The sequence below is a fragment of the Mytilus edulis genome, chromosome 8 (assembly GCF_963676685.1).
Source record: "Mytilus edulis chromosome 8, xbMytEdul2.2, whole genome shotgun sequence".
NCBI lineage: Eukaryota > Metazoa > Mollusca > Bivalvia > Mytilida > Mytilidae > Mytilus > Mytilus edulis.
Window position 1 is genome coordinate 28,495,227 of NC_092351.1, and position 72,089 is coordinate 28,567,315.

Sequence of the window (72,089 nt, forward strand, 5' to 3'; positions counted from 1 at the left end):
TTCAGAAATGAAGATGTTAAATTATATTTAAAGGATAACATCTTTATAATATCACCACTACGCCTTTAATTCAAATGATTGGTGTTTATAACAGCTCGTTTACTAACATCAAACAGTATCTATATGTATACGTGTAAATAAATTGCAATTCGAATCATGTGTCAGATCTTTATTTGCAATCATATTAGGTCAATTAGAGCCATACCTATTGAAACCACAGAATGATAAAAATTATTCAATTTAATCGGAAACATTACATAAAAGTTTTTAGTGATAAGTTTCCTTTGAAGAAAATATTATATGGTCTCAAATTCTTATATTATAGTCTTGAGACTGATTTGAATCTGAATTATAATCAAACTGTCGATGTTGCTGTTTGTCGAGACATAAGACGACAGTGTAACGTTTCTGAACTTAAGCGAATTACCAAAAAGGACTTACACATTTTATGCCATAAATTTATTTATATTCAAACTAAGTCACACAAATATAAATTCTAAATGGGAGGTTTTGCGAGGTCAATAACCGTGTTGAACTTAAAACTCTTTCATTTGATAAAAAGTCAGAAAATCAACATTTTTCTAATGACAATTATTTTAATTCCCGAAATTGAACAGACCAATTTCGAATGAAATTTGAATGTTTCTTGAAGTTCAGTACATTTTTATTCCTTTTCTAATATCAATTTTCAATAATTTATATACTAGTAAGTATCTTTGTTTGAAACGGTGATACAGACTTAGTCATGGCATATTTTTGGGGTTTCGTATACCAAGAGGCTACATTACATTTGGAATTTTAGTCAGTACCTTAACGGAGACTATATACAAGTATATGTCAGCAACGGCTCTGATTTTTACTTCGATCCCATTTGCACGTTGCTGTGTTGCTGTCTCAGCTATACTTCGACCATTTTCGAATAATTCTCCCGATGTAGAAAATTAATAATACCATATTATATTACGTGTTTTAATATATTACATATGAAAGCAGAAACCGAACGTTCTGGAATTTCTAACGCGGTCTTTCAACTAAATGTTGTTGATAATTATGTCTCCTCCTACGTATCTCATCATAATTTCCCGATAATTTCTCAAATTGAAGATGTTAAGTTAGGACTAAAGCACTCAAAAGAAATTACACGTATCGAATTCAAGACATTTAACTGAATGATTTCTGTATAGTAATTGTAGTGTACAAATGGTTTTAGTGTTATAGCATTTTTCTTTAAAACAATTTCACTCAAAAGAATGAGGATAATGTAATTTAAGGGAGCTACCATTTGATTTTTATGGGGGGGGGGGGGGGGGGGGGGGCTAGGATGAAATTTGAAAAAAATAGGCAGGACAGGAGTTTTGAGTAAAAAAAAAAAGGCAGGATGAGACACTTGCAAAAAACATAACAATCAAATGGTAGCTCCCTAACATAGATTATTTATAAATTTTTTGAAAGAGACACAATCTAAAAAGGTTTCCTGAAACACTGTTTCTGTTTTATTTAGATTGATTACATAAGTTGGAGCAATATAATTTCTTTGATTCGGAAACTATATATATAGCGTTCAATGGTCTTTTTTTCTGATTTGTCACCTTCAGGAACGCTCAAAGCAAAACAAATGAAAGCATGGGATGGATAAGTACCGAAATACGCGAATTCAAAGCTAAATAACCAAAAGGGACCATAAATAATCATAGCAACAAAGTGTTTATTGTCAACTGAATGTTTTTAAAAAATATTTCAAAGGATATAATATTCATTTTCATCTCTATGGGTTGTAAACTACTGCTTGAGAATATGTTATTAACATTAATCCAATGTTACTTTTGCAATTGCTTCCCTGAATTATTAATAAATCTATTTACATGAGCATCTATATATGATTAGACATGGAAATAATATTAATTCCCTTGCTTTGTGTGTGGTTTTTTTCTGTTTCAGAACACAAATAATCAATGTAATTCATATCAAATAAATATTGCATCGAAATGGTAAGATTTCCAGAATAAAGTATTATTCGTTGTATGTATTTGTAATACATTCCAATATCTATAAAAATAAATATTGTTAAATATACAGTGAGTGAAAGTAACAGTCAAATCAAAAAGGGGGGATGAGGAAAAACACCAGGAACAATTAATAAAGAAAATTTACCAAAAGGAAAGACAGACTTATGTACTTGACGTTTTAAGAGCTAGTCATTTCCTTCCCTAGAAATAAAGAACTGTACATAAACAACTTTTCCTAATACATCAAAATAGAATTGTCTTCCATCTAATTCTTTCCTCTTTTCTGAGTATCTCAAACTTAAAATACACGTGACCTACTTTGTTAAAGAATATGCCTCGCCTTTTTCTATTTTTCTATTTTTCTATTATATTTATAGTTTCTAGGTGTATCCGCACTAAATCTCAACTATAGGTAATTAATCGATTAAATCAATTTTGCTTGTTCAAATATCGAATATAATTTGTAATTATAAATATATTTCAACATGGTGAACGATTTCAACATTTGTATGCTTAACTATAATCATTTAACAAATGTTGATTAAATATATCTAGTTTTATATAGTTAAATGATGTATTAAATACTAAAATATAGAACAGTAATTTGACAGTGATCATTTCAACATTACTTCAAAATTAATATAGGATGTAGTATAAAAGGTAAAATCACATAGATCATAGATTATAAAAATGAAGATATACATGTACTTGATATAATAAATGAAAACAAGAGGCTGTCACAACGACAGCAAACCGGATTTATTAACATTTATTTGTGTCCTGGCAATATCACAAGAACCATAACTGATGAATGCTGAAAGTGAAAATCGTCAATATCAAATTTGACCTCCATTTTGTAGTCAGTATCAACATATTAAAATTTGAAAAGCTTAGATTGAATGGTTCCTTAGTAAATGCAACAACGTGAATGGAAACGTCATTTTACGATCTTTCAAGAACCATAACTCCTGAACGGTAAAAGTCAAAATCGTCATTATTGAACTTGACCTCCATTTTGTCATCAGTAACAATAAATTAAAATGTGGGAAGCTTTGGTAGAACAGTTCATGCGTAATTGCACGGACACGACTGGAAACTCCATTTTTCAATCTTTCAAGAACCATAACTCCTGAACGGTGAAAGTCAAAATCGCCATTATTTAACTTGACCTTCATTTATTTGTCAGTAACAACATATTAAAATTTTAAAAGCTTTAGTTGAACGGTTCACGAGTTAATGCACGGACAACATTTGATTGCCGCCGCCCGGCCGCCCGCCGTACATCCCCAAATCAATTACCGACATTTTTGTCACAAAAATCCGGTTAAAAATGAAGAAGTAGTAAATTAACTCTCCGAGCATCATTTATGACTTATTTTTCTTTTCATTATTTAATATGGTTAATAGGTTTTTGTCTTAGCTAATGTACACATGTATATATTGTGAAGAAATAAAATACTCCTACTCCTTTGGCCCCTTCTAACGGTGATCAACGGTGTGTATATTTTCGAACTTGTTTGCAATGCTCGTGTTTTAGATTTCAATTTGAGAACGGCGTGATCTGTGTCAATTAAAAAGTAAGAGATTGCGCATATCGACATGCTAGATTTTTGTAACAGTATGTATCTTACCTCTAATGTATTTATGGGGATATGATTGGTTAATGAACTACACGTGGTGACTTGGTGACTATGTATATTTGTAGCCTGGGATCCGGCCCAATCTAGCTGCGCGTCGTAAGGGCCAGGTGGGGAACAAATACCATGTGATCGATTCAGTGCCAGTTGACTCTGAATCTAAAGTGAGGCTGAATAAATATTTGCATAAATTTTGATGTTTGATGTAACCCAGCACAATTGGAATCCAATTGACACCTTGGACATGTGAAATCTTAAACTTTTAACTTTCTCACCAGGCGATTGCTGATAAGAATTAACCCTTTTCTGCTTACTAATTATCATCATACTACTAATTAGATATGATAACACTATACATCAATTCATAAAAAAAATAATTACAGGCTAATTTTTACTAATTGATGTTACACAAGAATTGATTGGATACAGATGTAAAACAAACATTGAGGACAAAATTAGTATTAACCAATCATTGACAGGCAGTACATTGATACACGCCTGGCTATACTGACAAGATTAGCCAGGACCCCAGGCTAGTATATTTGATATAGGGTGTCACATGGTTAGTTACCATATAGGGTTAGCAACCATATGGGGTTAGTAAGGAGTTACTTCCCTTTCAAAACAAAAAAGATGCCGCAACCCTTTATAAAAACAACACGGTTTTGAGGGAAAATCTGAAAGGATTCAACAGAGAACGAAATGACGATGAAAGGTTGAAATAAGTTCATAAAACTTAATTAAAGCTAAAAAGTTGTTACTGTTGGCATAACGGAGTTACTTCCCTTTCAAAAAGAAAGAAGAAATATGAAAGTATTCAACAGAAGAAGAAATAAATACATGTAATACACGATTGAAATAAATTCATATAATAAATTTATTTAAAGCTTAGAAGTTGTTATAGTTGGCATCTTTTTCGTATAGACAAATGGAAGTAAAGGATCTTAATACTAAATATTGAAGACTTGATCACTATGATAGGCCGCTAGTAAAAATAAAGGTTAACAATTTTCAAAGACAAAACAAAATAGCACAATATCACGTAAATCAGATGATAAACAACAAGTACATAAAGTTAAAACACTACATTTCAAGACCCCCAAAAGTTACTCGGGAGTTAAGAAATGGTCTTCATTGGTCTACCTCCCCTAAAACCATAACTAAAGTGGGGCGTCCGTATTGCTGTGTGGGATGCACAAGTTCACATCCACGTCCGGTCAGAATGTGGACGTTTAATCAGATGCCTCGTGTTGAGAGAATTCCGTGCTCTTTGTGTGGTAATAATCCTTGAAACAACTCTTTAAGTCCATAGATTGCATGTGGCAAACTAATTTCCGTCCCTATCCAATCTGCCACGGGAGTCCAAATTTCTTCGACCTTCATCCAGGACAGCATCTGATGCAAGACTTACCTACTGTATCTATTTTTTTTCTAACTTTTTCTCGTCCTGAACATATATATAATAAAAAGAAGATGTGGTAAGAGTGTCAATGAGACAACTCTCCACAAGAGACCAAATGACACAGAAATTAGCATTTATAGGTCATCGTACGGCCTTTAACAGTGATCAATGCCCATACCGCATAGTCTGTTATTAATGGCCCCGAAAAGACAAATGTAACTCTATTCAAACAAGTCAACTAATGGCCTTATTTAGGTACAAAAAAAATAACGAAAAACAAATATGTTACACAGCAACAAACGACAACCACTGAATTGCAGGCTCCTGATTTGTGTCAGGCCTAGGCAAATTCAGAATGTGGCGATGTTAAAACATGTTTGCTGTCGTCCAACCCTCTCCTAACCTGGGACAGTGGTGTAACAGAACAACATAAGAGCAGACTAAAATATCACTTGAAAAGGCTAAACTCATCAGGTGGATACAAATAAATTTTACACAAACAAAGTGAACGTGGAAGGGTACTTGTACATGTGTACATCCCAAAAAATGAACGGACACTAAATAAAGATCTGAGAGTAATCGCAAGTACTGAAAGCTAGTTCAAAGCCAATAAAAAACTAATAAAAAAACATGCATCTAAGACTTAATTATCAGTTATTATACACATCCAAAATACAAAGGATTCTGTGTGAAGACATCATACAAAGTGGATTTTTTCTAATGTTGTTATAACATTGTGGGCATATTTTTTTAAAATCCTGATGAATTCATGTATCATGTGTATTTTGACGAATTTATGACCGAAAAAAATGATGGTCCGAACTATTAAATCGAGGATAATGAATGAAGCAGAAACAACGCAACTCAACAGTTAAGGATATCCTCCTCTAACGTTTATTACAGTTACAGATATCAGTCTATACAGTTACCCATATCCTCGCGATTTTTTGAAATGGTGGTTTCTCCATTTAGCGGTTGAACTATGAAAAGAAGCTTTGTATTGCAGTTTCAAACTTAGTAATTTATACTTTAAATAAGCCTAGACACGAAATACCGAAGAATAATACAGAGTTCTTACAGAATTGACAAAAGAAATCGTCCGCCATCTTTGGATATACGTAGTCCAGCCCTGGCCTCAGTGACTCATTTTTTTAAACTTTTTTTTAGGGCAGGACTATGGATATACGTAACTGCAGTTACGGAGATCACATTTACCCCCAGTGAAATAGTGGATAGAATGTGCAATTTTCATGTTCAAGATGATTTCTTTATGCTGTCCATTGTTGACTTATGTAAACAGTGCTATTGTATTATTTTATAATTCTTTTATTTTCGACAGTTATGCTTTATACCTTTGTCCCCAATATGCATTATCCTCTTTTCTTTATATTTTTTTGCCCACTTGTCTCTATAAGTTAAGTTTTTTGGGGCCATTATTCTCTATTCTTTAAACCACAAAACGTTCCTATCCAGACTCTCAACAATAGCAAATTTGAAGAGAGAATCAAGAAATATGGCAGAAAAATATTTCCTCGTGGAAAATATATTTACTTCAGTTGCGTATTCCTTGATAGAATGATATTCTGAGATAAGTGTTATAAGTATTTCCCCATTGAAACTTCCTTGTTTTTATGAAGGTCACATACAGGGTATTTAAAATCTTACCCATATGATTATGACCATTCATTATGTCAAGGTATGATTTTCCTTCGACACCGTCTATATATAGTAAATGTGGAAAACCCCAGTGAACTTTGTGCAAATCGAACTTTGGGTGTTGCGATATGGATAAAGTAGATTAATGTAAATTTTCTAATGTACAGTTTCATTGTATATAAGTGATAATTAAAACCAGTAAACAGTCATTAGCAGTACGTACGGTAACTGTAGTCACGGTCAAATAAATAGTGTTGTTAAAAAATAACATTTGGAACTCTACTTTCGTTTTTACTAACTAGGATGGCACAATTATATTTACTTCGTTCGTGTGTTTCAGAAAAAATCCAAAATGAAGTTATAAGCATGTTCAACGAGAAAGGACTCGTAGAAACTGTACTTCATATCTGGGAAAATGTATGGACAAAGGATGAAAAGCTTCAGGCTGAAAAAGACGTCAAAGAAAAGAATGAAGAGAGCAAGTATTACGCCCTTTTATTTATAGAATTCAATATGAAAGAACATTACAGCCAAGTAAATTCGCATAGACATTTTGTCTTGAAAGCATACAACAGACTAAAAGACTTTGTACCAAATATGCTTAAAGAAGATGCAGAAAATCACGACCTCTCAAAGTACGACTTTTCCCAGGCAATCGGTTATACTGCTCGCTGGGTTCATATGCTGGACAATGATGCTTGGAAGAAGTCTTTAGATGACCATTATAAACGCGAACCCCATCATCCACAATATTTTGGATCAAAAAGGATGGCGACCCGATATCTTGAGGAGAGTTTAATAGATATGGTCGGCAGCCGATGGGAGAGAAATTTAAAAGGTGATGAAAATGCAAAAAACTCTGACATTGTTGATTTTGATCCTGTGTACCTCAAGAGATATCTCAAGGAAGATTTTGATGAAGTTTTAGCACTTATCAATAAAATAAAAAAATCGGACAAATTATATTTACTTCGTTCGTGTGTTTCAGAAGAAAAACAAAATGAAGTTACAAGCATTTTCAACGAGAAAGGACTCGTAGAAACTGTACTTCATATCTGGGAAAATGTATGGACAAAGGATGAAAAGCTTCAGGCTGAAAAAGACGTCAAAGAAAAGAATGAAGAGAGCAAGTATTACGCCCTTTTATTTATAGAATTCAATATGAAAGAACATTACAGCCAAGTAAATTCGCATAGACATTTTGTCTTGAAAGCATACAACAGACTAAAAGACTTTGTACCAAATATGCTTAAAGAAGATGCAGAAAATCACGACCTCTCAAAGTACGACTTTTCCCAGGCAATCGGTTATACTGCTCGCTGGGTTCATATGCTGGACAATGATGCTTGGAAGAAGTCTTTAGATGACCATTATAAACGCGAACCCCATCATCCACAATATTTTGGATCAAAAAGGATGGAGACCCGATATCTTGAGGAGAGTTTAATAGATATGGTCGGAAGCCGATGGGAGAGAAATTTAAAAGGTGATGAAAATGCAAAAAACACTGACATTGTTGATTTTGATCCTGTGTACCTCAAGAGATATCACAAGGAAGATTTTGATGAAGTTTTAGCACTCATCAATAAAATTAAAGAATCGGACAAAAAATGAACACTTTATGGTTTTTTTATGCAATATAAAATGCTTTGTATACTAGTAAATAACATTTTAATATTTATTTGTGTAATATATATTCAATAATCTGACTGCGTCTTATTGCCGAGCATGCGATTTCTTTCACAGAAAGCGAGACTTATTGATAATGATCCGGAGGCGGCGGAATAAACATACTTATGAAAAACTTCATACTTTGTTTATAATAGATGCCTTATGTTATTTTAAAGTTTCCGTCTGTCATCTTGACCTCATTTTCATTTTTCAGTTACTACTTGAAAAAAAAGTTAAGAATTTTTGTAATCTTAGTTTTTTCTCTTATTGTGAATTTTGATAAGATAACTATATTTGGTATGTGCGTACCTTGAAAGGTCCTCATGTCTGTCACATTTTCACATGTCCTCGAACTTATTTCATGGATCTGTGAACAAGAACACGTTTTCGCGGTCAAGTCAGTTTCTCAAATACTATAAGCAATAGCTCTACTATATTTGGTGTTCGGTAAGATTGCAAGGTGTTAAGTACATGTTCAACTGACAGGTGTCATCTGACTTTAGCATTGCCCAATGTTAAGTTTTTCTTAAACTATAAGCAATAGGTCAACTTTTATAATATTTGGTATATGGAATTATTGTAAGATGAAAAAGTCTGTCTGGAAGGTTCATCTGACCTTGATCTCATTTTCATGGTTCATTGGTCAATATAAAGTTTTCATGGTTTGGTCTGTTTCTTGTATACTATAAGTAAGTGGCAACTATATTTGGTGTATAGAATGAATATACGTTGAACATGTATTTTTGGCTTGGTTTGTTTTACCTTGACCTCATTTTCTTTGATCATGTTAGGTTTATGTGATACTTGTAGTAAAACCTATTTAGGACTATCAACATAAAATCAATGGTAGGTAAAGCAGACGAGACTTTCAGTGTGTGCATTTTTTTTTCATCTCGAAGTTTCTTTTTTAAACAAAGACAAAACCTGCGTCATCCAAACGTTGCCTACGTGAAAAAAAATGTAAACGAAAAAAAACAAACTTATAACTATAGCAAAAAGAGTTCTATGAAAATTCAATGTTTATTTCCTCGATCCCTAAGTTTTACGTTATCATGTCGTAAAGAGTGCTAGACCGCGTTCAAGTTTTGAATCAATGAGATATTTTAAAATTAAGCCACGGTCAGCTAGCCATATGAGCCTTACCATCACTTGCAGCTGTAGTATACCTTTTCTAAAATCTTCTCCTCTGAAACCATAGAATTTTTTAAATAAACTTGGCATCAATGATTCAAGGTGTTTTTGGAAAACGGTTATGTTACACAGCTACTTTTGAATTGGAAATCTACTTTCAATATTCAGCACTATTTTGTTACTTTAAAATTATTGTAATATTTAGGCACCTGTATTTTACAGTACTTGATTTGTACTAGAATTGTAAGTACTACAGATGTTTGTTTACAACGTTACTTTTTCAGCGGTCTTCAGCACGGAGCCTGGACTCACACCGAACATCAAGCTATAAAGGATCCCAAAGATAACAAGTTTGAAGCCATTCAAACAGGAAAAGGAAAGGTCTTATCTTTATAAAAAAAAAAAAAAAAAAAAAAACCACTTATGAACCCTATCAACAAACAGCAACCACTGAACATCAGGTTCCTGACTTATAAGGTCAGGTGCAAACAAATATGGTTCCAGTACACAGTTATCGTTCCTTGATTTTCGTTGTATATAGTCCCTAGTGAGGACAGTGTGTTACTTGTCAATTTGTTTTATACCCCTTCCAAATTTATTTATTTATGTTTATGCCTCAAACGCCAAGAAGGGGATAAAATTACTCGGTGAAAAAATCATGAATTTTAATGTAAAGTAGTGATTTAGTCCAGGTGAAAAGGGTTAAAAGTTGGCATTTCGGTAGCTGTGAAAAGATTACAAGACCTCCTTTACATAAAATTGTCCAAATTTGAGTTAGAGCCGATGAAGTTTTCTATAAATTTGATATAATCTGTCCCAAAGTAGTACAACACACTGTAAAAACATTATTGAGAAAGCGCGGGTGGGATTTTTTTATTTCCATTTATTGTCTAAAAGAAATGCACTACGAAATAACTGTGTACTCGGACCATATAGCGGGTTTAAACATTTTTAAAACCCATACCATAGTAAGATGTTAAAAGATTAATTAAAGACTCAAAATGGCAAAATGCTATACCAAAAAAAAACCCGCCTGATGTATGACAAAACAATAAAAATAAACAACTATGAGTGACAGCAACCAACAATATAACCACTGAATTACAGGATAATGGCACATGTAGAAGGCTTCTAAACGTATGGCTGTATTTAACCAATATCAGAATATTTTCCTTTTTACTTTAAAATGTTTCAAAACAAAATGTGTACACAGCAAATATAATTAACATTCTAGATTTACAAAAATTGTATCACAGAAAAAAGTATAAACAAATAAATTGATATCTACAAAACATAACATTAGTCTGAATTACTATATATGACGACTGCCTACGTTAAAAAAACTGATTAGCAGACGGGAAGAAAATATTTGCAAATATAATTTTAATCCTTATTTTCAATGAAACAAATTAACGATCTTGGTACACAAGAGAGAACAAACTGTCAGTCCTGATTTTACTTGGTCACAGTCAAAAGACTATTTTTTCTAATAAATATTTGAGGGACAAATAACTTTTTATCGGGAAGAAGATAAAGGAAACATCAAAATGGCATATTTTCGTCAGATCGGCGATTTATGCTTTATGAGCCTCTAGTTTAAACTAATGCGAGTGACTTTTACGGTGAGTTGTCTCATTGGTACTCATACCATATCTCTTTGTATTTCATTTACTGCAGGGTTTGTTGTTCCTGCTGTGTGGATGTAGTAGAATGTGTGCCCATGCCTGTGGTATAGCCCTTATATCTTACAATATACATGGGTAGTTTGCCGATGAGAAAGCTTTCACATGTTTTTTGAAACTGTGTCTTAATTGTAAATTCAATTTAATGGTGTTTAGAGACATATACTCATCCATGGTCACGGTAGATATAGTGTCTGGCTATGGTCGTGGTTTTTCGAGTTATTTGATCGGGATTTTTCGAGTGTGACCACTTTTTTTTTCGAGTATTGATGATAAAAAATGAAAACAAACAGACTTCCTTTTTGACAAACGTGATATAGACACTTGAGTTTTGCATACAAGGTTATACAAGGAGTGTTAGTCTTTAAGATAAAATTATATTATCAATTCGGTATCATTTTTTGTTAAAAAAAACTGAATTTAGCCTTACAATGTTGTTTTGTCCAAAAAACAAAATAAAGCCAATCTTATACACATACCAATGCAAATGTCGATGGAAATGCATACATAGAATCCTTATATTCTAAGATATACAGACACTTTACAAAATATCTTGTTAATGCATTGAAACGACATTTCGAGACTTAATTCATTTCTATGTGTTCGGGTTTTTTCGAGAGAAGTCCGCGCTTTTTCGAGTGCGTCCGTGTTTTATATATTTTATAAATTTCTATAGCTTAAAATGTTAAATGTCATTGTATTTACGTTTAAAAACAATAAAAAAAAACTGTTCAAAATTATGTACTTTTAAAGACGGGAAACCAATGCATTCATCAGTTTGATAATGGTGTACTACGATTAAACTTTATAAACAAGTATCGTACATTTACATAAAAATTAAACTGTTGTTTTTCACTTCTTATAAATTACATGTTCATTATATATGCATGATTCGTTCTTATGTTGTACTGTTACACCACTGTTCCAGGTAAGGGGGAGAGTTGGAATCTCACTAATATGTTTAACCGCGCCACATTCTGTATGTATGTGCCTGTCCCAAGTCAGGAGCCTGTAATTCAGTGGTTGTCTATTGATTATGATTGCGTTATTTGTTTTTCGTTCATTTTTTGTACATAAATTAGGCTGTTTGTTTTCTCGTTTGAATTGTTTTACATTGTCATTCCGGAGCCATTTATAGATGACTATGCGGTATGGGGTTTGTTATTGTTGAAGGCCGTACGGTGACCTATAGACCTATTGTTGTTAATTTCTGCGTCATTTTGTTCTCTTGTGGAGAGTTGTTTTATTGGCAATCATACCACATCTTCCTTTTTATATAATGTCAACAATCTAATGTAATCATAAACAATTTGGATTGAGACGTATGTACATATAGTGTGTTAAGCTAATGAACTGTCCATTTTATTGTTAACTGTCTATATAATTATGAAATTTAATTCAAATTTTATTGTAAATGGGAATAAAAAAGGGTCGGATTTAGTGTGTATGTTTTTGTTCTTGTTTTTCATGATTTTATTTTGTGGAGGCACGGAGCAGACTTCTTTCATTGGAATATTTTTTATTACATAGCATTTTTTTTATTCTTCTCTGCTGTCCAGTAGGTTTCTTAATGCGTGGTTTTTTTTAACAGCTGCGCCATGAGCGCATGCTACATGTACGCCTGTAACGTTTTCAACGAATAAAGTTCATTATCTTATGGTTGTGGCTTGTTATCTATATCTTGCATGAATAGATATTTCTCGTATCACACTGAGTAAACGTAAAATCTTAAATTTATAAATGGGAGGATATCTCAATTGATATAAACAATTCTCCGATTTTTATGTTAATCGGTTACAGCGTTTGTGAGTTATTTTCCGACTTGCTGACGACCGACGGACGACGGTATACTATAATACGTATGGTATAAAAACTCTGAGCTTCAAAGCGAAAAATATTATTAGCTTAGACAACAAAAGAACCATGAAATGAAGTTGAAAAGATTATGAGTCCCCTGCACCATGTTCATAAGACCTTTTCATAAAGGACCCAATAATTTCTAATTTAATACTGGAAAATTGTGGTAGAACGTTTTCCGAACAGAATTAAATTGAAAAAAGTTAGTTTTTATCACCGTAGTAATATGGCTTTGTGATTTGTTCGAAAGATATGATATTGTAGTTATAAACTAGAAAGAAGTCATTTTTTCAAGTCAAGAATATCTTATTTTATCAAAATTTTCTATAAATAACCAGGACCATTTGTTAAAAAAAACCCGGACGATTGCTCTCGAAAAACCGCGGACAATAATAAACACTCATTTTATTTGGTAGATACAAGGAAATTGTGATTTTTTGTTGACCAAAACATGTGAAGTAATCAAAATAAGTTGGTTAGTCATGAAAATAATTATATTTAGCAGTTAATTTACCTAATTGCATGTTTTTTGCACTCGAAAAAGCCCGAACTACACTCGAAAAAAACCGGAAGTAAATCACTCGAAAAACCACGATCCTATCCGGGCACTATACGTACCGTGATCGTCGTTATTTTTAATTATTGTGACTAGGGTGGAGATTTGTATCATTGGCAATCATACCACATCTTCTCCTATATATGTAACGATGGATGGAAAGTCTTCATCGTGTGAACAATTAAACCATACACTCTACCTGAAATGTAAACAATGAAAAACTGGTTTCAATACAATAGTTTTAAATGTTCTGTCATTTGTTAAGTATTGCGGCGATAAAAATGTCATTTTTGTTTGCTGTGAAAAATAATCAAGCATATGAAATATTAGTCTATTTCCTTCATATATTGAATTCAATAACAAGAATAATAAAATTAAACCCAACTAATTCACTTCAAAAAGTATGTCAATTGTTAAAAACATGATACGCGTTGTCACATTATATTCATTATCCTAAATTTCTATTCAATTCTGTAATGCAACAACTCAGTAAATTTTTAATTGCAATTTGTGATGATGAGTTTAAATTGTAAAAACTAACATTTAATAATCCTCACTTCCGTACCAAATAACAAAACCTTTTAGTTAGAATATAATAGTTACGATTGACCTATGGAGATTTGACCGTTGTTTAAAAAGCGCAAGTCACCAGAATAAATTGTCCATCATTTTGTTAAATATACCTTTCATTCGGTCATTTAGTACTTTGTTCACAATTGAAACGTACACAATAAATGGATATGGTGTGGATGTACTCGACACAAAACTAGATACAATGCCAGGATGCATTCGATGTAATAGTCCAATAAATTCCTAATCAACGATAGATGTTCTGTTTTTCACTTGAATCTACCAAACCGAATGCAATCAAAGTACTCAAGTACAGAACATCGGATGACCGCGAGTTCTTGCAGATGGTCAAAAGCACTTGTCACAGAAAACAAATTACACCTCTATACTTGAAACTGAGGTAAATGTACAGAGATTTTTTTTCTGAGACAAGTTCGTGCGTGAATAAGGAATAAATGACAAAAAATTCAACCTCACCGTAATAACTATTATGTTGTAGTGGTACAAATCACAGGTTTGTTGTTATATATGATATTCATATACCAGTTACATGTAAATATAACTTTCATCCATTTGTTTATCATTCTATTCAACTTTTGTAATAATACTTGCAGTGCAAGTGCATGGTGGATACTCTTCTGTAAAACATCGATTTTTCTAAAAGATTGGATATGAGTAGGCATTCATATTTTCCCGCAAAAAAAATCTTCCATGGAGAGTTACTGGTCCTAGCCGTGAGTGTCGCAAAACGTTCTTTGAGATATTTTTCCGCATGCTTTGACACGGTATGTGTGCTTATATATATATAGCATTACGTAATGGAAATCTAGGCGATAGTAAAACCCCGGAATGCCCTCATGGTCATCCACTGTAAAAATAAGATTTGGTATGGATGCCTTTAATGCAAATATTCAACTGATATCAGAGGAAGATGCAAACAATTATTTGTCATTGTATTGCCTTCAACAACGAACAAAAAAACGACTAAAACTGTTCTACGATAAGAACTGATTTTGTCAGTTCTACGGCTTGAAAAAGAATATAATATATACTTTTTTTTAAATCTCATCACAGTATCGATAATAATAACACTGAATGCTGACCAGTGATCCCATGAGATGCCCTAACTGCAATGATATCATTTAGAACTGTTCTACAATCCTGACAGGTTTGGTCAGTTCTACGGCTAGAACAGTTTTAGACAGTTCTACGGTTAGAACTGATTTAGTCAGTTCATCTGACTCTTCTACGACTAGAACTGATTTGGACAGTTCTACCTAGAACTGTTTTAGACAGTTCTACCCAAGAACTGATACTGACAGTTCTATCGAGAACTGCTAGAACTGGTCTAAGTAGAACTGTCAGAATCAGTTCTACCTAGAACTGATTCTTCTGACAGTTCTACTAAGACCAGTTCTAGTACCCTAGAACTGTTACAGGTAGAACTGTTTTACGACAGTTTAGAACAGTTAGACTGTGACATATTATACTGACAGTTCTAATGAGAGGTTAGAAGTGATCTCCACTGTATCAATGATTCGACCATTTTCTTAACGTTCAGATACATTTACTGTTCATAAAATATTAACACAATTTCTCCTCTCATAAATAGATGACATGAATGGCATGTCAGATTTGGCTTCTTATGTAGATTAACCGCACGTTTGGTGAACTACTTCATTAGCCAGGTATCCAAGTATCTTTGGTGAAACTGGTACTATAAAATTCAGTGTTTTGTTGTTAAATTAATGTGATTTTGTTTCTGATTCGATAAGAAAGGAAAAAAACTTATTTGGATTCGGCATATTGACATACGTTTTAACCATAAGCTCTCAGTTTGATGTCAACTTATAAATTCGAATGTCTCTTTGGCTTTTTTCGCCTCTCCTTTTCTCCTCTGCCATCGAATGAATTTAATTTGCATCTTTATTGGCGCCGATAAATAATTATAAGGGTTCAGTACTTTAGAGACTTAATTGATGCTGCTTCAAGTTTATTATGTTGGTTTTTGCTGTTAATATGCATTACTTGTACATATATGCCAAATACCAGATGGAGACCCGATTACATATTTGTTTACCAGTTCCAAACCTGTAATTTTGTCAGTTGTTTTGCATTTTTTCTTCAAATTTTCATTTATTGACAATTTGATCTTGAGTGTCTACTTTTGAATGCATGTATTCGCAACTTCTCTTAGCTCTGAATTTTTATACGTTTGTAGGTGCTTTGAAGAACCAATAGTCCACTCATCTGATCAGTCAACTTTGTTGTTAAAAACTCATGGCAAGCACAAACGGAACCAAAAAGTACATTACTATTGTTAGACCTTTATAATACATTATTTGAATAGCCTTTTACATAAAATAGAGGTGAATTGTATGATTCTGGCTATCATTGATCTCTAATAAAATACAGGTATGAAATATAACTATCAAAAAATGTAAAATTTTAAATGGACATTTACATAATTCATGATATGTAAGTTTAAAATCTAATTGTGCGTTATATTTTGATATTTTTAATATCTTTTATTAAGAGATATAGTGATGATTGTTAATTAAGCAGCAAGGGTTTATGATAATACCACAAAACTATATAAATAAATTTTCCAAATCATTGATTTAAGCAGTAATATTTCAAATGACAAAGAGCGTCATTTTTCTTAATACTTAAAATATCAGTGCCCATGCAAAGAAGTGACAACACGGGTCTCAATAAGCTGTCATATACAGTAAATAGAAGGACAACACAAATTTAAACCTTGAGCACTTGTTCAACTATTTCATTCAATAAATAGCGTATTAAGAAACTTTTCTCAGTTATTAAAAGGATCAATACAAGAGAAGGTTGACATAAATGATCAAGATTTTTACCTTTTATAACATTAACCATTCTATTATGATGGTATGAAAGCGAAATTTCACTGCTGGAAGTCTTGTGTTAATATACCCAACATTCTTGTATATACTTATTGCAGTTCATAATAGTAACGTCTTTTTGTTGTACAACCTTCTCAATGTAAACAGTTTTACTGGGGAAATAGAGTTTATATACAGGTAAGAACTTTATATTTTTTCTTTTTCTTCTTTATTTAGTTTTACATGCACAAAGCAGTTACCTAAGTAGACAAAGATAGTGATTATATTTTGTTTAACATGTTCTACTTTGTCTTTGAAAGTCGTATGACAGTCTTTGTAGAATGTCTTGACACCAGATAATGCATTTTTGAACATAGACAACATAAATAAACATCAGGTGTGGATGTAGATAACTTGGCAAGACAGCCATCAGAATAAGATCTCGAGTAAAGAGATATAACGTGTAAAAGTAACCAAACTCTGTCTAACCGATTCTTATGTTTACTCCACCATTTTCTACTTAATAGAACGGACTGTGCCAAGTCAGGAATATGACAGTTGTTTTACATACGTATGATGTGTTTAAGCTCTTGCCATTTGATAAAGTATTATCCGGTTTTTTAATTTTCCTAAGACTTCGGTATTTGTGTTTTTTGGAAAATGACGCAGTCATTGTTCCATAACTGCCGACCTGATTTCTCTGCCTACCGCGCTTGGTTTCGTATTTACTAATTTCAATACAAACTGGAATGTGCTTGTGTTCCTTATCATTATGCATGAGCATTGTGTAGTAATCAGCCAGGAACCAGTTTACAAACTAACTGGTTTCTGTTTGTATACCACTACAGTCGAACAAAGTGTTGTAGTTTGACAGGAACCAGTCCAGAATTTTGTAAACTACAAAACGTAATCGGTTATTATCATTCCGTTTTGGTGTTTCATACCGACTTATATGGTTTGAATAAGCTTAAGACCCTTCAAACATTAATGTGATAGGTATATTAAAGACTGTTTTACAAAAGGATGAAACTGTTTTGCTTTAAAAGTCGTACTATAGTGATATATGTTATGTACGGATTTCCACGCTCACCGGTTAATTTCTTCTTTTACACGTGCTTTTGAAACTTCCTGTTTAAACAGAATACAGAATTAAACATCGCAAGTTTTAAAATTGTTTTTTGAGTGAATTAAACTTATTTTAACAATCACGAAGCGTTCGGGAATCATTTCAAGCAGTTTCTTCTTCTCTTTGATGATGGAAAATAGGTTTTCTCAAGAAAATACCGCAAACGATCGCAGAGGAATTGAAACGTACAAGTCAAGTCGGCACCTGGTTAAATTGGCTTCAAGTCAAATCGGCACCTATTTGACGTCAATTCGGCTTCCAATAATATTTATTATAATATTTTCTATTCAATTAATTAATAACTGTTACCACATAGTGAATATTAGGTAAACAACGAAACCAAAGTGAATATGTTGTTGTGTATAAAAGTAAACAACGAAGCTATTGTTTTAACCATTAGACAATTATTAAAATTAAATGGAAAACTATGAGTCCCTTTCAATAAATCAAACTTTCATGCCAAATAATTAGCAAATTTAAGGTGTTTTTTTTTCAGTAATGTTTAAACAGCAGTAAACAAACAATTCTGTAAAAGACTCAACTGGTTAAATAATGCATAAAAATATCCAATATCTCATGTATTAGTCCAAATAATAATGACGTCTGACAAGGCTATTTTATTTTTTTCTGGGACGCCTTCCTAAGACGTTCGTAGGAAGGCTTCCTAAGAAGGCGTCCCAGAAAAAAATTAACATAGCCTTGTGGTCATAGGAAGGTGTCCCAGAATAAAATTTAAAAAGCCTTGCCAGACGTAATAATTATTTTGACTACTCATATATATCATTAAAAATACACCAAAAAATTCATGTAGTTGAGAAAAATAAATACATACAAAATGTACATGAACATCCAAAAAAGTGAAAGTTAGTATTAACTCTTTTTGCTTTAAAAATTTACAACTGCATTTAAGTATTGAATGTTTTTTTTTTGTAAATTCATTGAGGTGTAAAAGCGTTGACCGAAGTACTTTTTGTATGAAGCGCGTAAGCGTAAGCGCTACATTCTAAAAATGTGCAAACGGTCAATGCTTTTGCAACCCTATGAGGTTACAAAAAGAAACATTCAATACTTATAACTACTTTTTTTAGCTAGGATCATGAAAACACGAATTTTATAACTTTTTTATTCAATTCATCTGTGCACTTTATTGTGGGACCACGTGTTATCATGAATGAAAAGTTTTATTGAGTGATGCAATTGCTTGAGGAATAACATGTGATGTGCAGTTAGTATTATAATGAAACATATATCAAATGTAATTATAACAAAATACATTACGTTGTAAGAGTTATCTCCCCAAACACTGTTTTTCTTGTGGCCACCTCTCCTTCGTAACCGTAAAAGATTTTATTTTACCAAATTGCTCGTTACATATTAAGGATAAGAATATTCGTTTGAACCATAGCTCTATGGGGACTCCATATGAGAGTTATTCCCCCTTTTTCATTTGATTCAAGCAATATGAATTTTCAACTGGTAAACCATAACTGATAGAGACCTAGGGTCTTCATGAGGTCATTGGTACTTAAAATGAAAATGAGGTCAATGTCAAAGGTCAAGGTCATATTATAAATTTTGATTTTGGCTTATTTTCACTTCTTTTCAAATACCGTATGACATTTTGACAAATAATTTTACATGTCCTTACTTGTATATTTTGGTTGAAAGGCTGCGCATACAATAAAAGGGAGTTTTTGTCCATCTTACATTTAAAATTACGCGTCAAGTGGTAAAACTCATTAACCAAACATATTAAAGACCTAGGATATTTTGATTCAAGGTCCATGGTTTGTGACCTTGAAATTGAGGTCAAGGTCATAGGTTAATAGGACGTCATAAAGCCATAAGAAACTAACATTTTAAACTGATTTTTCATATTTCAATATAAAAATAGATCTTTTCTAGTGGAAAGACTTCAATTGTTCTCTGAACAATTTGTTTTTAATTTACTTCATATTTTGTGGGAGAAGGGGGTTCAGACTATGTGGTATCAGGTCTGTTTGCGCCCAATACACTTTCGCACCTCGCACGTTCACACCCAAGGTCCGTTCGCACTCTACTCATTCGCGCCCAATTTTAATTCAAATTCAAGTTGAATAATTGGAAAATCATGATTGTTGTTTTAAATTGCTTTGGTGTAAATACTGAATGTATTTATAGCTTGGTATGAGTAAAACATTGAAGATTTTAAAGGAAAACACAAAAGATAATTGTTTTTAAGCCCTTTGATCTGAAACAATAAAATATAGGAACCAAAATATAGCAATCCACTATTATAACCAAAACATGATAAAATTAAACACACAGAAAAAAAATTAGTCAGAATCTCACTTCATTATGAAAGAGGTCAATGAAACAAAGTATAGCAATACACTGACCAAAACATGATTAAGAGTTATTCAACGCTAAATAAAACGTTGACAAAATACCACTTTATTTAGAAAGGATTATTATTATCTTTAACAATACGCTATCCAAAACATGATTAAGATTTATTCAACACAAAAAAAAAAAATGCTGTCTCACTTTATTTTGAGACAATGACAATTATACTTATAAGAAAACACTTGCTTACAGAGTTATTAAACACAAAACCAATTAAGATTAGTTACGAACATGTAGGGTGTGAAAGTGAAAGGGGGCGAACATGAGTTGGCGCAAACGTGAATGGGCGCGAACGGACCCGGATTCAGCCTATGTACCAGTGAGAAATATAGAAGCCTTTCTACGGTATTTATTTGTACAATTCAGGTAGTCTTGACCTATTCATTTGTCTTAAAAAAAACCCAGCCAGTTGGCACCTTCACTTCACACACACACATATACGAATATCAATTATATGCTTACGAGACATGTTGCATTGTTAAACTAATTACGGTATGTGAAAATCAAGACTTGCATAAAAACTATCCCAATATTAGAGACAGTGGCGTCATTTTTCTTCAGAGCTTTCAGCTCTTTGATTTACTTTTTTTTCCACAATTTGTTATCCAGGCACCTTTTATAGCTTACTACACGGAACGTTTTTTGCTCGTTTCCAAATGTTTATTCTTTACATGAAGTGTACAAGACTTGTATTGTATAACATTTTGTATATTATCTAGATAGATTGAAAGCCAAATTAAATTTTACTACATGCAAAACGACAGAGTTAACAATTGGTATTAAAAACCTAGAAGAGCATGTATTCAAATTTCTCTAATTCTTCGTCAATTTATCCCTTTCTGCACCCATTGTATAAAAAAATTTAATCAACGTGTGGTTCGTTTGATCTCAGTTCTTCATTGGTTAAAATCCGATTGTGACGTCGAATTTTCTTGCTGTCTTCTGAATTTCCTATTGTGACGACATGAAAAAAGGCGACCATGCCTGACGACGTCACATAGAAAGAACACATCTTTTTGCAGATCATTCGAAAAGAAGGAATAAGTTTGCCTGCATAATGTTAGAAAATCATTAGAGAAACAGATTCCACCACCAAATCTCGTGTAATACGATATTTATCCACTCTCGACAGTTAAATTATTAATTTTAAAGTCCTCGCCGAGGCGGCTCGGACTTTAAAATTGAAAATTTAACTGTCTCGAGTGGATAAATATCGTATTACACTCGATGCAGTGGTGGAATCTATATATATCGGAACACCGTAAAATGCAACAAAAACGAAATAACGCGTACGGTAGGATTACTATCCGTCAAATTAAAAAATGAATAATACCATTTCCTTTTTTTGTACATAAGTTTTTACCCCAAGTGTTGTGGATTAAACAACACTGTGAGGTCCCTGTTAACAATGTTGATAGCATTCAATGCTGAGAGGTGTAAATCCGTACTCCATTGCAAATGAAAAAAAATCGTGATTTATCAGTGTCTTTCACCTGTTTAATTATCGCCCTTCAAACTGTATCTAAGATATCTTTACTGGCAAGACTTATATATAGTGTTAAGAAAAATAATTACAATAGTCGATAATTTTTAGTCATGTCAATGCTATGATAGGACGGAGAGTACAGTATCTCCCGCTGAACTTGATATGTCTTGTACTTACAATTTGGTATATTTATCACTTCATGTAAACTTTTCCTTATTAATCTATTTTAGTCTCTTTGAAGCGTGCTTAGATCAAAATACCAGTCTTGTAACAAACTTTTCTAAAGCTATGTCAACATATTTTCAATAATCCATTTATAAAAAAAAACCCACAAACGTTATGTTATTTGTAATTCCTTTTTTGCTGAAAGAAAGAAGGTCAAGAAATACTACAAAGAAACATTCAGATTGTGAAACACAAATTAATCCCACCGAAGACAAGGTCCTCCGGAGGTGAGAAGTTCCAGCACTAGCAATGTTCTAGTCAATGTTTCTTTTTTTTTTAATGAAAATTATCATGAATATTTATATAATGTTCGCGTATTAATTGATGATAACAAGGCAGTAAAATAAACTATTATATTATTAATTCGTATATTTTAACTAATTTGATTCGTCCAGGGATAGTCACATGTTAAACTATATTTTCGAAGGTAGATAGAAAACGGTGGACAGCAAAAGCATATTGCACGGTTATTTTTAGAATATCTAAAAACCGATATATACTTTGTGACGTCATGTAATGAATTTTATGATATTGAGTAAAGTTCTATAAAAACAATATCTATGATCGATTATTTGAAGACAAAAAATCTTAGAATACATAAGATGTAAAAAAAAAAAAAAAAAAAAAGTAAATGAAATAACAATGAATAAGTTTTCATTGTCTAGGAGACAATATGATGTCTATAAAATTCCAACAAAATCAAATTACTATTTTGATACAAATATGATTGAAAATTAATAATATAACAATTATAGCCTATGTATGAGGTCAATACAGGATATATCGACCTCGGACTTCGTCTTCGGTAAATATACTTCTTTCAGGTCAATATATCCTTGTATCGACCTCATACAAAGGCTATAATTGTATAATATACTCGTTCCCCATATTGTATATTTACCTATCAGCTTTGCGATAAGTTTCTACACGTCTAACTGTATAACTATGCAACGACCGACTTAAAAACTAAAAAAAAAAAAGCAAAAAAATTATGAACAAATTAATTAAATACAAGTAGTGTGCATATGTTGTCATGTTAGCTACTCTTCCTATGTTATATGTACAGTAAAGGACCCGGATAAATCACGAGGAAAATTCTCAAGTCAAATTAATAGACCAAAGAATAAGAAATAGAAAGTTAGGGGGAATAGATATATTTGCTATAATTGCTGACGATACAATTTGTTTATCTTTTGTCGTTAGGTCTTGCTCAATAGATTTTGGTTTCCGTCAATGTGTTTTTACAAGACGTTTAAGTTATATTGGTAACTATATAATTACATGTATCAAATGTTTTCCTTTGAAACTTGATGCGGGAAATCTTGATATGTAAAAGTCAATTTTCAAGTATACGACAATGTGTTGGAATGCTTAAATAGAGACCGATGAGATTTTAATCGACCCTTGCATTATAACATCAATTAACATGTTTTTTTTTGTTTCTTTAAATGTTCTCACATATAAGATAGAAATTCCGCTGTTGTAAATAGTTCAGTCATGCAGTAGGTCAAAATTTCAGTTTTAAAACGAATTGCTATTCATTTGAATAGATACTAGAGAGAATGAGAGAGAAAATGACTTGTATCCAAGACTATAAAAACATTAAATAAAACAAACACAAAGTAAATATATATCTATTAACAGCAAAACATTAATCAAGGTTGATAAACAAGTTTAAGATATGTTGTGTAGTCCCTAAAATCGCAAATAGTATATAGTAACTAGCTGAAGGATGCTTCATTCCTTTTAGAATAATGTGTCTTGTGTCGATAAATGATTGATTGATTGATTGATTGTTGGTTGCTTAACGTCCAGTGGCAAATAGTTCATGCATGTTCAGGACAAGAACAAATTGATATTAAACAATAGTTTGATCTTGTAATAGAGGCCGTCCGGGATGAAGGTCGGCATATTGGATAGGTACTGAAATTAAGACTTGCAACAGGCCTACTACGGATTCCGAAGAGTTGTTACAGGAGGTATAAACGTGCAAAGATCCGGTCACTCTCATAACACGTGACATCGAATTTAACATCTCCATTCTGACTGGACGTAGCCGCACATCCCAACGGACCCACTTGTTACTGTCGGTCGGAGGAAGAATCAATGGGGTTACCTTATATTTTCCCCCATTTACACTTGGGGTTCGGTAAACGAAAAGAGGGTTATAATCTGAAAATTATAATTCTGAGATGTCAGTTTCGTTATTACAAATATGGTCGATTCCAGCAATAACCAAATCCAATTTGATTAACACATAGTTTTTTTTTATCAAATTTAATGTGAGAAAAGGCTCAACACAAAAATATGTTTTTTCAACATTACAATAATATTCAAGACAAATTAAATAAAACATTGAAATTGATATTGTATGGAATATAGTCTTGTTAATATCCGATTATACTGGAATAAACTCCACCTGGTTAGCAAAGATTTTATTTTTCAGTTTTAATCAAAGTACTGAAGTACTGAACATCAGAGGACCTCAAGTTGTGTTGAATTATTGATAAATGACAGGTGTTTATATTATACCTACCAGACAGATATGTTCACCATACAATATAGTACAAATATTAAATATAATATGCTATCATATCTGAGATACTGACTTGAACTAGGAAACTTAACTTTGTGAATTATCAATGATTACTTGGTCAAATGAGAACTGTTAGATTGGCATTATGACCATATAGTTGCACACATACAAAAATCGTTAGCGTATAACTTATAATAGAGAATCAACATAGCAAACAATTCTTCAAGTAGCTATATAGTCACTCACTGAACTATGAAAAAGAGGTTTAAGACAATCATATCAAAACAGATAAATTGTAATATTGTGGCTAATTAAAAAATAAAGTGGGGAAAAATATATTTTTTTGGCGAAAGAGGTGGCGAAAAAAATAATTGACCCAGGGGAAACTTTGGGGCTAAAGATACCAGATGAACAGCAAACTCATAAATGGAAAATAAACTTACAATTCCATGACTAAAACTGAAAAAGACATGCATACAAATAAAAGTACACTAGAAACAACATAGAAAACTAAAGACTGAGCAACACGAACCCCACCAAAACAGGTGATCTCAGTGCTCTGGATGGGTAAGCAGATCCTGCTCTACAAGTGGCATTAATTAACAATGTTTGTACATGTAGTATCCAGGTCTTTTTTCTGAAACATTTAGCTTTTGGATCAATTGCTAATTAAATGGATGTTAACACAGCAAGATTACTATCCCTTATTCTAGATTTTTGTTGCAGTCAACACAAACTCTTTAAATGTTCATAAATAGCTTCACTGAGTTACATTTGTATCTTGGTTTTATTGTAACACAGTCAATCATTTATCCATTATATTTTTTTTTAAATAAGCAGCTATACATGTACATTGTAGGTTCTGTTTTCTAATTAGGTCTTTCCACCTTTCCGTGGAAAGACCTATTGATTTTGTTCTGATTATTATTTTTTTTTTCTTCCGCCTAATTTTTTTTCTTGCGTAATTTTGTTGTTTCAGAAGATGTCGCTTAGATATTTGGAATATGATATCGTATAGTTTATACGCTTTAAAATTGACAACCGCGCAGTAAGAGTTATCTCCCCAAACACTGTTTTCTTGTGGCCACTACTCCTTCGCAACCGTAAAAGATTACGACAAATTTATTTTACCAAATTGCTCGTTACATCTTCAGGATTCGGAGTTTAGTTTTAACCGAAGCTATCCTGATACTCCATATGAGAGTTATTCCCCCTTATGTATTTGATATACTTAAGTGATTTGCATTTCTAACTGGTAAACCATAAGTGATAGAGACCTAGGGTCTTTTAATTTGAGATCCTTGGTCCAAAAAAAATGAAAATTAAGTTAAGGTCAAGGGTCAAGGTCACATCTATATTTTTTATTTTGGCTTATTTTTACTTATTTTCAAAACCTTATAACATATCTACATCTTATTTTCACTAAATTGTTAGTTGCAACATGCCGTTACTTATAAATTTTTGTTGAAAGGGTGCATAAACAATAAATAGGAGTTTTTGCCCATCTTATATTTAGAATTATGCGTAAAGTCATATAACTCATTAACCATACATAATAAAGACCTAGGGTCTTTTGATTTGAGATCCTTGGTTTATGACCTTGAAATTGAGGTCAAGGTCATAGGTAATTTGCACGTTCTAGATTTTGACCTTTGCTTTAAATTCATATTTATATATTATAAAGCCATAGGAACTGACATTTTAGATTGATTTTTAATATTTTGATAATAAAATAGATCTTCACTTGTGGAAAGACCTTCAATTGTTCTTTGAACAATTGGTTTTTAATTATTAAATGGTTCATTGTAAATATTACAATGTATTATATGTAGATAGCCATTTGCTAATGATGGTATTTTTGTTAATTGAATATCACAACATTTGGATAGTTTTTCAACTGTTAGGTTTTTTTTACTTTGTTCTGGATTTAATACTTTGGATACCACTGGTTTAGCAATGAGAACATTTTGCACTATACATATAGAACACAACTACCATATGAATGTGTCGGTCCTTTGTAAGAAACCTGTAAAACAGGCCTTGTAATTTTTTGGTGTATATCTTGATTTCCCGATTATACATTGATGTGGCCATTAGTTTTCTTGTATATATTGTTTAACATTTGACATTTCATGGCTATTTCTAACTGATTTATGTATAGTTTTTTTCTGATTGTAAAAATGTTGTATGGTTATAAGCTTTATTTCTTTTTCATCATTTTGTCTAGAGCTGGTGTCTGATTTATACCAATCATACCTCCCTTTTCTTTTTTTATGAATAATGACAACAATTTGGTTTTAATTTTCATTTATGTATGTACATGTAACAATATAAAACAGTATATATACATGTATAATCTCATTCCATCATTAATATTGGTCATTGTCGGTATATATTTATCTTTAAGTTTAACAATGTACTGTGAAAGAGCTATCTTTTAACAGATACTTAGTATATTATGGTTATTGTGAAACCACTGATTCAAAGGACAAGTTTCACTTATTGCCCAAAATAGCCTAAACTATATAAAACTCCAAAAAGTTCTCAATTTGGTTCGTAATTTGGGTCTATTTCAAAAGTCTTAACTCTCAATAAATCAGTTCTTTTCATAAAAGTACATTTTATGTTCCAAATTTGTCAAAATGTGATGATTTTGGGCAATTTTCAGACCTGAAAGCTTTAAGCCTTTAGGAATAAAGATTTGGCCGCTACCTACATGTACCATCCAAAATGTTTTGTAACCAAAAGAATCCAAATCTGATATATATATTCATCAATATAAAAACGTTTTAGATCTTGGATGGCAGCCAAGTTTAATTATGCCAAAAACAATTAAAGTTTTACCATAGTTATCTGTGGTATAATTTTCACAATTATTCAATGGTTTTGTTGTGTCTGATTTTCGAATAGAAAAATAAAGATGGCAAGACCTGAACGATGCCGCCTAATTTTATTAAGTAACATATGAACAACAGAGTCAGTGTGGGGCCACTAAGCTAAACTGCCCGCTTTGCACCAGCCAATATAAATGAATGCCTAGGGTGGGAATTGAACCCACATACACCAACTCTGTTGTCCCTATATTTTTTTTTAAAATAAACAAAAAATTGTCAAGAACAAATTTAAAAATATAGCGCTCATAGGTTTGTCTCAATAAAGATTTGCTTAGTTTGCTCATGCAGTATCCCAATATTGCTCTCAATAGTATAAATAGGCTCATGTGTGCTCAAATAACCATTTAGATTAGTCTCAATATTGATATATATCTAACTCAATTGAGTAGATCTAGCTCAAATTTTACTCAACATATAACTGATCATATTTGCTCAATTTAAGATCTCATGGGTGCTCATAGATAAAGTTAACTGATTGTATTTCTCATAGATATAACTAATCATATTTGCTCAATTCAAGTTTTCATATGCACATATGCATGTATGTGTGAACAAATGTCTAATATAAGTTACTAAAATTTGACATGGATATGGTTACACATTTAAATTAAATAATGCTGTAGAGAATGATAAGCACAAGTATGTCATCAAATTATCATATAATTTTGGCGATACATGTCATATATGGTCAAAATAATACAATACTATACAAGCTAAGGAAGACTTAAAAAACAGGACAGTTAATCTATATTTATATCTCCAAAACTGTAAGGTTTCTCCCAATATATCTATAGTAATTCAGTAAATGTGATTAACCCAAATTCTGACATTTCAGTGTAAAGTAAGACTCTTGATTTTACGAGCAAGAGTCTTTATACACTCAAAAAGAGTCCAACTTTATAGGAAGAAGAAAAGTCTTCTCTGAATATTATCAAACAATAAATTCAACCAATAATTATATATTAGAATTACTTACATAGACATAGTCAGAGCCATTACAAATTCCGCGTATTTTCCAGTCAAGGGGACATATTGAATGCAACAAACTAAGTCGGGGAGCGAAAATCCGAAACAGTATCTTAAAAAACAGAAAATAGTTCCGTGTGTGTGTCCAAGTGATCAATCTACTTGTTATTTACGAAGAAAAGAAATTTAACTCAAAAAATTGTTGAGATCTTTATAAAAACAAATTGTTGTTACAAAAAATACACAAATAGTAACCTTACCTTTAAAGGCCTTGAAGGTTCTTGTTACTCCTACCCAATCTGCTGGTATTTTCAAAATGGCTGCGGGGGACGTGACCTGATAATTTATTTTAATATTTAATATGACAGATTAAATTTTCCTGGTTTTGCTACGTTAATATTATAGACAAATATATGCTACAAACGGTTTAAAAAGGTTACTCCAAATCAAATAATTGAAATATAATTACCTTTCTGTGTATAAATGTGTGAATTGATTTCCTCTCGATTTTCTACACACTCGCTCTTGTCCTCTTGCGCACTCGTGGTATTCATCCGCAACAACAATTTTTTGATATTGAAGATCGTTTGATTAAAATACAAATATTTCTAACGACAAAACATTTTCATATTATAAATTTTGCATTAAGAAAAATTAAAAAAACTGAGTATCCATTGAAAACATGAATTTAAAAGAAGTGATACGGAATTTTATTCTGCACTATATAGGTCCGCGGGTCTATAATGTCGGTTATTATTCCAAAACTAATTATATATGCATCTCTTTGATCTTTGCGCGAATTGAAAAGTAGGCGATGGCAATACACCCGAGGCCCCTCAGGGGCCTCTGATGTAAAAATGTACCACAACGTTTTAACAAAATGTACTGATTAAAAATTATCTTCAACTTAAACAGCATAGTGTCGTTCAACATTTTTACGAATTAGATTTATCAAGGGTTCAAATTAGTGTTGGTCCAAGGTCCGGAACATAGTTTTTCTTGGAGAGTACTTTTTCATTCTAGAATTATAAATAATCAAGGACTACCATTATTTACACTGATGATTGACAAACGATCATTGTTTTCTTATAGAGGACCCTACCCTTCAAATTTCAAACGGACCTGGACCTTTCATCATTTAAAGCAAAGTTGTTTATTTCCTTTACTTACATAGTTTATTATTGGGCTTTAAAATTGTTGGGTATTGTTGGGTTTTGTTTGGGTTAAAATTTGTTGGGTTTGTTGGGTTTTGGCTACTCTTCTGTATAAAAATTCATTACATTTTGTTTAAAGTCATTTAAAAATTGATACAACCGAACTTCGTTGATGGCCGTATTGTGACCTATAGTAGTTGTTGATTTTTGTGTCATTTAGTCTTTTGTGGAGAGTTGTCCCACCGAGGAAGAAATTATCAAAGTCATATTAAGAATTTAAAAAATAACAAAGCCGCTGAATATGATGGAATAAGAAACGAGTTTATTAAAAATTCTATGTCTGTATGTTTACCGCTTTACGTGAAATTGTTCAATTTTGTATTCGACACAGGGAGTATACCCGAAATCTGGTCAATGGGAATAATTAATTCCAGTTATAAGAATAAGGGAGTCCGTAAAGATCTAGACTCGTATCAAGGTATTACACTTGTATCATGTTTAGGTAACGTATTTACAGCTATACTAAGGGGCCAGCTGAAGGACGCCTCCGGGTGCGGGAATTTCTCGCTACATTGAAGACCTGTTGGTGACCCTCTGCTGTTGTTTTTTATTTGGTCGGGTTGTTGTCTCTTTGACACATTCCCTATTTCCATTCTCAATTTTAATTAACAGACTAGACAAGTTTGCACAAAAAATTGAATAACTTTCAAAATGTGGGATTTTGGAAAAGTCACTCCACACTTGATAATATATTAAGTTTATACTGTTTTATTCAACTTTACTTACTCTCTGGAAAGCGTTTATTATGTACATTTGTAGATTTTAAGAAAGCCTTTGATACTGTGTGGAGGGTAGGACTGTGGCAAAAGCTTATTTCTAGTAACATAACAGGCACAATGTTTCACTTTATTTATAACCTCTATTCTAATGTCAAATCATGTGTAAGACATAACTCGAGTTGTTCAAATTTCTTTCCGTGCGAAGTTGGAGTTAGGTAGGGTGAAAACTTATCACCCTTTCTTTTTTCTCTGTTCCTTAATGATCTTGAAAGCTATTTTATTCAGCTTGGTGTAACAGGTTTAGAAAAGGTAAATGAATACTGTCTAAATGAACTAGGCATGTATATTCGAATTTTCTTGTTATTTTATGATGATGATACAATATTATTGGCAGAATTAGCTAACGATTTACAAATAATGTTAAACAAGTTTTAAATTAATTAATACTGTGCTGACTGGAAACTAAATGTAAATATTGATAAGACAAAAGTAATGGTGTTTGAAAAGGCGAAGCGTAAAAGAAATATGAGATTCATGTTAAGGGGCGAGAAGTTACAGCTCATCGACATTTATAATTACCTGGGATTATTAATAAGATACAATTGTAATTCTAATTTATCAAAGACAAAACTGGGGTGAGCAATCACAAAAAGCACTGTATGCATTATACTATAAGTCAAAAAATGTAATTTAACATTCCTTAAGATCTCCAGTTTCGACTATTTGATTGTCTTGTCGCTCCAATTTTGATTTATGGGTCGGACATTTTGGGTCATGAAAATGCTGACATGTTTGAAAAGGTGCACTTAAGTTTTCTAAAAAGAGTCTTGAATGTAAGATCAACAACACCAAATTATATGGTATATGGGGAAACTGGCAGATTCCCATTAAAAATTAATATCAAAACTAAATTACTATGCTTTTGTTCAAGGCTAGTGCAAAGCGGTAGTAACAAATTATCTGGGATTTTGTACCAGTTAATGTATAACTTACATAACTCAGGCCAATACTCATTTAAATGGCTATCTTCCCTGAAACAAATTTTTAATGATACAGGGTTTTCTTTTGCCTGGAATGCACAGGGTGCTATCAAAAGTTCGGATATTAAAAAAGAAAAAAAACAGAGATTGGTTGACCAATTCGGACAGAGTCTATCTGCTGATATGACAAACTCATCATACAAAACAATGTTTTGTTTAGAGCCATATTTACTCAATATTAAAGTGGCAGATCGATACATCTACAGTAAATTTAGATTTTTAAATATCAAAATCATTATATAAGTTGGTCGGTGGAAAAATACACCAAGAGAAATCGGATATGCTGTCACTGTGATTCCATTACAATTGGTGACGAATAACATTATTTTTTTTGTATGTTCCAATGAACAAATTATGTCTTTAAAAGAAAGGTATATACCTGCATATTACACAAAAAATCCTTCCCAAGTGTTTACTGGTCTATTATGACACTGTGACGTGCCAGTGCTAACAAAACTGTGCATGTTTCTAAGACATTGAAAAAATATTTTCTTAATTCAAAACATCATACAATAACTTCCTATCCACGTTGCAATTAAGAATTTTGCAAACAAATCAACCAAATATGGTATATTTCAATTTTATTGTATGATATTACTTATTTATTTATTTCGTGTCTTGCTTGTAAATGTATAAGTATTTATTTAATTGTTAATGTATAACCGTTATCCTCTTTTAGCACCATACGTGTACCTAAGTTAGAATAAATTGTCTTGTCTTGTCTCGTCTTGGCAACCATGTCACATTTTCGTTCTTTTTTCTTGTTGTTTCTGTTATATGTCAATCATTTTAGAAATCAAGCCTTATCTTTCACGTTGGGTAATAATTGAATAATGATATATATATTGCATTACCATTGGTGACCTTCGTCTGTTATCTGCTCTTTTGTCGGGTTGTTACATATCTTTGGCATATTCCCCATTTCCATTCTCAATTCTGTATTACATTTATGACGAAACAATTTATAATTGAATTATCAGCAAAACATTTATGATAGCTTGTCAATGAATTCATGCATACAAATAGACTTCAATTTGTCATTTGAATCAAATAATTACTTTTTAATTGTCGACATCAGATGTATATTTAGAAAGAAATTATGATGCACTAAATCTTGTTCGATTAATTATAAATGATGTCAAACGTAAAAGTACAAAGATTTTGAAGACTTTATAATTAACTTAAATGATTCGAAAAGGGAAATTGAAACTGAATCGATGCTCATAAAAAATACATAAAGCATCAAGAGAGGCCCAGATTTAAATGAACTGCGAACAAAATAATTTAACATCACATAAGTTACACCAATATCACCTAATTTATCCACTACTACCACGCCTAACAACACGAGATCGACACAGAAATGTTGTTTATTCAAATATCGTAATGCCTTGCTCGTGCTGGTTTTTTTTTTCATTTTTTTTTATCAGTTCCTGTGTATAAAATGAAAATATTTAGGTCCGGGAAGAAATACATAATATATGCTAGTACGAATGTTATTTTAGTTTTAAGAAATTTAACTCCTTTTATTCTCTTTTCGCTTCACAAAGATCCAAGAACAATTTTGCAATGTTTCTATAAGTAATGAAAATGAGTTTAGAGGCGGATATTTTTTATTGTGATTTGAAAGCAAAGGGGTGTACAAGTAATTCTGCAATGATAGGTTAGCTTCGAATCTATTTGATGACGAGATCTGCAACGTACTTTTTAAAAAGATAAACATTCTACAGAAAACAAATCTTGATCTTAGTACTATGGACATATTCACCAGCTTGAGGGGAGGTAATGGTAGCACTTTTATTTTGGTTATATTTACCCGAAAAACTAGAACTTATCCGTCTAAAACAAGTGCACCTAATTTAATGGCATCAGGCTATACTTTACGCTTATAAATGGGAGTTATAGGATTCACAAATTAATGAAATGAAGCACGATATGTGCATGTCAAAATAATATTTACGAAGTTGATCAGGACCACTAACGTCGGTGCTGTTTTTCATCTTGATAATTTAATTTTGATCATTTTTAGTGTAATCTGTTTACTACATTCTTACCATAAAAAGGTCCCCACATACAAAACGCATTAAACAAACAATGAAGTAAAAGCTAAAGAAGGTACCATGACAAAAAAAATCAAAGTACTGAAGTACTGAACATCGGATGACCGCAGGTTCTTGTGGATGGTCAAAAGCACATGTCACAGAAACAGATCACATCTCTATACCTGAAACTTGGGTTAATTTACAGAGATATTTTTTTTCTGATACAAGTTCGTGCTTGGATGATGAATAAATGACAGGAAATCCAACCTCACAGCAATAACTATTATATTGTAGTGCAACTTGAAGAAATCAGTATAACTTGGACTATTATACTTATATAATAATTGTCGTAGAGAATACACTGGTTTGTTGTTATATATATTATTAATATTACGATTGCATGTATATCTAATTTTCATCTATTTGTATATGATAATTCTATTCTACTATTATTATAGTGCAGTGCAAGTGTATGGTGGACACTCTTCTGTAAAAAAAAATCAAAGCCTTAAAGGCTGTAAAAGCAATTGCTGCCATGTTAATGTTTTGGGGACTTTTATTTTTCATCTACATATATAAGAATTAAACCTGACAGGACATGGTTGTCTAGTGAAAAGCAAGAAGGTTTTGACTTTATATCAATAAAAGACTTAAGCAGGAAATCATTTTTAATATGTTTTATATTTCACAAGGAGACAACAAGTTTACCATGCTAAAGTTAGGGGTAATTATGGATTATCCCCTGGTAGTGTTTGTAACTGGGCAATAATTACTTTTATTTATTTAATTTTAACAATTTTCATAATTAATTTAAATTAACCATTCAGTTAAAACATTTCACCTTTCGAGACGCTAATGTTGAAAAATGGGACAGAAATAAAATAACTTATTTTTATAAAAATATTTTCATAGTGTTACCTTGACATCATTTCTTAAAACTAAGTCCCACACATAATTGTTCATTTGATATGTGTCATCCTCATGCGATACGAGAAGTTTTCATGTCGCTAAATAGTCTTCTTGTCGCTTAATTTATTCTTCTTGTCCGTTCTTGACGCTTCTTGTCGCTAAAATTCTTCTTGTCGTTATTAGTGAGACCGCTATTTTTAGATTACAGGTGGTCATTTACACTACACGTATAACCTGTGTAGTGATTTTTATTTTACGATAAATTTATGAATGAACGATATTTTATGAATGAACAAGAGCACCTGACCTCTTTCTGAAACACGAATTAAACATATAAAATCGTATTTATTAAGATATAATTCAGTAAAATTTTCACCACTAAATCAACAACTGAAATGATTCCATATTTTGTTGAAACATCGTACAACCGGAGAACAGAAATCGCAAGTATGAAAATGCACTTTTTTCACTGGTGTTGAAAACCCAAAACTAATTTGACTATTATTTATGAATGACGGAAATTTAAGCGATAACAATACATCGGAGTGACCTCAAGGTCATCCTCTGTAAAAATGAAATATCGACAAACATAATTACATCGTAAACTTAAGACTGATCAACAGGAATCGCACTAAAACTTGGGCATGCTCTCATGGAGGTTTTTTCTAGTTATATAACGAAATTTAAATATGTTAGGAATTTGTCTTATTGATGACGACAGGGAAATTCATTTCTTTTAATGTTGTCATTAAAAAAAGTATGCCTTGCGAGTTAAAATCGTGCATACCAGATGTCGTTTGATTAGAAATATAAGGCTGGGAATTGCTTATAATTATGGATAATTATTCAATGTTTTAATTTGAAAAAGTTTATGATGTACTAGTCTATGGTCTACAAATTACGAAAAATATGTTAATATCAAAATAATTGATTTTTACGAAAGTGTCTTTTTGATCTGTGTACAGTAATTATGCGTTTATGAATATTCAATATCTTTGTTTTCGTGGTAATTACAAATTGTTTATCCATAAACTTAAATCGTAGTGCTTTCTAATTGGTATGAGTTTTATGAATATACTTCTTTTCTGAACTCATTTAAACAATTTCACTTACAACACTATATGCTATGATATCCGCTAGAGCCTGTGAGTTACGCTACAAAATTACAATAAAGGCATTGTTATTCATTAAGTTTGTTTTGGTTTATATATGTCACAATATAATTTCGTTCTTTTCTCATTCATGAATTCAATCGAGAGCCGTTTTCTATATTAAGTTTATAATATTTGATTCTTTTAGGTTGGCTCCATTTTGCTTAATTTTAAAATGTTAGAACATTTATTACTAAATATAGGATTCTTTACGCCGTATTCTTGCATTTAAAAGAAGTAAAACATTCTTTATAAACAAATTGATTCGATATACGATTCAAATTCTAAAAACAAACTGTCATGACAGCTATATTTATTCTTCAATATTTTACCATCTTGCAAAGTACATATTAACAGAATAACCAGCAATTTTAAACTTAACCAATAAAGGTACGATTGAACAAAACTAACCAGAAAAACGTATAATCACCTTTTGATAATAGGTTATAACCGTATTGGTTATTTGTAGAAAGGTTCAATATTTGTTCTAAATTATCTGGGTGGGAGAACTTCATTATGCTTTTGTTATTGCAGTCCATTGAAATATAAGTCAACCTTGTATTTATTGTTTACTTGTCCATTTTCTAAAATTGTTAGGTAAATATCTTGTTACATTTAAACTAGTTTATATGTGTTAATGTTCTGTATCCGTTATGAATACATATTTACTTTTCATTGTATTCCAAACAATTCCATTTTCAAAGTAAACAAAAAAATAGGTTGATTTAACAAATTTAGTAAGTAAATACTAGATTATTATCAATATTCATGAACTCATCATTTGTCACTACAAAAATATCCTTTTATGCATACAAGTAGGTTTGTATACTTGTATTTCGTATTCATGGTTTGTTATCATAAATGATAAAGAAACGAAACAAATGTTTTAAGATGTGGAAAGTTGAAAACCTATTATTAATTCTTTGGGGGGATGTATACATATTGGATCCCTGCAATGTTTATCGGTTTTTATTCTGTAGTTAGTCACCACTTCGGTGTTAACATGTATATCTATTATATAGTCATTTTTATAAATTTACTGTTTGCAAAAGTATGAATTCTTCTAAATACTTAGAATTTTCTTATCCCGGACAGATAACCGTAGCCGTATTTGGCACTATTTGCTGGAATTTTTGGTCAATGCTTTCATCTTTGTTTTGCTTTCTTTGTTATTTTGGCCTGGACGTCACTGATGAGTCTCATGTAAACGAAACACGCGTCTGGTGTATTTAATTATAAGCCTGGTATTTTTAATAACTAGTGACGCAACGTCAGATATTGCTACCATTTAGTGTAACAGAAAAATGACGTTAAATTGAAAACGCACACTATCTAATTGGCCGTTTCAGAATCTAAAGCATCATGGGTAATTTCATTGTTCGTACCCCTAAGTGAAAATAACGTCACGACATTGGTTGAATTTCCATTGTTTTGGACGTTTTCAACCAATCACGACGTTTCGGTGTACATTTTTGAAAATATTACCCAGAATGCAATAGATTCTGAAACGGTGAATTATTCCTGCTTTCCTTTTTTGGTAAATGCAATGTATAACACACAAGTGTAAATGCCGTACGTGAGAATCCAATCCAATATGATTTTATAATTAACATAGGAAATGCAATTTTACTGCTAGTAATTATGTGTTTTTGGAGGAATATTGCTGCATTATATATTCAACCCGAGTATGATTTTATTCAAGCAGCAACATACAATAGCTTATAGTTATGATACTGAAGTTTTCTTACTTTTTGATCGTCTTATAGATGTGTATTTTTGTAATATGTGCATCATTTCGTTTTGTTGAAAGCAGGACATATATATTTAGTGGAGGAAGGAACAAGCGAATGCAGTTTATGCCGTCCCTATAGCTAGCATAACGCTTCTGGCGACGTCAAATTATGATAACGGACAAACTTGCAAGACATTTTCATTAATCCGTATTTTTTATAGATAACCCTGTAATCCTTATGCTATTTGGTGTACCAACTCCAACTTTAAAAGTACTTTTTATTGGTATGATTATCAAAGCCGAAAAATAATCTTCACGAAATAAACGTTTTGTGAAGGCATGAAAGTTTAACTCGGACATTTCCGCAAGACATTGCAAATCTATCGTTTTGAATTGAATATGTAGCTCAATTTATTTTTCAATTCGAATTTTGGAAGCTTACACTTAGTACAAAACGATCGTGCTTACAATTTAATGAATTTTCTGTCAAAATTTTATTTTTGAACTGAAATGTTTGAAGTTTCCAAATTAAATTTCCGATGGGACATTTCCGTACATCATATTCTTTTGAAAATATGTATGCAAATTTTAAATGGAGACAGCCATGTTAACCAATACTGAAATATATCACGTCATAGAATGTTCATGCAAAATTTCGAAGAGTTGAGTGAACATTTCGCGAATTGTGCGAGTTTTATGTCCCGAGTTTGCATGTTAATTGTTACATGGGACAACGTTAAGTAAACGTTTTTCGGATAATCTGTGTCTTCCTAAGCCTATGAATATTATATTTTTATTCTTTCTCTTATCATAATGTGAAAATGTAAGAAACAATCTTTATTTGCATGTATAATTTGAAATATTCATTTCAGCATTGCTATAAAAAAAATTCCTGTCAAATATTTACTTAACGCTATTTTTCGTGGTAGTAGCAATATCTAACGTTGCGTCTATTAAGATTGTCGTAATGTTCTATTGTAATGTTTATTTGTGTGTTTCTTTATCCTGTATGTTCTCCCATTTATTTGTATTGTAGACCTGTCATGTAATGTTGTCATTTTAATGTTTTATTTAACATTGCCATAAACACGGGAGGTTTGGCTAGCCACAGAACCAAGTTCAACCCACCATTTTTTCTTGAAATGTTCTGTACATTAATGATTAATGAATTTCGAACAACGTTATACTACTGTTGCCTTTATTTCAATTTGTTTCAATTCCAATTTTCGAAATGTTATTTAAACCATTCACTCTTTTCTTCTTCTAATTATTTTAGGGGCGAGGGGAGGGGGCGTGTTGAATGTATTTTGTCTAAAATATACTGTACTATGTACAGTCATGTTCTGCACTTTTACATTATTACTCAGTAGAAGTAATTATAATGATTTACGTGCTGTGTTGTGCTGTGCTGTGTTTTTGTTTTATATGTTTGTTAGTTCGTGTTTTTGTTTTGTTTTGTTTTCGTTCGTTCGTCGTTTTAGTAATCTTTTAGTTTATTTTTTTATTTATTTTTATTTTTGAGTATTTTAGTGCATCTTTTATTAGTTAATTACATCTATCGTACGACTATGTTTGATTATATGTATCCATAATTTGAAGCTGAATATTGTACAACTGGTTATCCGTAAATTGCAGGAGTTGCGTGCGAACCCTTTCAACACACCTAGTTTCACGTTGATTGGAATTTGTGTGGTTTTTATAATTTTTATTACTCTCATATTTGTCTCTCTGTATCTTGGATGATCTCAATATATTATACCTTCATATAATATAAAACTGACACTCCCTTGCTAGAAATAACAAATATCTTTTGAAACTTTAATCATTACTTGTCATGTTGGTATGTGTACATATTCGGTGATAGAATTTCTCCATATTTTCATTTTCATATTTAGATTAAACATATTTATTAATAGTGGATTGGGAAACAAGTTATTGCAACTTATATTAATATATCTTTCTACTTTGCGAGAGCGAGTGCTGCCTTGTAGCGGCATTAGACTGCTCTTTTTCGAAATCTGCAAGGATGTCTTTAACATGCAAGATATGTGTCTCTCTCATAACACGGTTTAGTTATTTATCCCTTTCCGACGGACGATCATTGTTTCCAAAGACCATACTCGAAAATGGTGTCAAGGGAGTTTAGTACTTTTAATTTACTTGAGTTTGATACAAACAACTATCTAAGCATCACTCCTTGTATTCCCATGTACGATTACATTTGTAAACTCGTTCAGTTAAACACTTGACGATAATTCGTAATAACGTGGGTTTTTTCCACAATACTTAAAGTTTCTTTCTGTTGTGTTGCGAATTGAGCAACCATCTTAAGATTCAAGTAGATTCTACCCGAGCAGGAAAAAGCAACAATTGTTTTCAATTTATCAAATGATGTTAAATTACAAAGTAGCGTGTGTATGAACAGTCCCTGGTGAAAAACGCGAACGAATGATTACGTTTAAAATTTCGATCTCTTTTTAATTTGTTTAGGACATCTGAAATATTTATCTTTAAAGTAACGACTTGCTGCTTAACACCATGTTCTTAAATTTGATTGGATGCTTAACAAATAAAATTTTCCCCACGTGCAGTTTCTAATGAGTGTTTTCACTATATATTCATTTGGAAGGCATTTAAAATTATTGATAAGTTTAAATGATAAACACAATGTCACGTGACTTTAGGAAGTAATACTTTATTTCAGGTAAGACATTGAAATACAATTAAAAAGATATGAAATTTATACAAGATTATTACAATAACAACAATGTATAATTCGGTGGGGTAATACTTTATATCGATTCTTTATAATATCAAATAGCATCAATATTATTTTCAACTTCCTTTAATAGCTTAGGCATTGTGGTAACAAACAATTATGTGTAATTCAGGGCGATATCTTTTTGCGCCAAAAAGTAACTCATTTGCGCCACAACTTAATTGCGCCAATACTTCTTTTGCGCCACCTAATTTTCAAAACTCGATGTATCATTTGCGCCAATAAAATAATCATCTAATTGCGCTAATTTTATTTATTTTTATTTGAAATGATTCAGGACCGTTATTGGTTCTTCTGTTATTTGAAGGAATCTCTGCCCATACAGGAGGAGGAAACAACACATTATCCTTTACATGTATGTTGATAACACGTAATCAGCGATTTTTTCTACATTGTACACATAAATTTTAATCATTTTTCTGTAACAACCTTCTGATTTTGACGGCAACAAGGGAATATAATGTCCATTCTTAAAGCCATGTATATTTTAAAGTTGTTTAAAGTATTTTGGACAACATTTATAAAGGTACCATCACAAAAAAAATCTTTTGACACAGAAATCTTAAATTAGCCTCTCATCCTAATAACATTATCCCGCTTTACACCACCAAAATCATCCAATATTCTGTGAAATTCTGCTTGATTTTTAGGTTGAGTTTTCTTGAATTTTATGAGTGTTCAGATACATCTTAAGTGGAAAGTTTAGCTATAGTACAGTACATGTATGATATAATAGGTAAAACATGTACAGTTATGATATAGGTAAAAAATATTTACAGGTAAATGTGGCGCAATTTCATTTCATTTATTGGCGCAATTCAAACCATCAAAATAAAAGAGAGTGGCGCAATTAATACCTTTTCAAAACTGCAATTGGCGCAAATTGATTCTGCCCGTAATTCAGTGGTAATCGTTGTTTGCTGTCTGTTGTATCTTTTTTCGTTTATTGTTTTGTCAATAATCATACCGTTGGGGTTTGTTTTTTCGTTTGAATTGTTTCACATTTTGACCTGTCGGTTTTTTATTATAACTGACTGGGTTTTGCTCATTGTTGAAGGCCGTATGGTAAATTTTGACTACGTCGATCTATCAAGTGTTTAATCTTGTCAACTGATCAAAAAAAAATTTAATCCGAATTAATATTGATCAAATGCCATTCCGATTTACTTTACACAACTTCACGTTTTCAGTTGCAGTCTCCCTCTTTCCCTGAAACAAACTCTTCATTTATATGATTAACATGCTAACATGTTGTCTTTTTCCCGATTGCGACTAACCTAATAATACTTGTCACTGTGTGTGTAATAACAAAAGCAACACGACGGGTGCCACATGTGGAACAGGATCTTCTTTCCCTTCCGATACACCTGAGATCATCTCGGGTTTTGATTGGGTTTGTGATGTTCAGTCTTTTGTTATCTCTGTTGTGTTTTTCGGTACTGTTGTTTAGTCTTTTGTTATTTAAGTTGTCACAATATACATGTTGCCATTAAATTTATTTATAAAGTTATTTTTTGTGGAAAACAGAAAATCTTGATTGCTTAATTAATCGTGAAATATTTTTATTGAATTTATATTTGAATTTTATAGTCTAAATATAAATTACATTCCGTTTTAACATTATGAAGACAAGTACGGATTCCTCTTTAGATAATTTATTTGACGTGATAAATTCATATCAATTTGACTGTTATAAAAAGACCACATACTGACCATACTCACCATTTTGACGTATGGGTACTTTCTTATCGTTATTTTTACTGATGTAAGAGTCCCCTTTTTATTAATGTTCACACTTACAATAGAACAAAAACAGGGTTCTTAGTTTCACAACATAGATGCTGTCTTGATTTGACATCGATCAATTCAAAAGACAATTTTATAAATATAACACAGAATGGAAGAAGGGTAGTAATTGTTAATACAGTCAAAAATAATTTTCTGAAATAAGAACAGAACAGTTCTTTAAAATCCAATTTGGCCATTTATCTTACACGCTAAAAATATCAAAATCAGTTATCCACACCACAACTTCCTAAATTTATATGAAGGTATTTATTGAGAGGTTCATCTCCTATTCGTCCATTCGTTTTCCTTTCTTTTCTGATCATACAACCGAAAAAATATCAACGAGAAGTTCCTAAGTTTCATGCTTACAACAACACTCAAGAAGGCAATATTTTTGTCGATAAAATGTGAGCAGATAGCAAACAGATCATTGTGAATTATTAAAAAAAGAAATTCTGTCTGCAAATATTTTTATATTGGGTATTTGAAAAAAAATGTCTTTTCTAAAACCAAGAACTAAAAACAGCTAACTGTCTGTCCCTTGTTACATTCCAATAGCATGATATACTTTTTTTTAATGTTGAGTACACATATACAAACAACTTATTACTGTTTATACCAACATGATATTTACTTGTATTTAAATTCATTTATCCAAAAATAACATATATGCATAGGTACAATTAAAAGCAAGAACAAAAATTCTATTATAAGAAAAAAAATAGTTCATTTTTTAAGTATGATGTTGTATTATTTGTGTCTATTTATGATAAACGTTTCTTAAATAAAATCCAGTGGGTCGGATTGCATATCGCATATAATTGATGTAATTGGCTGCTTTAAATACCCATTAACAATAAGGCTTTTGTTGAAATATAATCTTCTAAATGACAAAAAGAAAAATGGAAACTACAGTTTGCTCGTTAGCGAAACAACATACTTTTATATTAGATACCAAGTGGAATTCGTTTAAATCTTTATTTAGACTAAGATTATAATATGACTGAATGTGTTCGACTAAATTTTACATTGCTTTAGCGAATGAAACGCTTTGCTTTCGGTAGATAAAAAATGTTTCATGGAAGCATTACATTTGAAGCAAATTATTTATATGATTATAGTATTTTTTTTTTACTTCGTCATTTGAATAACATAAACGGTGATCTTGTCTTCTGATATATTGTACTGTCAATCCTTTCTATTTTTACAATATTGTTGCTCTTATCTCTTTGGCAATCATACATTCAATCTTCTCTACATGCATTCTTGAATTATAAAAATGTTGTGTTTTGTTTCAGATTCAACTACGCTACTCAGAGTTCTATTTGAAATGACCGTGTTGATACCCCAAACACGGAAGAATTCTACAGAGAGGGACGATGGTCAATGTAGACAAAGTATGTTTGGATTAAAAACCCCAATATCTAATTGTCGACGACGTAATGACCTGGATGATTTTGATGGTATTAGAAGTATTTTATCACACAGGTACTAAACATTTAGTAACCACTAATTCAAAATATCATTAAGAATAAAGTTCATATGCACTTTTTTTTTTATCAAAATTTAGTTACTAGTATTGAATATTTGTGCTTTTTATTTTAGCAATTCTTTGTAATACAAAAGATAGGCAAAACTACACGATCAGTACATTATTGACAGTCTGTAGTCTATCCGACTGCATATGACAAACAGACAATCTAGTTTCATCTTTAAAAAGCGTATGTTTAAGCATAAAACATCATGATAATTAATTTCTGATTCAGATTTATTCTTATAAAATAATTAGAAGATTATCATTCAATGAAATACTGACCACATTCATAATATTTTGTACATTTAAAATTGAGTATCTAACCTTAATCATTTTGTTTTCCAAATTACAGCAGCGTCGAAGATCATTGGACTCGATATGTGCAAAATGACGGTAGTTTGTTCTATGTTCTAGTCAAGGAATCTTGTAGCCGCGGAAAGCACAAAACGACCAGATGCTATTACCATTCAGACACAGAACATGACACAGACATGGCGTTAAGCCCTTCGGAAAAACTTTCTTCGAACGGTCATGATGAAGTTAACAATCGTGAAGAAAGACTTGTTGAAGACGTTAGTTGTAACGATCCTACAAGAACTCATACTTGTAATGGTCATGAAACAACCAATTCTATAAAATCTAGTCATAACCTATATACTGATGTGTTTTTAGACGAAAGAGAACAACATATTCTATGTTCGAAAAGACAATGTAATTTTCGTCATAGAAACGACATAGACTACAAACATGATATTAACCACAACAAAACAACAAACAAACATTCATCAGACCATGATTGTGACAGTGGTATCCATAGTGATTCTGATAGATCCTCTATAGACAGTGTATCGTCAAATAACGAGAAAACTGCTACTAAACCTAGAAGACTACACTTTTCTCATATGATCAGTTTTAATAGATTGCGGTCTAGATTTCGACTAGAAAAATGATAACGAGAAGTGAAACAGTTCTTTCTTTACCTGTTGATTCATTATGAAAGCATTAGTATTGTCGTTTACTCTGATATTTCCTCTTTGTCATAAAGATAAAAATTATAAGAAAGCTTGAGTTATTTAATTTCGACTAGCTGCATAGTCTAATGTCATCGATTGATTTGAGAAATTAACAGGTTTAAAAGATTTTTTTAAATTGTAAGAAAATGTTGATATTTTATTTAGCCACAACTATTTTCAAATACAAAACAAGTGTTTACATATTTCTGAAATCTGTCAGGATAATTTTTTCTGTATTATACTCCTTATACTTATAAATATTTTGTTTGATATTTTTTTTTTCTGCTGTGCGTAGTTTTGTACTTTATTTGGCCTTTTTAACATTTTTCGATTCGAGCGTTACTGATGAGTCTTTTGTAGACGAAACGCGCGTCTGGTGTAAATACACAAGTTCAATCCTAGTATCTATGATGATTTAATTGTGAACATGATTTGCCATTATTTGTTTGTCTAAATTGGTATCACCTTTTAATTCGAGCACCACTGAAAGTCTTTGTAGACGAAACGCTCATCTGGCGTACCAAATTATAAGTCTGGTATCTATGTTGAGGTATCTTGTTTAAATATTCACATATAATTTGGCAATTTACAACTTGAAACTGTATATCGTGTAGGTCATACTCCCGTTTATAGATATACTTTTGAAAATTATAATCGAAGAACAACAGCGTTTGGAAAATTCAATAACAAATTTGAATATTGTAGTTGAAGATTAAAAAAAAAACCATTTCAATTTTAGATTGTAAAGGACATTTATATATTAATTGTGTCTATGCAATTTATAGAAGTTAGTGTTTACAAAACCAAGAGCAACCTTTTGTGAAGGGAAACATAAAACAATTGTAACCAATGAATGTTATCTAAATGTTACAATGAACAACGCATTATTATAACATTTTTTCAACCCAGTCTTTAGCTATCGATCACTGAACTTCATTGGGTGGTGACAAATATTTTAAAACTAGTTACTCGTCGTGAAGTTGGGATTTTGACATCCATTATGTTCAAATACGTTATACGTTTAGGGTGTATCCTATTTGTAAATTTAGAACTAATTACTTAGAAAACAAAAAATGTCATACTGCAAGACCTTCACTAGGACGTAAGGGTATGCATACTATTGATATACCATGATATAGTATTTTGTTTGGTATCAATTAATTACGTGTGTCGATTAAGGAGATAAGACGTGGATTAAACGATATTTGATTATAATCTTACCCTTTCGGAAATGACTTGCATTTCATAACAGAAAGGGTTGCACAGGCAATATAAAATTGTACTATCATCAAATGATCAATACTTATTCTTGTTTAGAGTTCTAGAGTTTAGTAATATGAGATTTATAACACTGAGTAGATATTCCAACAAAATTGTGAAAATGAATTCAACCTTACATACTCTTACCAGCACTTATTTACAATGATATAGGTATATCGGTAAGAAAATAAGATCATCGGACACAGTTTTAAAAGTTATCTTTCGAATGAATTCGGTCAAATTCGATTATCAATGAATTAAATGTTTTCAGAGGAGGTGTTTTTGTCCAAGTTAGTTGGCGACATACGTAAGAAACAAAGTGTTGGCAACAGTTCATCTGATCTCCTCAATGTCTATCTTCACTCTATTTCGTGAGAATGAGTACATTGATTAGGCACTTAACTAATGTGATGCAAACATTAAATAGGAAAATTCGAATTTCAAATTTGAATTATGTATATCTTATTTTTCATATTTTTAAGTTTGCAGTTTCAAATGGTGAACAACTTATCGTATGAATTTTTGTAATCAATTTTTTTTTTTAACATATGTACAAATATGAGTTTAAAGCAGCGTTTTAAAACTTCTATCTATTGAAATGAAAATAGAGTTTTATTTAGTTGCAGGGTATTTTGGAATTGATAAAAGTGAGAGAGAAAAATTGTCATATATATCAGATTTAAAATTATTTACACCACCAGACGAACGTTAACAAAACTTTAAAATTTTTTAAAATACTGAGGCTTTTCTACAACAGGAATATATGACCTTAGCTGTTTTTGGCAAATATTTTAGGAATTGTGGTCTTCAATACTCTTCAACTTCGTACTTTATTTGACCTTTTTGCATTTTTTGGATTCGAGTGTCACTGATAAATCTTTTGTAGACGAAATGCGCGTCTGGCGTAAATACAAAATTTAATCCTGGTAGCTATGGTGTGTTTATTCGTCTATAAGAGACTCATCAGTGACGCTAGAATAAAAAAAAATAAAAAATGTTATTTTAATACATATATGAAAAGCATTGAGGATCCAAAAGTTACGAAAGACTGTGCCCAATAGAGCTAAGCTAATACCTTTTTGTGTTAAAAACCCTTCGTATTTCAATCAATTCAAAGTTAAATAAACTGTTAATTTATAAATATGACCAAATAAATATCATGCCATGTCAATACTTAAGTCCCGACGACTGTGCTGGTGATACCATCGAGGAGGAGTAGTATTTCGTTTGTCGTAGATACTGTTTTGGTAGTTTTTATTATTATTCTACCAAGACTTTTATATTAAGGGCAAACTAAATTAACCAAATTAAAAAAAAAACACTCAGAACTCCCCTTTCCCATGCATTTAACCGAACAATGTATTCAAGGTTATGAGGTTTTCCAATCAAACTTTCAAGCAAAAAAGAGAATTTAACCTATACAAATTTGGCAGAAATGTCAATAGTAGGATTAAAATATCTTCAATAATCAATGTATTACCAAAGGAGATATTTATAGATAAGATTGTTATCTTTTTAATAACTCCGATCAATTATAATTGAGCTCTTATTTTGAGAAGACTTGACAAAAGATTACACTATCATTGTATAATAGAGGTATTGTTTGATGTTGTCAAGCTAGTATCGAAATATTTAGTGAAATCGTTATGTTATGAGTTAAGTATGTTCTTAACAAGCCATTTACATTTCTATTATGCAAAGTATTTTTATAAGGGCCTCTTGGTTGCAATTGTATTTTCTATTTTCGAAATTGGGCTTTAATTATTGTAAACTCTGAATTGTATTGATTGAAGATTCATTTCCCAAATGAGTATTCTGAAATGAAATGAGTGTAATATCAAATATCTTTATTAAAAAATAATAATGTAATGATGAAAAATAGGTCAAACACGCGTATCTCTGATTGAGACTTGAAAAGCAGTATTTATAAAAGAAAAGGGTTCGTACGATACATGTTCCTCTAGAATTTTAAATAAAAAAAGAATTGGGAAAATTCTCACCATAATTTGGAAGTCGACAAATAACCCCTCTTCTGTGAAAAAAAACCTGTTATTCGTTGCTAACATCTAGGTCAGTCAGTGTACTCTGGTGAATAGTTGTCTCCTTAGCAATTATGTCACATCTTCTTGTTTTATTTCATGATACAATTTTTTCAAAACGCACTTTTCACTGGAATGGTGTACGCTCGACAACAGATAGTCGATCAACAGCAGAACCAATCATTTATTAGTCATACAAACGCTTGCTAACGATTTATCGTGGGAAACCTTCGAGTAAGCTAAAGACAAAACTACTCGCATAAAGGAAGCATGTGAAACGTTCACAAAGGTAATAACTTAAAAGTACAAAGCCATTGCAACCCGTCTTAAATCAAAATATATTGCTTAATTAAATGAGTTGCAATCATAGTTCTAATGCATAATAATTTATTTACTGAAATCTTTTACCATCCCATTGTATTACTGTAATCGTTCAAATAACAACTGTGCTTCATCACTCGTTATTGGAACTGGGATAGGAACGGTCATCGATTGACAATTCTCTGACAGGGCTACTACCCAATGCTTGTAAAACGAGGCAAAACTATATTGGACTAATATTAACAGTACCAATATAAATCCCAGTCCATGCTTATTCACCACTCATCAATTATTTGGTTCCGTTTTCTCAAAAGCTATAATTTACAGGCAACATTTTAGTGAAATATGACGATAGACAATCAATGCATGATAAAAAAGGGACGAAAGATACCAAAGGGACAGTCAAACTCATAAATCTAAAACAAACTGACAACGCCATGGCTAAAAATGAAAAAGACAAACAAACAACAGCAAACATGACACAACATAGAAAACTAATGAATAAACAACACGAACACCACCAAAAAAATAGGGGTGATCTCAGGTGCTCCGGAAGGTTAAGCAGATCCTGCTCCACATGTGGCACCCGTCGTGTTGCTTATGTGATAACAAATCCGGTAAATAGTCTAATTCGGTAGGTCACATTCATGAAAGGAAAGGGGATTGTAGTTACGACGTAAGGAACATATCCGATATATATATATATATATAAGGTGCATAAAAATAAGTTTCATTCATGAAGTTTGACATAAGGAATTGCCTGTACTAAGTCAGGTATATGTTGTTTTCAATTCATATGATGTGTTTGAACTTTTTATATTCACCTTTTATGAAGGAATTTCCGTTTTGAATTTAAATTGGAGTCCGATAGTTTTGTTATTTTACTTTTTAATAACCAAATCACTGACCAAACACCTAATTAATTATATTAAATTGAATCTGTTTTACTCTTAAGTACGTCCAATTATCTTATTTTATGTATCTTTATACACCAACTGCCCTTGCTGAAAGGAATATCCATAATGATAAACATTCTGGGTTTGAGGATATCGTTGGATACAATTTTGATGCACACGACATAAGTAAACGTTTAGATATTTCAACATACAGATACTTAAGTTAAATGAAGCTTATACTAGTATCAAATTTCTCCCACAAGAGTTAAACATACAAAAGAAATCATTTACAATTATATATAAAACTGAATTTTCAACTCTGCGTGAATGTCGCACGTCGGTTAAATTTAGTTTACAAATGAAAGGATTTATAGATGAAAGTCGCAGTGTATTAGTTAAAAAAGAGAATCTTATTTAAATTACCAGTTTGAAATATAATTTGAATGAGACAGTTTTATTTAAAGAAGAAAAAATATCAAATGACATTTTAAATAGATTCCCTCTGGTACTTGCATATACTCACGCCGATTTGTTAATTAACGGGCCAAGTATACGCATGTTAAGACACAATGTAAGGAATGTCAATAATAATCTGGTTTGGTGTGTTTGAGCATTTGGTTTCGCCAATTGCTTATGGACTTTCCATTTAGAATTTTCCTCGGAGATCGGTATTTTTTGTTATTTTACTTCTACTGTAGCTATATCTAAAACAAATCATATATATACAAAATGGTTTCTGCACTGAATTACATATTTAAGTCAAAGGAAAACCAAAACAAAACATTGTAATGAACGAAAAACGACGAAATGACGATTAGTCATTAAAACATTACATAGAAGACTTGGGACTCAATTAACACGAACCCCAACTAAACCTGTGGTTATCTCAGTTTTCGGTTGTTCACACTTTTCATTTGTAAAAGTATATATTGTTATGGCAGAAGTCGTAATTGACATGTTTATTTTTTAGAAATCTGCAGTTTTAATGCTTTTATTACTTCGTATTTTATTTGGACTTCCAAGGATTCTGATTGGACTAACACTAAACGAAAAACGCATGTGGTGTACTAAATTATAAATCCAGTATCTTTGATTATCTTTTTAAGATTTGGTCGAAATGTTTGATTTTCTATTAATTTACTACGAATAAAATTGGAATAATTCGGCTCTCTAAGATTTATCTATCCCAGGAAATGCATTGCCTAAGATGTACAAATGTATTTGCAAAATTTAAAGAAATATCGGTATATTTATTTATGTATTTTTCTGTCCTGTATGTATGATATTACTGTCATGTCATGTTGTCATTTTAGCGGTAATGTTAACATAAAGTGCGAGGTTTGGCTAGACCCAAAATAAGGTCCATCACACCATTTTTTAAATATCTTGTACCAAGTCAGGAATACAGCATTTGTTTTCTAATAATTCGTTTCTATGTTTGCTGCATAGTCATTTTTTTGTTGTTGCACTTCGTTGTTTTCCTCTTGCAGTTGATGTGTTTCTCTCGGTTTTATTTTGTAACCCGGATTTTTTTCTCTCTCAATCGATTTATAAATTGGGACAGTGGTATACTTCTGTTGCCTTTATTTTATGCTTCTCAACTGGTTATTTGATTAAAATATTAACTGTTTTGATTGGAGAGTCGTCGATCAAATTTCCGTTTTGAATTTTCCTCGGAGTTCAGTACTTTTGTGATTTTACTTTTTACATAGGAGAAATGCGCATGTGACGTACCACGCCTGGTATCTTTGCCAAGTATAACAAGCACTGTGTCTTTTTCACTGCTGATGGACGTTTCGTCTCTAGGGATCTGTCTATAAAACCTTTAAACTTTTTTGATATTTTGCTTGTTTTTCGATAAACTTATATTTTTTTAATCAATTTGATATGATAAGCATGTTTGTTATTACGTTCCAACTTTCCTTGAACGTTGCTCTATCAGTATTTATAATATGTTTAATTTTTATCAATCATTGAAATAATTAAAATAAAAACTATTTCTGTTGTACCCTTAATAGAGTTGCATGACTAAATTTCTTTTTATAATCTTCACTTCGCATGTTTCAATATTAAAAAGTAATATGTTAATTACATTTGATGAAGCAATTATTATGTAATTCCGTCTATAGATTACTTTATATGATTTGTTTCGAATAACGAACAAACATCTACAAGACTTTAAAGGTTGAAATCAACAAAAGTTATGTGTACTCTAATTTAATGTTGCATCCGTCTTATAATTCCTGGAAAGTACAAATTCATTCATAACATTTATTAAATCCACAGTTATTGCAAAATGATGCGAACTTAGTGGAGGACCATGTTTATTGCTCCTCTCTAATCACATATCAATTATTTGACTGTTTTGAATCGTATTTCTTAATTCCATCAAAAGGCAACTAAACATCATTCTATATAAGACGATATATTCTTCAAGAAAAGATGATTTTTATAAATTACCAATGGAAATTATCCATCTGAAATTTCATTTACATGTTCACACTCCAAAACAACTGAAAGCTAAGATGTTTTGTTTTTGGAGTTTGATAGACTGTTTATTCGTGGGAATAACGACTAATTTAAGGTTGATCTTTTCCTTTTTCTAATTCATCTTGTTTGTCATTTTGTTGATATTTCAATAAACGACTTCATTTCCAAATGTATTTTATATGCAGATCATGCAGTAAATGAATTTGTATTTACAATAATTTATCAAATACATTTGTGGTATGAATTATTTTATAGATAAAAATATTATAAAGAAGTTATATCTTACCAAATAGTGCTTTCTTTAACCATTATATAAACTTACATGATGGATACTAATTTATAAGCTGTAACCTTTGAAAATCATTATAGCAAATATGCAATAACGATATTGTTATGTTCAAAAAAGTAATATCTATGATTTTGAAAAATGTGTATAATTCATTATTTCAAATCTTTTCAAATAGCCTTTCTGCTGCCATTTTTTTTATAATTATGATAGTCGAAGCAATCAAATTGTGCGTATCTGTTTTCCCCCATGAGCTCAATGACGTTTTTTAAGATCAATTCTTAAAGTATCCTTTTGCTGCCGATTAAAATTCACAAATCGGACGCAAAAGATGGTATGTCACCATATATCGTGCGTGTTAGAGTTTCTGGTTTTTATTTTTCGATTCCTTTTAAAATGTCCATACTTGTTACCAAAATAAAACTTACGCTTGACAAATAGGATTGATTAAAGTTGAAAGGATTTCTTAATACACAATGAAAGCAGTAAAATCTCCAATCCAAAATGAAAACCGAAGTGGGCAACTGTAGGTGTACCTTATTGTCTGATGATATAATTGCAAGACGATGTTTAATTATATAAATCATTGTAATTCTTAAAATAAAACTGTTTCCTTTGTACCATTGATTGAGTTGCATGGCCAAATTTCTTTTCCAAATCTTTACCTTGCATGTTTCAATATAAAAGTAGTATGTTAAATACTTTTCATGTAACAATTATTATGTAATTCCAAATTTAGATTATTTTCCTATAATTCGTTTCAAATAAAGACGAAAAAAGCAAAACACTTAAATAAAATAAAAGAAGTTAATTTAGACTTAAAGTGTAAGACATGGCACGTTACTTGGTCACTGTATTAATACATTAGACTCATTTATCAGACTTTATGTGTTTTTTTTATGTTTCAATTCTTGTACTACAAGTGAGAGGGAACACGCATACATAATTATGTAAAAGATTGACATAATAATTCAATAGTCAGTTAAAAATTCATACATTTGAAATCAATAAGATGTGATTTGAAATGGAAAGCTTGAGTAGTTATATTAAAAATATAAAACAACACGTTTAATAATTTATTGCGTCCGAAGCGCTTTTCTGGATTTACCTTCATCAGGAACGCTCAAAGCCAAACATTTGAAATCCGAAAATGTATAAGTACCGAAAATCGTTGAAGAGCTATATGTTAAAAATACCTAAAATAAATAGCCAAAATAATCTAAAGCCAACTTTGCCTGAGGGAGTTGAAACCTTAGTTTCATAATAATTTCAAAATTTATAAACGGACAATTTTAGTAAAGTTTGTTTAATCATGTCAGTACCGAAGCACTGACTACTGAGCTGATGATACCCTCGGGGACTGATAGTCCACCAGCAGAGGTATCGACCCAGTGATGTAAAAATATAAAACAACACGTTTAATAATTTATTGCGTCCGAAGCGCTTTTCTCGATTTACCTTCATCAGGAACGCTCAAAGCCAAACATTTGAAATCCGAAGATGTATAAGTACCGAAAATCGTTGAAGAGCTATATGTTAAAAATACCTAAAATAAATAGCCAAAATAATCTAAAGCCAACTTTGCCTGAGGGAGTTGAAACCTTAGTTTCATAATAATTTCAAAATTTAAAGAGAGGATAAAGACATAAAAAAAATAATCATAATCGAAAGTAATATAACGAACGGCAATGTCATGGCAAAAACCAAAAACCCATAAAAAATCAAAACAGCAGTTTATTAGACACAACACTGAAGACTAACATGAAGTTCAAAACATTTCGCTATTGATCTCAGGTGCTCCGGTAGGCGAAGCTGATCCTGCTCAACATTGTTTTATAATTCAAAAACGTTAGAAATCAATTCTGTCTTAATATTAAAGTGGAAAATATAATTTGATTGTCAACGTTTTTGACTCAGTGTTTTGGATATGAATACAAAATCTGAATATCTCTTAGGAAAAGGTAAAATTATAATTCACTGTTGCTTTTTTAAAATATGATGCTGTGCTCTTCTGGTGATAGTGTTCGGGGATATTATTTAATGAATCGTCAACTGTAATTCTTAAATAAACGAATTTTACAATAACTTTGCATGAATAAGCAAAGATAACATCTAATGCATGTCTTGGATATTATAAGTATGATGAGTTAATTAACAATATGTAAAAAAAAAAAGGATATGGCAACCCAATGACTGACATTGTTGAATCATGGTGAATCGCAACGTGCTTACTAGTTAATAATTAATTCGAACAAAATACTAAAGGAGAGACGATATTTAGGAGGGAAACATTGTCCTTAAGTTACAAGAAGGAAAAAAGACGGAACAGCTTAACTAGAGTCCACAGAGTACTAATTATGATTATAAAAGACAAAAATGTTATTACCAGAGGTGACCTTAATGTTCCAACAGAGACCGTTGCTGGTGCTTGTAATGTTATTCTAATTCAATGATAAGTTGAATTTCGAAAATCATAAAGAAAGAGGAAATTAAAGAGATTTAGGCTTTAACACAAATGTTTAAGGTGTGGAACATATCCGTGTTAATCTAAATCAGGATGGCTTCCGTCAAACTTACGAAGAGTAACTTCAATTTTATGTTAATGAACCCATGATTCCTTCGCTTCGTTATAGAGAACATTTCTTTATCAACAAATTAACAATATGAAAATGAACATTCCTGTCTCCGGTTACTGATCAAAGGGAGATAATTGTATTCAAATTGGTAAGTTTCAGGTGAGATTTTATGTAAGATTGAAATAAAAGTTAATTCAACTATAAATGTGTCCCCTCTACCTACATTTAAGTAGTGTGGGTAGCACACTGTCTATTTCTAGATCTTTAAAAAGACTAGTAAAGAAAACTCATCATAGATAACAGGACTGAAATTTGTGTATACGCCAGACGCGCGTTTCGTCTACAAAAGACTCATCAGTGACGCTCGAATCCAAAAAAGTTAAAAAGGCCAAATAAAGTACGAAGTTGAAGAGCATTGAGGACAAAAATTCCTAAAAGTTTTGCCAAATACAGCTATGCTGAGGTAGAAAAGCCTTAGTATTTTAAAAAGTTCAAAAGTTTTGTAAACGTGCAGTTAAGGTAATCTATGCCTGAGGTAGAAAAGCCTTAAGTGCTTGAATTGTTGTCATGCTTACTAACTTGTCCTATTTTTCTCGCCCACTAAACCTGATAAATGTATCCGTTTTCAATTTCATTCTATACAATTAAAACGTTATTTTGATGATGAAAATTTGAGAAGTAAAAAAATGACACACGAAATATTGATAGTCATAGCATTCAATGGGACAATTGTTTCCACACATATGATCTTAATATTGACTAAAATAAGCTGCCTTTTAATTTTGGCGTTTTTGTTTTGTATGTGACAAATAAAACTGTTTCTATTGTCTTAATTCATGTTAAAACTTTGTGATGGCCGGTTTAATGAAAATGTATAATATATAGTCAAAAAAGGGCTACTTTACATTTGGTAGTTATATGTAGTTCTTATTTAAATTATTTAAACTGTTGACTTATTGTTTTCATGTTTCCCCGTTCTTGCGAAAGCCAACAAACACTTGTTGAATTTATAACTAATTCTAAGGAGCTTTAGAATTAAGGAATAACACTACTGTAGTTGAAGAGTTGCCACCGTCAATTGTAGATTTGACGGTCGGAAATGCAGTTTTACTGGCGACGCGTAGCGGAGACAGTAAAACGGAGATTTGCGACCGTCAAATCAAAATTGACGGTGACAACTCTTCAAGTACAGTACTGTTATTCCGATTCTAATGCATTGCAAAAATAAATAATGCAATTAAACTTGATAAAATGTCTAAATTTGACAAATAAAAAAAAATCCGCGAAACTTTATCAATGATTTTGGCGCAAAGACGTCATGGTAAACGTGACGTCATACAAATGAAAACTTACAAACTGGCGGTTATTACGTTACCTGTACGACTCAAATTCGGATAAAATTACATTAAAACGGCGAATTCGGGGTAGGTGTTGTTTTATTTTAGATTATATAGCAGTATTCGAACATTTGTTGATTCAAACAATTCAAAATGGAGGTCCCTCCCTAGTTACGCCTGGTCAACTGTGGATTTGACGGCAACCTTTAGCCAATGAAAAAAATTGTTACATAAAAATTGCATTAGAATAAGGATTGAAGTCGCACTCGATATCTTATCTCTCGGATTATTAGTGATAACATGAAATTTTTCACCTGTTTGGCATGATGTCAGCACATATCCTTTCAAAAGTGTTATTATTTGTCTGTGCTTAATTATATTATTAATCTACGGTAAAGATAAGATAAAGTGATGAGATTAAGACAATATTTGTTGTCTTTGGATTTAAACTGTAATAAAACAGGATTATCTTTCTTTATTTGCGAGTTGTGAATTTTGAACTTTGAATAATGAATTATGAACGAGCCTTCTCGGCTTTCGTAGAATGTACCCAAATGACAATCAAAGTTCATAGAATTAAAAAAAAATATGATAAAACCATGACGATAGGATAATATTAACAGACTATATGAACTACACAGAATTCAAAGGTGAGAAACATAAACTCAAGCAACATCCGGGGATGAATTCTGGTGCTCCTGATTAGAAAGGCTTACCATTGCCTTTTGTAGTAATGGTAGATTGACGTTTTCTTCGCAAAGATCTCAATTTACTTGAACAACTTTGTAGCTGATGATTTAGTGACATTAAATGGTCCGTTGTCAATTGTCTTGAAGGTGATCTTCTATAGCATATGTAACAATATTTACAACTGCTGACTCAGTGTCACTGCAGGATGACGTTTCGTCGCCGAATTTCACTTGCCCAGTAATCACAACTTTTGTGTTGACATGAAATATAATTGATATGTTCATTCTATGTGAAAATAGTAAAATATTGTATATACATGTTGAATTAACACTTTATATATCTACACCCAAGAAAGATCAACTCAGCCGTATTTGTCAAAATATTTCAGAATTTTTTGTTTTTTATGCTCTTGAACTTAATATTTGATTTGGCCTTTCAACTGTACTGATCGATTCGAACGCCCCTTTTAGGTTTTATTAATCGAAACGTGCGTCTGGTGTTTCCAATAGATGTATTTACACTTGTATGCAAATTTGTCCGCCATTACATAAATCACACAGGTTCCCGTAAACTTTGACATCATAATTCAAAACATTTGATGTCAGAACAAAGTGTATGTTGTTTGATGTCAAAAGGTTATTCGGAGGTGATATAAGGTCATTCGGAGGCAAAATACAGCTAAATACCAAAAGTGTAAACACATTTATTATAAACCTAGAATGTTTGATGATTGAGTGAAATTCTCCTTGACGAAACCTTAATTTTTTATTAAAGTGTATCGGCTGTGTATTTATTGTTTTTTTTTTTTTTTTGATCATGGTGATGTCTTTTCAAACCAGTAATATATATTGACCATTATTTGATGCCTTCTCATTCGTTTTCTATATATATGATTAAATCGATAACTTTTGAGAATAACATCTGCAGTTGTCTAAAACTAGTCATATTTATGTTTTACTTTATTCGTTCTTTAATTATAAAATATAAAGTTTAATCTACAAATGTATCTTAAATCTTATATAATGCACACCCAGAATTCCCCTTTAACTCTTAGAAAACAGATACGACCAAAGAAAAGGATTACCATTTCATGTGGTAAAATTTCCATTGCTGGACGATTATATCAATACGTATCAATCTTACAGTTAGCAGCTTTCACACTTCAATAACTAACACGTGTCTTGTCATGTTTTGATTCCAAATAAATGCACTTGTATGCCTGTTGGCCTATATAAGGCCGTCTGTAATTGTTTACATATTTGTCCTTAAATATTGAAGGATATTTGTGTCATTGGAAATTCTAACATATCCTTATTACCACAGTTATCTGTATTTAGAAATTTTTAATGATGATTTCCGTTACCATCATTATTTTAACTTTATGTCCCTTTCTATGTTAAGAATGTAATGTTGTCGTTCTGTATTTCTCGTCAAGTATGTTGTTAGATAATTCAGCTAAAATGCATCTCATACCGATAAAAGGCAACATGATTTCGCTAAAGATTATAATTCAGGTTATGGTGTTAAAAAATCATTTCAAATTATGTGTTATAGTGTTGTAATATATATAATTATACGTCATTGGGGGAGAAAAATGGTAGGGTAATTAATAGAATGTTTTTGCGTTGAAAAAATATTTATTTTAAATAATAAACATATCCAAATTTAAAATGAGAATGAGAATACAACAGCTGTACAGGATTTTATACCTTAGTCTGTTGCTTTCCTTTTTTTCTCTTTTGTTGCTTTTAACGTGCAATTTTTGGAAATGAAGGACACGAAAAGATAAAAATGGTTATTACTAACATGTGTGAGTAAGAGAAATCTTGCAAATACAGAAAAAAACAATATTGTCCTTGTTTAAAACAACACTGTGGTAAAAATTCAAAACACATTTTGTAGGCATGAACCTTGAGAAAAAACCTCTCAAACTCCTCATCGACAATTGTACAGAGTGAACAGACTAGTATATGTTAAAGTATTCAATTGTGTTGTGAGAAGATATCATCAAGAGGATTGAACAATTTTATATTGGCACCCGATATATATTTGGTATCGTTTTGGTTGTTGTGTTTTTGAAGAGACATGCATTCCTGTGTAAACCGACAGGGCTGTTCTCCTCGCTCACCTTCTCAACAATGACAAGAAGCAGACCTAACGTATACGTAGGATTTCTGAATTAAATTGAAAATATGCTGCATTATTCTTAACGTTACTGTTAGATACTAAATGAATGAAGTGCTGAACTGAATAAATACGTTTATATTAAGAATACCACTTAAACATAATTTAATTTACAACTAAATGCAGAAAGTCAAAATTAAAAATTAAACTTTAAAACAAGAGATAAATTCAATTTTCCTATGTTGAGTTTCCGATATCTATGTAGTAGCATATGTAATGAATGAACCTATTCCAGTAAGTACGAAAGTCAATAGATTGTCAATCTTAAAATCAATAAAGGGTTCCTATAAATGTTGAGTTGGGGAAATCTTTTAATATGTTTTCATCATACACCGTAGTTATTTTAACAACTAATGGGGAAAGTGTGTGTCACAAAAGACTATCTATGTGTTTCAAATGTCAAAGGCGCACTTACCTTCATAACGAACGCCACTAATAGCAATTCAGAGGCACATGGATTTTAAGTCAATGTTTCATTTTTTTATATTTTTATCAATGTCACTCTTAAATCGATTTTGTTCTCTTGAAAACTATTTGTATTCTCAATTTAAATTTGGACATGTTTATGGTTATGGATCAGTTATGAACTGGGTTTTTTTTTGTATTTGTTGTATTTTTGTATCGGGTTTGTAGTGTTTTCGACTTTTTTTAGCATACATGTAGTGTTCGTCTCTTACTTTTGTTTTTGAATAGCCCAAAGGTATCATGCTACCTTTTTAAACTAAGTTGTATTGATTAATTTATCTAATAAACGGGTAGATAAGCTGGTGTTGACAGAATCCTCTAGCCTTTGTTAGTCCTGTATTATTTATAATTTTAGTTTATTGAGTATATTTCGGAGATTAGTATGACGTCCATTTTCACTGAAATAGTATATATTTTTATTAAGGGGCCAGCTGAAGCACGCCTCCGGGTGCGGGAGTTTCTGACTGTGTTGAAGACCTATTGGTGGCCTTCAGATGTTGTTTGCTCATTGGTCGGGTTGTTGTCTCTTTGGCACATTCCCTTTTTCCATTTTCAATTTTATATAACTAAAACATTGAGTGGACGTGGCAAGGTACTTCCAAACATCATCTTTTTTAAGTGTCATTAGATAATTCAAGCATACTGTGGATTCATTAATATTCGTTAGATACTAATTTTCGTCGATTTTCGTGGGTACAGTATTCAACGAATTGCAAATTGTTTGAAGAAAAGTATCAAGACTTTGAAAAACCACGAAATTCAATATGCACGATTATGAAAGTTTTCCTCAATCCATGAAAATTGGTACGGACGAAAATGAATTAATCCACAGTAGTGTATGATATATTCCCAGTGTTTTTCGGACAGAAATTCAACCATGTTCGTAGGATGTTTCCTTAATGTTTTTGGCTCATGGAAATGCATTATGTTATCTCTTTGATATTCATTGATGTTTTTGTTTTATCTTTTTATAAACAAGATTGTTTCTTAAAATAAACCTGAATCTAAACGACAAAAGTACTTTTCTATTTACTTTACTATTTTCGTTGAATAACTTTAACACATATCCCAACCTTTGGTATGTGTTGAGATTATCTTCACTTTAAGCTGATTTATGTCTTTACCTTTTTAAATTAAAAAGATAAGTATTATGATGTAAAAGTATTGATTGTTTGTTTTGTACTGAATCAACATCGTATCATAGCGTGTTCTGTAAAATAAAGTTAACAGTAAGCTATTCATATTTTGAATACAACCATGTCCCTTATAAATAATACAATTTAAAGAATCCGATTTCATTTCGGTTTTTCCGTTTTATAAAGTTCAGTAAAAAGTACGTTGTTCCAAATATAGACAAGGAAGAACATGTCATCTCTAAAGCGCTATGACAGTTCATTCGTTTTTGATGCGTTTTGTTATTTGATTTTGTCGTGTGATAATGGACTTTCCTAATTGATTTTCCTCTAAGTTCAGTATTTTTGTGATTTTACTTTTTATGCATAATCCAATGAAATAGAAAGGAGTAAGTATAAACCTAGTTAGATTATTTTCTCACGTTTTGTTAAACAAGAAAATTATTTGATGGTTCATGTATCTATGATATATTGGTATGTATAGTTTTTTTCTTAATGATTTTAAATATGTACGAATTTCTTATCTTAATATTTTAAAACTCAACTTTAAGTTTGCTTTACATAGATGAGAAAATCGTACCAATAGAGACATAACAGTTTTATATCACAGTCGTTTAGCTCCTTCTTCTGGGGTTAATGCAATTCCCTCAGTTTTATTTATAATCTACGTTTGCGTTTTTGTTTTATATTCTTGTCTTTTTATATTTTGTAATTGTTTTGAGTACCTCGTGCAGATAAGATGTGTCGTTTGTTCGTGTGTTCCAGGTTTGAGAAAGGTTAATATGTTTGACCCCGCCACGTTTATATGTGTGCTTGTCCCAAGTTAAAATCGTAAGGGTTGATTGTTGCGGTTGGTGGTTTCCTTACTCATTAACTGTTTTCTCATAAACTAGGCAGTTTATTGTCATAAGGGATATTTATAGCTTGCTATAAGGTGTTAACTTTGTTATTGTTGGAGGTTTGAGCTACTAACATTTACGTCATTATATTTGGGATTTGCATGTTTAATCTTGAAATTCTGTCATCAACTTGGAAATATTAACATTATTTTGGGAATTATCAACATTGAACTTTCAAGTTATATCGTTGTGTATAGCCTCACGAAGCCTGACATAAATGAGGGAGAAGTTGCTTTCTATCAATGGGTATACGTGGTTCTGTCAAGTAAAGGCAACAGTAGTATACCGCTGTTCAAAACTCATAAATCCATGGACAAAAAACTAAATCGGGGTAACAAACTAAAACCGAGGGAACCGCATTTAATATAAGAGGAGAACAACGACACAACACTAAAATGTAACACACACAGAAACGTAAAATACACTAGAATATACCAAGAATATACACTACTTTGAATGACAGTATATATTGGTATGCATCGTTTTTTCTATGACTTTATATAGATTCGGGTTTTTTTCTACAAATCTTATTAGAAATCGTATATCAGTGCACTGTTTTGGTATTTGGATTCAATCAGCTGGGACTTTATATATACACACATACAAGGTCCTTGTATATATGCATTTTAAGTTAAACTTTATATATCAAAATATTGTAGCATTGACGTTTTGTTTGTCGATATGTTCTTCTTTTAAGGTAGCGTAAATAACGTAAAATCCCAAAGAAAACGAATGATAACACAAAGTCTCAAATAAAATCACAATGTAATCTGTTAAATATAGAATATCAGTTTAACATAATAAAACAGCTGAACAACTTCTGTAACTGTAAATAATCCTTATATCTCTAACACAATACTACTTTCCTCTCGTTCTCTAACTATCATATTAACAACTAACTACCATCTCCCTCGCATTCCCTTATATACATATTTACAGGCGGTACCCCCATTGGTTCCAAAGATGGGGTACCTGGCGGTTCTAAAGATATACCGGGCGGTGCAATTAAATAATTTAGACACCGTTCAAATAATTAATATAGCGGGCGGTACCCTATTAAACATGTAATCTACATTAAAATGTAATTCAACCTAACATTACTTATAAAAAGACATGTTACGTAATCATAAATTAAACTATCAAAACTAAAATCGCTACAATATTGTATATAAGTGAAGGTCATTCTTTGTATATATTTACATCGATATATGTACCAAATATTTATTAATGTTACAAAAACATTGGATCAATAAAGCACATCAAACAGAAATGCATTGTTCATGGTAGCGAGAATTCATTTAACTAATGATAATTCAATGTTAAATGTTGAAAATTTCAAGATTAATGTTGATATTTCCAAGTAAAAGTAGGAATTTCCAAGTAAAAAGTAGGAATTTCACATTTCGATGTTGATAATTACAATATTAAAGTTGACAATTCAAAGATTAAAGTTGGAAATTCAAAGATTAAAGTTGACAATGCGAAGATTAAAGTTGACAATACAAAGAGTAGAGTAGACAATTTGAAAGCAAAAAATAATAAAATTTAATGATCTAATAATTAAATTGATTTCTTGCATTAAAAATACATTTAGTTGTTTATTGTGTTATAAACGTACGTCAGTCCATTATTTACGTTTTGCCATTTAAATAATTTCAACTATATATTTTAACATACGAAAGAATATGCGTTGAAACGCCTCATGGACTTTGGTCATATATAAGCACGTGCTCCCGCTAAATTCTCATTCCACGAGTATTGTTCAACAAGATTGCACAAGGATAGGACAAGAGCGTTAATAAGATAAATTGATTTAGTTTATTTATTATACTTTAAATACGTTTCCTTTTATGCATTTAAATTCACTTTAATAATTTGGTTTACATTTACACTGGGGTAAAGCTGATGACCGTAACTGCATTCACGGTCATCCCAAGATGTCGGATGAAAAATTAGGTCAGTTTCTGTATTGTCTGTTAAAGTGTTTCTATATCATTTTCTTTACAAATCATACATTGAAACGATGTAAATTTATAAAAGAATCACTCGGAAATCACTAATTACTTCTGAGAAATGTGCATGAAACCATCTTCGCTAGCCAAGGGTTACGATCCACTCCCGCTCTCTTCACCCTTGGCAGATTGAGCCAACATTTGTTATATCAATGTCGCGCCATCTATCGGAAGATTAAAGTCACGCCCATTCCGAATACATTATTCTTGACCAATGGTAGCACTTGAACTCTTCAATTTGGAGGTAAAAACACGATAGTGTCCAGATTCTACCCACTTGGTAAAGCCGGAAACGAAAATATACGTCAACATCCATGCATTTGTGCATGAAACATACACAGGAACTTCTATTTGTTGATTAAAAACATTCAAGTTGTCACTAAATATAGTCGTATGTTTAGTGATGTAAAGACTTGTTGCACAATAAACACGTGGCAATTGTTTACAAACACTTTCTACATTTACACGTGATAATGTTATAGGCGCTTTTTGATTGGATGCAGCGAGTTTCTACTGCAACCAATACAAATTCTTACCTTGTGTCTCCGAAATATTATCTCAATCCGCCAAGGGTGAAGAGAGCGGGAGTGGATCGTAACCCTTGGCTAGCGAAGATGGCATGAAACGGGAAATTCGATTTGAAAAAATCGCCAAGATGACCGTAAATCACAATCGAGATGACCGTAACAGAATCAGCGATTCATAACAAGGGTGACCGTAACTGCTTTTAAGATGACCGTAATTTGTAAATGATGACCGTAACTTTTAAAGGATGACCCTCAATTCTAAGAAATATCCCTATTTATATAACTATCTTTGTGTATCAAATGATTAATCGTGTTGGTATACACATATTAATATGAGAGTTTTATCCTATAGGTAGAAGAAAATAAGACGTGCTTCAAATGCAAAGATTACCATATGTATCTTTTTTACAGTAGAGGGTTTAATTTTTAAAATGAATTTGCCAAAAGACATGCAAATGAACAGGAAGGGAAAACATGCTACAAAAGCGCGATAAAATGACACCTTACAAGCATAATGAAAAAAATGCGGTGCACAGCCTTCAACTGCTCGACAAAAGATTTTTTTTTGTTTCTGGGATTCCTTTTAATGACACATAATAAATACACATTTTTAAAAATGCCAAAAAATTGCATGTACACCCATTGATATTATATCGTCTTTCATTTTGTCGTGCAAATAAAATAACAGAAATATTTTGAAAATATCATTCGAATAAACTAGTGAAGGTGAGCTCCAGCAAAGTAGATCCTTAAAATAGTATTGTACGAAAAGCATATCACAAGGCGGAACGTTGTCAATTTGTATATATATTTGTTATTCATACAGTCAGGAATCTACTTCTTCAAAATTATCTCCCCATTACGCCAGTTCATGCTCACAATCGTAGAAATGGAAGCCATTGTAGGGATGACGCTCTGCCAATTTTGCTCTTGAAAACTGATAAATTTATCCACATAGCACCATTACGATCGGTCGTTATATGTCAGTTATATTTTAAAAGACAAATGTATCTACTAGCCAATGATCTTGTCTGCATTGATTCAACTTACAAATATTGTCTGTTCGGATGTCAGATGGAATTTTTGAAAATTCTTAAGCATTTAAAAAAATTTAATTAAATATTTCGTGGAAGGGCAGACTAAACATTTTCAGTGGTTGAAGATTATAAACCCTAGTTATCACACACAAGAAAATCATATTTTTTTTCGAAGATATCCATTTTCATCATCCAAATTAAAAGACTGTCATCAAGGATCATCAAGTACTTTTAGAAAAAATAGCTATTCGAACACACCTACTCTGTTTTTGCGATTCATTAGATAGGTATCTCACTTGACCCATATATTTCATCTTTTCGTACTGTCATTTTTTTACGTTATAAAGTCAACCTGTAGCTTTGATATATATTAATGATAGAATCTGAAGCGAGATGCTATATAAAATACTCTTGCTTTGAACGTTTTAAAGACAAAATATACACCCCAAACATGCCCTAACATAAAAAGGTGCACTCGATTTTTCTCTTTTCGATACAATCGTTACCTGTTTTGGGGAATTTTTTCTTGATTCACATAATGGAAGGGCAGACACGAAAATTTCTGAACTAAAAGATTGATATGTTCTCCGTCCGTGATAAAAAAAAATCGGAGGTTATGCATTTTTACATCCAACTTATAGATACTATATATAAAAAAGAAGTTGTGGTATTATTGCCAATGAGACAACTATCCAGAAAAGACCAAAATGACACAAACATTAACAACTATAGGTAACCGTAAGGCCTTCAACAATGAGTAAAGCCCATACCGCATAGTCAGCTATAAAAGGCCCCGATAAGAACCATGTCGTCGACTTGATATCTTATTGTTTTGCATTACTATGTAATAGATACATTGAAAACTTATGCAAATGGTGTTTTTAAAATAAGAAAATTGTCGTTTTATTTGTTTCTATTAACTTTTTAAAATTTTGTTACTATATCAAACATTACAGTTAACATTTATCGCTTTCTCGATAAACACAGAGCTTCGATTCTTTTGTTCTATTTCAAAAGTGTTTCCGCCTGCATATATCAAGACAAAATAAGATTTTAATCTGCTTCCTCTGGAACCATACACATGGGCTCGATTACCAAATATTCGTATGTATTATTAATGTTTTTAATGCTCCATTTATTGGCATTATGTTTTTCTGGTCTGTGCGTACGTTCGTCCGTTTGTCCAGCTTCAAGTTAAATAAAATTGAAACTTAGTACACATTTTCCCTATGGTATGATCTTTTTAATTTTAATGTCAAATTACAGTTTTATCCCATTTTCATAGTCCACTAAACATAGAAATGACAGTGTAGGTGAGGCATCCGTGTACTAGGGACACATTCATGTTTCTTCAAATTTTCGTCGTATCGCTGTCAATTTGTGTTAAAATTTTAACGTCGATATCAATAAATATTTCATTGTTTACGAGAAATATGCAATTTACTATCATTGTTATAAATCCTAAATATGGCCAATTATATCATAGTTTAAAAAAAGAAATTTATGACACATATTTATATCCGCTAACCGAGCCCCTATTGAGATCGACAAACTCAACAAAAAAGCTTTGAATACAATACGGATATTTCTTAGAATTGATGGTCATCCTATAAAAGTTACGGTCGTCCTATATAAATTACAGTCAGTCTTTACAAATTACGGTCATCCTTTACAAGTTACGGTCATTTTTTTAACAATCACGGTCATCCTTGTTTTATGTTACGGTCATCTTGAAAATATTTTGATTATGATTAACGGTCATCTTAACGATTTTTTCAAATCGAATTTCCCGTTTCATGCACATTTCTCGGAAGTAATTGGTGATTTTCGAGTGATTCTTTTATAAATTTACATCGTTTCAATGTATGATTTGTAAAGAAAATGATATAGAAACACTTTAACAGACAATACAGAAACTGACCTAATTTTTCATCCGACATCTTGGGATGACCGTGAATGCAGTTACGGTCATCAGCTTTACCCCAGTGATTTAAAGAGCAAACTTTTAACCTGTAACGATAAAGTAAAACAGGTAACTTAAAATTTAACACGTGTTTGCAGGGGGTCGTAATTTTGTTAACCCTGTTGTGTGATAGAGTATAATGGACGTGACATTACTATGTAGACAGTACGGTAGTTAGATATACCGCGTAGTCCGGTTTCTGGAATGATCCATTGATATTTACCTAGCTCAGGATAAGATCTCGGATAGTTACCAGGTAACGAGAGTTGGCGTATTGGCGGGAATATAACGCAAGTAATATTGCCAGAGCAGACTTATACTAGAATATATTCGGTGAGTTAGTATAATTAGGAGCATTGCATTGTATTCCGAATATTAGTATTAAGTGATAATACTCGGAAATCACATCACTGGCGCTTGGCGAGCAGGGTTTCCTTCGAAAAAAGAACAATTTGGAACGAGAAAAAGAAGTGAGTACGTCACGTGTAATTGCGGAGTTCGTATTGCTACATTTGGTATATTATGAAGTGTTTGAACACGGAATTAATATAAGCATAAAAACTTGCGTTAATTACAGTGTTCACAATTATTTTGTTTGTATAATTGTTACACGTTTGGCTAACATTATCCATTTCGCATGGAAAGTAATAAAATTAACCGACATCAGTTAAAATAAGACAGATTAGCCATTTTCCGGAGAAAATTAGCCATGGTTGGATAAAATTAGCAATATTCGAAAAAAAAATAGTCGTTTTTGTGTGGTTAGGCACATAGCACATACACATTGATTTTTTTCCTGGTTCAGCAACCAGAGATTTAATTAAACTGTATTTGTGTTAATATAACCTTATGACAACATTAGTTTTTCAGCAGTAATGCATTAAAATCAACAGCTGTTCTTATGAAAAATTAAGGTTGTTGCCTGGTGTGGGAAATGTAATAACTGACAAGATTATGTCTATAAGAGAGACACTTCGTAATATTCAGCCTGAGCATCTTTCTGAAATACCAAGACGTAAAATTACTGAAGCCTTGATGGATTTGATAGATTTTTCACCGGTTACCCAGCAACCAGAATACAATTCGCAGCCACAATTTAGTTATTATTTACAAGATTATGTTGACATTGGTGAGGTGAAAACAACTGCATTTCATTCAGGATATTCTAAACAAGATGCAGAAATGCATGACTTTTCAGATTCTGACGCACCTTCTGATGAATATTTGCTTAAACCTGAGCGTGAGGAAGTCAAGCGTGATTTATCACGTCCTAGTTCAGCAATGAGCAAAACTTTAGATTATACATTGCAGTATGGAGATCATCGGTACTCATAAAAAATCTCCAGACCTGATGAAAAAAAGTCGTTACTTCAAACTGAGTGTGGCGATCAAGATAAAGTTCAAGATTTTGCTAGTGATCGACAATCTAAGCCAGAAAACATTCATAGAACAGATTAATTAGGGTACACGAAACCGATTATCAGATTAAATGTTGAGGAAAATATTGACAAACGTGATTATTCACGTCACCAAACTACCTAGCATCAGACACAACAGTTGGAATGGCAGCAAGGTCCCAATGAAAACATTGAAAAACGTGATTATTCACGAAACCATAATCCAAATCAGCAGACATCACAGTTGGGATGGCAGCAAGTTCCCAATGAAAATATTGAAAAACGTGATTATTCACGAAACCATAATCCACATCAGCAGACATCACAAGTGGGAAGGCAGCAAGGACCCAATGAACACAAACCTAGAACAGAAAGGCCTGTTCCAGTCTCAAGACGTCATCAACGGTTAGAATTACATACACCATCATATATAATTCGTCGTAGAATACCTTCATCTGAAATTAAACGCAGAATACCTTCACCAGAAAACAGACGCATAATACCTTCACCAGATATCAGATGCAGAATACCTTCACCAGAAATATTTAGGAAACCAGTATATCCCTTGAGAACACCAAACCCAGCATATTCTTCTATAATGAACAGAAATATGTATACGCCTAGACCATTTTTAAGTTATCATTAGTCACCGCAATTAATACCTCCAGCTAAACCAAAATCAAAGAACCTAGAAATACCAAAAGGACTGAAGTATGATGGTTCATCAAGTTGGAAAACTTTTTACACAAAGTTTTAGAGGTATGCTGATCGTTTATCGTGGACTAACACGGAACGAAAAGACCAACTGTGTTGGTGTTTACATGGCAAAGCAGGTGATTACTATACAAATTTAATCGACAGGGACCAGGGTTTGGATTATTTTGATGTAATTCACAAACTTGAGAAAAAGGTTTAACTTTCAAGACTTGCCTTAGACGTTGAAAGTGCAGTTCATGAGTGCACGTCAAAATGCAAATGAGAATTAGAAGATTGGGCAGATCGAGTTTTCTCGTTAGCCTGTAAAGCATTTAGAGATCTTCCTGACAATTATATGCACACACAAACTATCTGGAAAATATGCCAGGGATGCTCAGATAAATAAGCTGGTCAACGTGGAGCCACAGCCAGACCAACATCTGTTGAAGCAGCAATCGACCAGATAAAGTGGTTTCAACATAACCACACAGCTATATTTGGTAAACCAACCGGAGGACGTCCCAACAAATCAGGATGAACCAACTTATGATTATGATAGCGAGCTAGCTGTTCACGCTATTGGTAAGACGGACACAACGTCAGAATTACCTAAACAAATGAAAACAATGCTAGGAAAGATGACTGCTATGGAAGCATTTCATAAACAGGAAATAGGAGACCTTAAACAACAGTTTCAAAAACAACAGCAGTTAAAACAGTTTCCTGCACAAAATGCTGCACAATATGAAGTCCAGCCAGCAGTACAACCGTTTAGCCAGCAAATCAACAAGCAAGGTAACCGTCAACAATGGCGTAACAAGGATAATAGGCAAGATAATCAGTGACAATCACCATTTAAAAGGCGCTGGGGACCTATACCACCTGAGAAATTAGAAATTGGCTTGCTATTTCTGTCATCAGTTTGGACACATACAACGGGACTGTCCTGAATTACAAACACAGACAGGAAATAATTATACAGATTCTTTAAACCAGAAAGAGTCGGGCTAAAGGGCGGAGCCTGACTCAGTCCCCACCTAACCGCCTAACATTGAATTCCAATATTTAAAAGACACCTGTTTCGGGGATTACCCCGTTAAAAACATGTGACATTTCAACATCTACAGATACTTTGTCTAATTCACCATTGCACACAATGCAGCCTGATAACGATTTACAGCAAGTAATTTACCTTCAGATGCCAGATCCTGTACATTTCGGAGAAACTATTTGCCAGTAGGTTCAGCATATATGCTTCGCTTCACTTTAAAAGTACAGGGACAGTCAGTAATTTCAGTAGTAAATACCGCAGCGGAAGTAACAATAATTTCTGACAAAGTTTTCGAATCTTTTATTAAGATTCTACCCATCAAAAGAAAAACAACAATGCAGGCAGCAGGACGTGTTATGCACATTGATGCATTTGTAGTGGGGACCAGACGAATTGAAAATTGGTGAAAGAACATATAGGACAGATATTTATGTTGCTCCAATTGATAGTGACATGCTATTAGGACTTGATTTTGTAGTAAAAGCAAAAGTGATTCTAGATTGCAGAAAGTTGGTATTTTTCATCAATGGAGAAGCATTACCTATGGTTAATGGAGATGTTGGACTGGTACCGCCCGTGAACGCCATAGCAAGAGTTGCTAAAATTACCGTTACACATATAACAGTCATACCTCCTAATTCAGTTGTACAATTAGAGTCAGATTTGTCGGCAGAGTTAATAGATTTAATAATTGAACCTAATAAAGAGATAGATTTGTTAATCCCAATTGGTTATTACAACGCTAGTGTTTTGCCATTTGTCAGTTTACTGAATGTAACAAATACCAAGATAGTTTTACAAAAGGGAACTCTTCTAGGCGAAGAAATTGAAGCTGATGTTGTTGAAATGGGGCCAGCCCCGTCAGTAGCAACAACTGGAATAGTCAGAGATAACAATACACTACCGGAACAGTTAGTGAGTGTATTGGATAAATCCAATACACTCACTGAAGACCAAAGGTCCAAAGTTGCAAACTTACTTCATGAATTTGCTGATTATTTTGCACTAGATGATTTTGACTTAGGAACATTTAGCCACATTGAACATGAGATTGATACAGGTGATGCGCGCCCTATCAAACAACGAATAAGACGAACACCCATGTGCTTTGCACACGAAGAAGAAAGCCATTTAAAGAAAATGTTAGATGCAAGTATAATAGAACCATCTATATCAGAATGGGCATCAGCGCCAGTACTTGTGCGTAAGAGTGATGGCAACGTGCGCTGGTGTATAAATTACCGGAAATTGAATTCCGTGACGAAAAAAGAAGTCTACCCGCTTCCTCTGATAAACGAATGTTGGACACTTTTGCGGAAAATGAATGGTTTTAAAAAAAATGAACGCAAATAGTGCGTATTATCAGGTAAAAGTGAAGGACTCAGACAAAGAAAAGACAGCCTTCATCAATAAATATGGATTATTCCGCTTTGTCCGAATGAGATGTGGTCTTTGCAACGCCCCAGGGACATATTCAAGAGTAATGAATCTCGTTCTCCGAGGTTTAACATGGAATGATGTACTTGTCTTTCTAGACGATATTCTAGTAATGGGAAAGACATTTGAAGACCATTTACAGAATTTAAGATCAGTTTTTGAACGTTCCAGAGAGTATGGGCTGAAATTGAAACCCAGGAAATGTGATTTCTTTAAAAAGGAAATAGACTTTTTTAGGCAGGACAATCAATAGAGATGGTATGGCCATTGGCAGTGAATATGTTGAAGTTGTTAAGAAATGGAAAGTACCTATACTACGACAACAAGAGGGGTTGACCAATTTCTAGGCTTTGCCAATTATCATAGAACCTTCATAAAAAAATATTGCGCATCTTTCCTACACTTTGTATTAATTGACCGGTAAGAAACCGTACAAATGGGGAGCATCAGAGCAAGAGGCTTTTGTAAGACTTGTAGAGGCATTGACAACTACTTCTTTATTGGCATTACTCAACAATAAAGACCCGTTTATTTTGGACACAGATGCTTCCAATTTAGCAATTGGAGCAGAGTTGATACAAGTCCAAGATGGTGTAGAGCGTCCCGTTGTCTAAGGAAGTTTGTCATTAACTCATGAGCAAAAGCGGTATTGCACGACAAGAAAATAATTGCTTCCAGTAGTGAAATTCACTAGACATTACAGACATTACCTTTTAGGAAGAGGTGGTCCGTACAGACCATAGAAGTTTAACATGGTTATCAACTAGCTCGATGGTTAGAGGAGCTAAGCCAGTATCACTTAACAGTAAAACACAGGCCAGGTAAAAG

The 72,089-nt window shown here is 32.0% G+C and overlaps 3 protein-coding genes across 5 annotated transcripts in view; all 3 read left to right on the forward strand.

The window, feature by feature from the left end:
• The first annotated feature begins 6,762 nt into the window (after nt 1–6,762).
• Nucleotides 6,763–8,382, forward strand: LOC139485273 (uncharacterized). The gene has a single exon (XM_071269617.1). It carries the CDS (start codon nt 7,005–7,007, stop codon nt 8,313–8,315), a length of 1,311 nt encoding a protein of 436 aa, XP_071125718.1. The 5' UTR covers nt 6,763–7,004; the 3' UTR covers nt 8,316–8,382.
• Nucleotides 8,383–17,002: 8,620 nt separating this feature from the next.
• On the forward strand, nt 17,003–44,614 carry LOC139486959 (uncharacterized). 2 transcript variants are annotated; one of them, XM_071271999.1, is made up of 3 exons: nt 17,003–17,224; nt 43,317–43,506; nt 43,905–44,614. In XM_071271999.1, the coding sequence occupies exons 2-3, from the start codon at nt 43,349–43,351 to the stop codon at nt 44,500–44,502; spliced, it is 756 nt and encodes a 251-aa protein (XP_071128100.1). In that variant the 5' UTR covers nt 17,003–17,224; nt 43,317–43,348; the 3' UTR covers nt 44,503–44,614. The 2 variants fall into 2 exon arrangements, with proteins under 2 accessions (XP_071128100.1, XP_071128099.1); XM_071271998.1 differs by lacking the exon at nt 17,003–17,224 and adding an exon at nt 40,108–40,155.
• A 15,835-nt stretch (nt 44,615–60,449) lies between these two features.
• Nucleotides 60,450–72,089, forward strand: part of LOC139485274 (toll-like receptor 13) — a 23,156-nt gene continuing 11,516 nt past the window's right edge. Inside the window, exons 1-2 of one of the 2 annotated variants that reach the window (XM_071269619.1) lie at nt 60,459–60,631; nt 66,779–67,013. The gene's annotated coding sequence lies outside the window, so the exon portion shown is untranslated. Of the gene's footprint in view, nt 60,632–66,778; nt 67,014–72,089 lie in introns of both variants that reach the window. The other variant, XM_071269618.1, reaches the window with a different exon arrangement.

Bases quoted from the DNA above. Each gene is read 5' to 3' on its own strand.
- LOC139486959 (XM_071271999.1), top strand. From the start codon at position 43,349: ATGACCGTGTTGATACCCCAAACACGGAAGAATTCTACAGAGAGGGAC. The intron at 43,507-43,904 runs GTACTAAACATT...TCCAAATTACAG, and splicing joins AGAAGTATTTTATCACACAG to CAGCGTCGAAGATCATTGGA.
- LOC139485273 (XM_071269617.1), top strand. From the start codon at position 7,005: ATGGCACAATTATATTTACTTCGTTCGTGTGTTTCAGAAAAAATCCAA.